This window comes from Chenopodium quinoa, unplaced genomic scaffold (genome assembly GCF_001683475.1).
Source record: "Chenopodium quinoa cultivar QQ74 unplaced genomic scaffold, ASM168347v1, whole genome shotgun sequence".
NCBI classification, from domain to species: domain Eukaryota; kingdom Viridiplantae; phylum Streptophyta; class Magnoliopsida; order Caryophyllales; family Amaranthaceae; genus Chenopodium; species Chenopodium quinoa.
In genome coordinates, this window is record NW_018742455.1 from 2010028 (window position 1) to 2082116 (window position 72089).

General features: G+C 34.3%; 4 protein-coding genes across 6 annotated transcripts in view; all 4 read right to left on the reverse strand.

Annotated features, from left to right (window-relative positions):
- Positions 1 to 3197: 3197 nt before the first annotated feature.
- On the reverse strand, positions 3198 to 11040 carry LOC110718393. 3 transcript variants are annotated; one of them, XM_021897229.1, is made up of 6 exons: positions 10928 to 11040; positions 9747 to 9903; positions 8666 to 9168; positions 4283 to 4320; positions 4119 to 4186; positions 3198 to 3723 (listed from the first exon to the last, which is right to left on the reverse strand). In XM_021897229.1, exons 2-6 carry the CDS (start codon positions 9795 to 9797, stop codon positions 3616 to 3618), a joined length of 768 nt encoding a protein of 255 aa, XP_021752921.1. In that variant the 5' UTR covers positions 9798 to 9903; positions 10928 to 11040; the 3' UTR covers positions 3198 to 3615. The 3 variants fall into 3 exon arrangements, 1 of the variants encoding a protein (XP_021752921.1); XR_002510906.1 differs by having other exon boundaries at positions 3687 to 3723; positions 4119 to 8399; XR_002510907.1 differs by lacking the exon at positions 3198 to 3723 and having other exon boundaries at positions 4121 to 4186; positions 4283 to 8399.
- LOC110718392 (putative amidohydrolase YtcJ) lies at positions 10883 to 17407 on the reverse strand. Its single transcript, XM_021897228.1, has 15 exons — positions 17161 to 17407; positions 16814 to 16962; positions 16619 to 16720; positions 15948 to 16020; positions 14542 to 14648; positions 14331 to 14454; positions 13906 to 14100; positions 13423 to 13508; positions 13186 to 13293; positions 12919 to 13014; positions 12723 to 12821; positions 12521 to 12595; positions 12190 to 12321; positions 11985 to 12100; positions 10883 to 11138 (listed from the first exon to the last, which is right to left on the reverse strand). Exons 1-15 carry the CDS (start codon positions 17234 to 17236, stop codon positions 10949 to 10951), a joined length of 1728 nt encoding a protein of 575 aa, XP_021752920.1. The 5' UTR covers positions 17237 to 17407; the 3' UTR covers positions 10883 to 10948.
- Positions 17408 to 18211: 804 nt separating this feature from the next.
- LOC110718394 (beta-galactosidase-like) lies at positions 18212 to 38063 on the reverse strand. The gene is made up of 18 exons (XM_021897230.1): positions 37794 to 38063; positions 36665 to 36803; positions 35957 to 36196; positions 35165 to 35311; positions 34414 to 34492; positions 32851 to 33034; positions 31347 to 31412; positions 25628 to 25861; positions 24393 to 24599; positions 23985 to 24288; positions 22665 to 22824; positions 22304 to 22412; positions 21752 to 21887; positions 21574 to 21629; positions 21173 to 21472; positions 20951 to 21073; positions 19307 to 19987; positions 18212 to 18688 (listed from the first exon to the last, which is right to left on the reverse strand). Exons 1-18 carry the CDS (start codon positions 37968 to 37970, stop codon positions 18518 to 18520), a joined length of 3513 nt encoding a protein of 1170 aa, XP_021752922.1. The 5' UTR covers positions 37971 to 38063; the 3' UTR covers positions 18212 to 18517.
- Positions 38064 to 56058: 17995 nt separating this feature from the next.
- Positions 56059 to 72089, reverse strand: part of LOC110718395 (DNA-directed RNA polymerase V subunit 1-like) — a 20281-nt gene continuing 4250 nt past the window's right edge. Inside the window, exons 4-20 of the mRNA XM_021897231.1 lie at positions 71869 to 71984; positions 70187 to 70240; positions 68428 to 68592; positions 67783 to 67941; positions 67551 to 67706; positions 65678 to 67435; positions 65351 to 65526; positions 64914 to 64989; positions 64689 to 64813; positions 64310 to 64464; positions 62856 to 63130; positions 61294 to 61467; positions 60786 to 60926; positions 59270 to 60685; positions 57858 to 58726; positions 56894 to 57008; positions 56059 to 56802 (exon numbers count right to left, since the gene is read on the reverse strand). Of these exons, the coding sequence (XP_021752923.1) occupies positions 56542 to 56802; positions 56894 to 57008; positions 57858 to 58726; positions 59270 to 60685; positions 60786 to 60926; positions 61294 to 61467; positions 62856 to 63130; positions 64310 to 64464; positions 64689 to 64813; positions 64914 to 64989; positions 65351 to 65526; positions 65678 to 67435; positions 67551 to 67706; positions 67783 to 67941; positions 68428 to 68592; positions 70187 to 70240; positions 71869 to 71984 (6191 nt within the window). The 3' untranslated portion in view covers positions 56059 to 56541. The remainder of the gene's footprint in view (positions 56803 to 56893; positions 57009 to 57857; positions 58727 to 59269; positions 60686 to 60785; positions 60927 to 61293; positions 61468 to 62855; positions 63131 to 64309; positions 64465 to 64688; positions 64814 to 64913; positions 64990 to 65350; positions 65527 to 65677; positions 67436 to 67550; positions 67707 to 67782; positions 67942 to 68427; positions 68593 to 70186; positions 70241 to 71868; positions 71985 to 72089) is intronic.

Here is a 72089-nt window from a genome sequence, read left to right on the forward strand (position 1 = left end):
ATCGTGACCCTATCAAGGTCCATTTTCCTCAGCTCGTAACACCTAACAAAGTCAGCTGCATTTACTTTTGTCTCCCAATTAGTTGTAGCTTCATTACCGATACTAATCAAGTTCCAGACAGCAGGCATAAGCTGCCCTGGACTCAAGTCAAAAGTTTCTAGAATTTGCCTAGCCAAGTGAGAGAAGGGATAAGTAAAACCATGTTTAAAGGGGTACTCATAGAACACAATGTTATCCTTGTTGTAGAGCTGTGGCCTGTCATCTGGTCCAGGCACAATCAGCACAGCAGTTGAAAGGGTTTACTGCTTATCTATTTATACCGCATTTAATTGTTTATAACGGCTAGAAGTTATCTTTTCTAGAATGTTTATCTGCGCAGCAAATTCGAATTTATCTTTAAAAATTACATTTTTGAAATACTTATCTTTTCTAACGGAAGTTCTGAGCTTGCCTCGTAGAAGTCACTAGAACATCTAAGAGACAAGCTGGGGGCAAACTGTTGTGCTAGAAGTTTCACCCTAAATTCCTATTATCTACAGGTAGACAGGTTACAGGTTGCAGATTAGCAGCGTACAGGTCAAAGGTAGCTGCCAAGTCAAGACCAGGCAACAGAGCATATTCTCAAGGAATATTCCAAGGAATCTTCGAGTAGGGGAAGGTATAAAATGTTATCCAAAGAAGTCGGGACCACTACTAGCAGTCAATCCGTTGAGAAAGACTAATTCAAACGTGGGAGTACCAGACCTGGAGACGTAGAGAGAAAGTAGGAACAACTTGAGGCATTAGCTCCGGATTCCTAGGGATTGTGGGAAAGAGTCGTTGAAGATCTTTTGAGTGATTTTCTAGTATAAATAGGCAAGCTTAATCATTGTAGGAGGTATCAACAAAGACATTAGCCTTACTTCTAAGCATTATCATAGAGAACAATTACTGTTATTACTCATTCCATAATTTGTAACCCGTATTGTAACCTGTTTCACCTAAACACCTAGTGGATTGGTGGACTCACATCCACCCGCAGTTTTTACCCTTATTCTTGGGGTTTTCTGCGTCATCATTCTTTGTGTCTTCTCCTCTTCTTCCTCTTTTTCTTTTCCATTAATTCATGTTAGCATATTTCGCCATTTCAATCTAGCTGTAATTATCGCAACCTACGTCGAACCTGGTAGTCAGTTTTTTTACCAAAACAGATGGTATATAAATGAACACCATCTAAAGCATGGGTCATATTTAATAACTAATTTAATATGCATATGATACTATTAGACTCAATTTAGAGATAATAAAGCAACATATTATGTTTAAATGAAAACAAAAAATTCATGGGACATACCTACTATACTAATACACCTTCTGCAAGCAGGATCCAGGAGCCGATGCTTCTTTTTATAAAAATCTTCGGCTCTTCATCTTTAGAAGGAGAACTACAGGCGATCAAATAAGCTTGACTTTGATTCACTCGAACAATTGGAGCAATTGCATAATTGAATCAGATTGCAAAAAATTCATGGATCTAATCAACCGTGCAACTGAACAAGAAAATAGCAGACTAAGAAACTCGATACTCTGAGATTGGTAGCCATCCTCACTTGAGAAATAATAAAACCCTAACTTGAGTGAGTTAGAGATAGAGAGTGTGAGAATGTCTAAGTTAGCAAAGAAATGGGAAATGTGTACATTTTGTAAGGAGTTTTTTCGTGTGTCAATAAGCGTCAAAACAATAACGAGCTGAGCTATAATTCACCATCGAGTGAAGACAAATAGGAGCGAGATATAGAAAAATTGTCAATTGGCATATACTTATTTTTTCCATTCACTAGAATGGCTTATGCGCGCTTCATATCTAGTCATTTTAATTTCTATGTTCTTTTTCATTTGTTGGTTATAGTAGGGAAAAAAGTAAACAAGTAGTTTAGGAATAAATATTTACACGCTATTTTAAATAGTTCAAAAAAAAAGGATAATAAACATTAATCACGATAAATTAGCAAAATATATATAACATTAATGAAGGTAAAATAAAACTTGTACATATTAATGAGGTTAAACAAGTAATGCACATTTTAAAGGGTGTAATTGGTAACACATTATTTATTAGAGTAATCTTGTACGTTTTATAAAGTAAGGATTTTGCTTCCACTTGCACTCCAAGTCTCCAACCCAACAAAAGTAATCATAAACACTAAAGTGACAAGCTTAATAATAACATGATGAGAACACACCATAATTAAGTTATGTGTGTGCATGTAGAGTGACAATTCACGCCAAAAGACCAAGGGCAGATCCAGAAATTTTTTATAAACCGGGCCAAAGTTATAAAGAATTTCAAATAATAAAGCCATACGGAAAAAAAAAATAATTAAAAAAAAAGTGCAAGCAAGGCGAATTGAACCCTTGACCTCCAAAACTATGCAACTAGTAACTCATCAACTAAGCCTACTATAAAACTTGAATATTTGTACAAGTTTTTTATTTATTTATTTAATATCAAAATCTGGGCATTGGGGGGGGCAAGGCCCGGGTAGGCCCCCCCTGGGTCCGCCTATGCAAAAGACATTCATTCCTCCTAAGCTAAGCCTATATCAGGTTGTCTAGTTTGATAACTAAGGATTTGTTCTCTTCAGCTTATTTTAGGCTAAGCTTATATCAGGTTGTCTAGTTTGATGACTAAGGATCTGTTCTCTTCAGCTTATTTTTAGTTCAGTTCAGTTCTGTAAATCAGAACAAGTCCTAATCCCCTGCAATATGATTTGTTTTGAGCTCTCTTAAGATAAATTTTTATTTGTTTTGAGCTCTTTTAGGAAGAATTATTATTTGTTCTAAGCTCTTTAGGTCGTAATTTGTCTATTGCTTTTATTTATGAAGTCTATTAGTAAAAAAAAAAAAAAAATGAAGTATTTCCATCGTTGCCAGGGAACAAGTACATGCTCTCCACTAAAATTGCTTCATTTTAGGTGGCCTTCTAACATTCCACACTAATCTCCAAATATCTCCATCTGCATGAGTTCTCGTCATCTCACATGGTCTAAACAGCCCAACCAGTAGCCAAACTTAATCAAGTACATCAAGTCCTCAATACATTGTACGCTTAATGAAATGGATGACTATTTTTCTCGAAATAAAAACACTAATTAACATGCACCCTCATATTTTTGCACATTACACTAATCTTGAAATTAGTGTTAATTACTTTGAACATCAATACAGAGAATGAGATAATACAAACACTTGCTAAAATATTATTACAGCAAATAATTCACAAGTTGAACTAATAATTACAGCATTACTTAATGTGTTTAAAAACCAAAACCTTTCAAAGGAATCCTAACTTGATGTAACACAAGACCCCAAGCTATTACGAAGTATTTACAAAGGAACACAAGGAAACTACTCCAAATAGATTATAACCAATATAGACTAGGCTATTAAAATGTTGTTGGTTATTATTAAGAGGACTGAAGCTAGATAAGTGAGATAAGGGCTCCAAGAAAATCCATGGCCTTGTAAGCTTTTTCGCACATTCATATCGTACCTACTTGATACTCCTCTTGGCAAACCACATTAGAGGAGCACATACTTTTGTTAACGCTATAACATTATGCGATGATGGCTTCACTACTTGTGCGGTTTTCCGTAGATGATTTTCCATAGGATAAAGATGTGAAGTGTACGATATTGAAAATGTAACACGGACGGAGACCCGGATGTACCTGTCACTGGCTTCTGCAACAAATAATCAATTAATGCAACATCAAAATACAATACATACAAAACTGTAATGTAAATCTAATGATTGTTATAAAGTAGATTGCACTAAACTTCGATGCATTAAATTTGAAAAACTAGCAAATCTATATTCAAAAGCATCCCGAAAAGATGCCATTTAGATAAACACGAGTAAAACCAACAAGTATAACAAGTCAAGTATATAACATGCTTTGCAAGAATTATTCAAGAAACGAAAATAAACCAAAAACAGAAAAAAAAAAATTGTTAAGTGAGTCAAGTCACTCAAGTAGTATTACTAATTTGAAATCTCTATTGAATATTGCAATGCGGTCAAAATTTAGTCAACAGTGTTTTAGCTAATTTTTTTAGTAAAAAGTTGGAATATTTACCCCAACAAAAGAAAATAATACTGGACCAGATCGTCGTGGCTCCACATAATATTTTTGCTCTGGCAGCACTGTATGACATCAAAAGCCCTTCCACCACTTAACAAAACTAAACAGAGTATTTGTTGTATAAAAATCTTAGTTCAATTGTAATCAAAACTACATACCTTTAGTTTTAGCCTTTGACGTGACCTTGGGCAGGAGACTTCATCAATCGAAATAGGATATCAAGTTCACAAACATAATATTAATATATATTAAGATGCAAATTATACGGAGATGATTCTATCAGAATTTAACAAAATAACTACAAGGAGATGCTTCTATAAGATAAAATTATGAATAAACAAAAGAATAAAATTGCAAACTAATTCTGAACAGTTGATCTCTTCTAATTAGCAACACATAAAATTGACCACTCAACACTCCATATTAAGCTTTCACTATACATTGTCATGCAATAAATATGTAACGAAAGATCATTAGCAACGCTCGATCAATCAAATGCTATTATCTTCATGATTCAAACTAAGGCTACTACATTCATTTACTTCTGTATGATTAAGCAAGCCCCTCGTATAAAAATATCATCCTTTTGTGCAAAATAGGGCAGTTAGCACGTGCGCTATAGCTAGCCATGTCCAAACACTATTCGTAAGAGTTATTTCAAACTATAAAAGGTAGGGAAGTGACACAAGGCTATCACAATAATTAAAAAAAATGAAATGAAATAATTGAAAATGCCCATAATCAAAATGCAATATGGTTATGCCCAGTCCTCGGCGAGGAAAAAAGTATGGAAAACAGGTCACTTAGATCAAATTTGATTCCGGTCATATCCAAGAGTTTTAGCCATCCAGTTGAGTCTTTTGCCAATCAAGCAGTATTACTATAAGTCATTGAAATTGATAACTAAATTAAGTAACTACAGATACATTTCAAGTTTGGGTCAGATGATCCAGCATCCAAATCTCTCATTAATGAGTGCACTGCAATTATTGGACAATGTTATGCTCATTTCACATCTCTAATGAAATTGCTTGTTAACTCAGAGGACTTCATCATGCCATAAGTCCATAACCTACTCAAATTATTGGGCGTAATTTCAAAAGTACTTCTCAATTCCTATGCTAGCACTTCAGTTAAAAGGGGAGGATGCAAATTGTATGTATAGACTACACAAATTTTGTAATGTATCTTTCAATGACAAGATATTCATGTGACCATTTTTGCCAAAATTAAGGGGTTACACTAGCATAAACAAACTACTCAGGCAACCAAATAGGAGTAAAAAACAGACTGCACATGTAATATAGCATCAAACTCTCTTTACCACTGTAATATGTTTGGATGAGGGTGGTTGAAAGCGATAAATGTCAAAGAAGAATGGAGAAAGGATCTATGTATATGACTCTTGCAATAATGTCTATATGACCCTAATATATATTGCGATTAAGGCATTGTTGTTGTAACATCTTTGATATACTAAATTTGCTATGTTACTCGAACTTGGCTAAAAGGCCACCGAACTATGTCAGTCACTCAACACGACACAAATTCGGACACCCACAAAATTCGTATGTTGGATTCGATAAGAACCCTAGATCTACAAAATTATACGCCATAGTTATGAATGAAGAAAGGAATGCCTTACCATTTCTTGTTTTTCTCTCTCTTACAACACTTTTTTTATTCACGTGACTTTAAAAAACATAAAAATTTCATATGACGCCTAGTAGGCTAGTAGTGTGGTTGACAGCTTATACTGTTTTCCTTTCCTCTTTTTTTTTTTAATTTTTTTTTATTTGAGTTGTTAACCACAATTTCCTTTTCAATCTTATTTTTCTTTTCCTTCGGCCACATGATAATCTAATTGATCTTCTCAACTCTTTAAATTCTTTTTTTCACACAAATTTACAGTATATGTTGGCTCTTTTTTTTAAGTTAAGTAGGCTTTTACATTGGTTTTTAAAACTACTTGGCTTTAGCACCTATTAAATAATTTTAATAATAGCAAGGGTTCTGTGCTAAATATTTATCTTGGATTGAAATGTCTTTAAAAAACCTCTGTTTCCCGCAATTGTATTTCACTATATATTTTATCATAGGCCATATAATTATACTTCCTCGGTTTTTTTCTTTTGATGTTGCTATTCTTGTCGCTATTGTTGTGATACTTTGACAAAAATATCAGAGCTTTTTAATTAATGTACCACAACTAAAAAATCGGAGGAAGTATGAAACCTCAAGTCACCGCTCAGAAAATTTTCCCGAATTACATATCTTAATCAAACTTCCTTCCCTAATCATGCGTTCATCACTTTTCATCTATACTAGTTCCTAACATGCTAGTATGCCATACAATAAGGAGGCATATACTAATGGTGGCACCTTAGATGATTGTTGGTGGCATATTTATCATGATGATTCCTCATATGACTATGATAGATTGATAGTATACTACATTTTTGCAACAAATGATATTTTGGAGATTAACAATTATTAGCAACAAATGTTTGATTTCCTCATATGCTAAGAATAGGCTTATGAAAAACCTGCTATACTCCTACCTTTAAACATAAATACAGGTTACCGGTAATAATCTAACTTACTAAAAAATCAAACTAAATCTAACTTACTAAGATCTAAGTAATTACTAACACCAACAATCACCACCAAATTATTATACCAACAGCCACCACCCTCACCAACCTCAACAGTAAACCCTTACGCTTACCATCACCTATGCTGCCACCCCCTTCTCCACCCCCATCAACCCCACCAGCAAACCATCACCCTTGCAACCACTATAACCCGCAGAAACTACCACTGCTTAAAACCACACAGACTCCTGAAAACAACCTCAAAACAATATAACATCAAGTAGCTTATAGCAAATTATTGAAGGAGGCTTTAAACATAAAAAACAACAATGTGCTTTAGGCTTAAGGGTAGTTAGTTAAGTTTGCAAACCAAACAAAAGTAAAATCAAGGATGTAAGAGAAAGAAGATATAAAGAAGATAAATACAAAATACTGAGAAGGTTTACCTGAGGGCCTGAGGCTAGTATTCTGTTAAGTTTCCGTAAATGCAGCTTAGGATACAGTCATACAGCTCTAAAGGGAACCAACACTTATCCACACTCTTGTGGACATAAATGTCCCTATTTTAAGTTTTCACAATTTAACACAGATGGGATCTGGTAAGTTGAACTCCTTGCCCAGGAAAAAGAGACATTCCAAATGTACAACAAAAAAGCACTTAAAAAATTGAAATATATTCCTTCCATCCTATATTTATCTTCCGGCTAGGCATTCAAGCATTAAGAATATAGTAGGGATGAGCAAAAAAAGTGGTACACTACATTTTAAAAAAATTAAAGTGGATATTAAAAGGAATACTAATAATAGAAAGTGTACGGATTGTGAGAGAAAAAAGGACTGGTATAAAATTCGGTACGATATGCAATCCACTGCATAATTTGTTTAATTGGGCCAAATATTAACAATTGTGTCATAATTCGCCTTTGTCAATACACGGTATGCCCCAGTACCGAGAATAAAATAAAAGTTTGGGTGACTAGGATCCACTAAACATAAAGGGTTGGCAACTTTTAACTGAATATGTAATAAATAATAAGAACAACCCAACAGCACCCCCACCACACGAACACCACACCCACCACCACACGAACACCACCGACGCACACCAAACCAGCACCACCGATGGCCAAAAATGGCCGATATTGGCCGAAAATGGCCGATGTTGGGGCTGAATACCCTAAACCGGCCGATTTCGGTCGTTTGTGGCCGATTTCGTGGCTAGGCGTCGCCGATTTCGTGGCTGGGCTTCGCCAATTTCGAGGGTGGGGAGGGGTTATCGGTGGCTGGGGAGGGGTTTTCGGTGGCTGGGCAACCCTTGAGTGAAATTAGCGCTCAATGACACCTCTAGTCATCGACATAGTTTTGACCACATACCATGCTATCGTCAAATTCTTCACCGCCCTTTTCATATTCATTTCAATTGGAACTTATCCCAAAATTCGCAAGTGACACCACATATCTCATGCAGGTATGATACATTTCTTAGCCCCCGAAATATGTGTTGCCCAACTGGGGTGGTCTCTAGGTCCCCCTCAGCAGACGAGACCATGAGCATATCCCAAGCAACCAACAATAATACAGCATATTTTTGGGCAGAACTACTATTTATCAAAGCAATGCAAAGATCCTTGACTTGATGACTATGTGACGCCAGCAGTCTGATAGTATCAATGGGTTCTTTCTGCCAAGCATAGGACTAAGTCAAAGCAGGAACTTTATTCTCAAGAGTGGTAAGTAAAAGACTGGAAAGAACAATAAAAGTAGATGATCACCAATTCTGGTAAGCAGAAAAAGTAGAAAAGCTTGGGGATGGATTTTTCATCAGTGCAACTTTGTTCAAAATATTTAAGCTTAATGTGACATTGAAAACGCAAACCCAAGAGTAAACCTCCTAAAAGTCAAATAAAGAAACCATGAAACAGGAAGGTTTGGGAACGAGGCGCGTACCTGAATGCATCTACAGCATTCCAAAGTGGGGTGCCAAAACCACTAAAAGAAAGATCAGCGTCAGCTCCATGATCTAAAAGAACCTTAGTCATGCCATAAGATAAGTTCCTAGCCGCCATGAACAAAGGGGATTTTCCCGTATATTTAAATTGCAAATTTACATCCACATCAAGTCCAGATTCAAGCAGTGCAGTAGCACAAGCAGCAGCAGAATGCTGGCAGATCAACTGGAAAACCTTAACTGGAGAATATTTCTGCACCAACTCACGGTTGGCTATCAGGAAAGAGGCAAACTGATCCTTGTCATCGATACCAATAAGCCTTTTGATTTCAGTCACTAAGTTGTAATATGGAACAAGGAAAGCAGCCTCTTCTGATTCAAGTAATCTAGGAGTAACATCAAACTCCTCAGCCAATTCCAAAAGAACACTTGGGCAGACGTTATTCCCAAGATTCAATTTCAAACATTCAAGTATGTCTTCAGGACTCATAAATTCATGTTCCTGTTCACACAAGACCCCAATATCACATCACCATCAATTTTACTACTTCATTACACTTCTAATATAAAGGTCAAATCATTCCTTAAAATAAATGAAAATTAATAATTATAAAATATTCTTTAATGAAAATACTCATATAATATTCCTGTTCACACAAGGCCTATTCATCAAATTTTACTACTTCATTAGTTCATTACACTTCTAATATAAAGGTCAGATCTTTTTTTGAAATAAATGAAAATTATTAATTATAAATTTTACTACTTTATTACTCTTCTAATTTCATAGTTCAAATTGTTCAATCCTAACATTAAAGGGTTGGGCAATAAAATAGCAACCAAATATGATTCAATTATCTCGAAAAATACATAATTTCAGGGATATTTTGATTCAATAATCAAATTAGGCTCATAATTTTCTTTTCTTTTGGTTATGATGTTTCATAATCTTAGAATTTAGAACCAATAGTTGAGAGTTTAGAACCCTGCACTTAATGCACTGATAATTATACTTAGATAAGATCAAAGATAAACCCTGGATTGTGAAATTGTTGATGATAACAAAAACAAACTTCTTACCCCATAATGTTCAGCTTCGGCCGGTATGATTACTTGAATGCGCGGTGCCATTCAAGTATTCAACTGAGAACGTGAAATGCGCTTCATTGAGTGAGCTTAAATAGATACCTGTGAGAGAGGCAGGGTTGGAGGTCTTGGAGCCCGTAAAAGCCGTGACCTGGCACAGTTATAAATGGGTTAGATCGGTCTAATACGAAGCAAATAAATGGGACGAGTCTTCTAAGGATTTAAAATAACGCGTCTTAAAAAATAAAAAATGAAAAGTACTGATATTAGTTTTTCTTCGTCTTTCCATTTCTCAAATACGTAGTACTATTTTCACACACCAAAGCTTATATCAATTTTGATAAGTTTTGTTAAATTTATTTTGAAAACGATTGAAATCACATTAATTAAATAAAGTTTACAACAAACGAAAGGAAAGTAAAGTAACATGAGTAAGAAGCCCTTACACAACACCAACTATTCAACTAAGGTCATTAACGACATTTACCATTAAGCTATTATAACAAGTGCGAACAACACAAATAAAACTTACCAGCTTACATTAACATGCGATAGGAGGAATAAAAATTAAGATTAAATCTAATTAAGTAAGCATAATTAAAAAAAAAAGAAATAAAATACCTCTATGAATTAATGTAAGACGCTCAAGAGCAATTTATGGAAGAATCCATGGAATTACCAAACCTATGACTAAAGGAAAACAAAAAAAGCAAAAAACAAAAAATAATAATAAAAGGCATAAGGCAAAAATAAATCTCCTTGAGTATTCATAGCCCCTTAAATTCTAAGCTAAAGAAATTATTAAAGATAATAGAAAAATAAAATAATCAAACATAAGCTATATTATTATTGGATGACGGGCAATGAGCCAATGATATGGCAAGACCACTTGACAAAGATGACCAATCGACCTAAGAACCAAGCCTCAAGAGTGGCCATTAATGCATATGTAAGTGCTACTAGCTCGCGAGGCTTCAGTAAGCGTCGTAGTAGCAGCAATCTATAGCTCACCATCAAGTGAAGGCAGGTAGGAGCGAGCTATAGAAAAATTGTCAAATGTCGTATACTCAATAGAATTGTTTATTTTGCTTCCATTTGCACTCCAACCCAACAAAAGTAATCATAAACACTAAAAGTCTAAAAATAGAAATACTCAATAGAATTGTTTATTTTACCAGACATGCCAAAATATATAATCACACAACATTCTTTGAAGAATAGGCTTGAATTCCACCAACATATGTAGCCTTTACAGAAGTAAATGCTTCAGCTATAAATTTCTCCCATGAGTTTGTGGACAATACAACAAAATCTGCCCGTTTTCCTGGAGATATTGACCCTATTTCTTTGTCAAGAAAACACGCACGAGCTGCTGAAATCGTGTGCCTGCATGCAGAAATTTTTGCGATATTTAAGAGATGTTTTTATTGGTTTATGAAAATAAAATGCACAAGCTGGAGTGAAGGATTAAGACCAAATCTCATGAAGACTTGTACATGTAGTATAGACTCCCTTCTTCTCTTGCCAAAATTTCCTTTAGTAGATTTTAAGAAGCTAACAACTTTCTATAATGACATCATAGAATTATAAGCAATTAATTAGCTAATTGTAGGAAAAATAATGTTTTATTTACTTATTGTTACTATACCTAACAGGCAAGTTTCAATTTCAGTAAGTTCCTTTCTAATACACATTACTAATGATTATGCTCGTAACTGCATAACATGACATGAACTACATCTAGAATATACACTTCCACTATCCCTGTTTAATTTTACGTGTAGATGACAAACTTAATAATAATGAGAAAGCACCATAAGTTTTGTGTGTGTGGAGTGACCATTCACACCGAAAGACATTCATTCCTCCTAGGCTAGGCCTATATCAGGTTGTCTAGTATGTTGACACGCCCTTGCAATATGATTGTGAGAGGAATAAGGCAAGAGAAAGCCTCGTTATATAAAATTGCCGGGAAATTGAATGTGGGAAACTGGGACTTCAAGGTAAGAGAGTGACAAGCCAAGCAAAGCTGACATACTATAACCCTAATACTTTAATAGTGTTTCTGGAGTCACTAACAGAAGAAACTCTATGAGGTTTTCCGTAAGCAGGTCTACAGAATGATTCTTGAATGATTTTAGTATTCAGATATGACAAACTAAAAAAAGCTCTCACTGGAAACATCAATCATAGGGGATCTACAGAAATGTCAAGACAAAAGATGAGCCTTACGCATCAAGTGCATCATTGAGTGAGAGGGATTCAGATGGAATCCATGATCTTTCCCACATTGGTGGAACCCTTTTTACTGCTGTCCTGATGTTGTTCAAAGGATCAATGTCTGCAACCTAATACATTGTCAGGAAAATACAGATATTAGAAGTTGGAGAAGTGCCAAAAAAAAGAAGATAGTAATGGAAAGAAGTTTTGTTCGCACAGGCCAATCAGATCCAAAAGCTAGCAGTGAGTGACTTGTTAGAAGTGAACGAAAGAGATAAGATCCATGTTCAGCCCGTTGCTTCCCCAATTTTCTTTCTACAGAAATAGCATCATCAAGAAGGTGCACAGGCTGCCAAAATTTAACAGAAATTTCAGAATTTCTGAACAATCTTTTAATATTGATGTGATGCAAAACATAAACATACTGGTGAACAAATTGTCTTCTCTTGAAGTGGTATCACATGAGATGAAACATCATGCATGTTGTAAAGCCAATCAAAAAGTACGTAGTATATGAGAAAATGCAAAGAACAATGTCCCAATCAAACCTGTACTGAAGCAACTACTTCTTGTTTACCAAATCGAGCCGCTGAACCAGGTGCCAAATGCTGAGCATGTTCAATCTAAAATAACATGACCACGAACTCGTGACAGTAATAAATAAGTTTTAAACATGCAACAATGTACGGTGGTCTCATCATAATTGCAGGCCACTTAGCTGATAACAACGAAAGTCAAAAATTTACTTACCCTAAATCTTCGGTCCCTTTCTCCATTCTCAGAAGCAACTGAGTCATACACATCCAAGATTAAGTCATTCGCCTTATCGCCAATAGCATGAATGGCGACCTGGTATAGTCATGAAAAGCGCTTATAGAATTTTTATCCTATCCTGACAGCTTGAGAGATTCTATTGAGTAAAATAGATGCAGAGTCAAGGGACCACCTGCAGCCCAGATTTGTCAGAAAGTGCAGTCATGTTGAGCAGATCGTCAAGGTCCATCACTTGAAAGCCTGAACTCCCAGGATCATCAGCATATGGCTGCATAGGAAAACCAAGAATCAAGAGTGCACAGTTAGTTCATCATAATTACAACTTTCATTCCAAGCATTACAAGAATTGACAATATCTGGTACATAAGCATTCATTAACATCAAAATGACCAATCTAAATGAATAACCATGGAGTAGATACTAGCTCGTGCATGCTAACCTCATAAAAGAGGGCACTATTAGACCCCAACGATCCATCTAAGAAAGCCTTGACACCACCAAGGTAAAGCCACTTGCTAACCATACGACCTGATTTCTGCACAAGATCCTGATTAAGCAGTATATGTAAGCCCATAGTAAATAAGTAAATAAATTAAAACATAGATTGACTGGATACCTTCAGAAAAATAAGAAAAAACCAAATAAATTAACTTAATAATAGTACAGTAGTACATACAGATACACGTGACCAGGTATCAAGGGGGAAAAACAGACAAACTCTGATCATCATATTTCCAGAAGCATTTGCCCAGTTGTAGACATCTGCCAAACCATATAAAGGGGAAAATTCAATTTAAACATTCAGCAAGAAAAAAAAAAGATAGAATTATTTGATTGCTATAATAACTAACACATGGTCAGTTCAACAAGCAAATTATCAAACTAAAAAAAGAATTCCACGAACTGCATTCCTCTTGTAGGGATTTTAACTAATCACTAGGCCATTGGACTAAATGCTCTGTCCAGAGGAAACACAATTTGGGTGCAGATGATATCAAAACGATTATTCAAATAGCATACAGAAAACGGACACAGTATGAGAATAGCATGTAAATAACCAAGAAATATCTCAAGAAAGAGAAAACAATATGACTACATTATAAAAGGAAAAAACTTTTGGAATAGAGCACATATAAGCATAATTTGTGTACTTCATAACCTGTAAAATCTTGCCATGGTAACTCTGATGAAGAACCGGGAACATATCTTCCCATATCAACCACTGTTGTTACACCTTTGGTCAAAGCATAATAGCTGGCCTTTAATAATGCTTCCCTCCTTTCATCAATGGTGGGTTCTGGGATATTTGGAAGAATAAGCTGTCTTGCAGCATCTATCAGCAATCCAGTAGGCTCTAATAGAAGAATGAAACAACGGAATAAGTGCATATATCACTATATAAAATAGTCACATTACTCAGTACTTAGAATAATATTGAACACCACAATATACCATGAAAAGACACCAAAGAACTTCTGAAGCTTATATTTGCATACATAGAGCCCCCCCCCCCCCTCTCCCTCAGGCGGCTATTCTCTGGGAAAAGATGCATCGACATATACAAGTGATATAACTGATATTTACCTCCATCTGCAGTTCTGATTAATGTTCCCCCAGGTGGATCTTTGGTTTCTCGAGTAATACCAGCCATCTTGATTGCCAGTGAATTAGCCAAACCCATATGACCATCCATCCGTGATAGCCAAACCTGCAAGATAATGCAGCATAAATATTTAAGATGCTTCAAAGTATCAAGCTGCAAAAAACCATGTCAAATTTGAAATTTTGACTTTACAGGATTTTGAGGACTTATATCATCAATCCAATTTGCAATTGGCAGTTCTCCTCCCCAAAGGTCATTGTTCCATCCACCACCCAAAACCCAAACACCTTCCTTCTTACCTGCAATGTTTTTTAAGCCAAGTTAAAAAAAAAAAAAAAAAAAAATTATATTAACTGAGAAGAAAGAGAGCAACCAGAAGGGGCATCTCCCAAAATACATAAAATTCTAGTTCTTTATTAATCCTAAGATGTAACCAGTGACATGGGTTCAAAATATACTCTTAAGGGAATCAGGATATCTAACTATCAAATCTACCATTTAAAGTAGAACCCACATACTACCATTAGCCGCCCTAGTCTCAACGACCAAATGGTGCATAACCAAGCCTAACTGCTGCCTTTGAGAGTGATTGTGTACTTCTCTCGACATGAATGTTAACACACGTGAAAGGGTCTCACAAGATCTCAAGAGATTTTATCATGTTCAGACTCTAAATCTGATGTAGCATTGTTCACATTTGACAAAATGAGACATTGAACACACAACTGGTATCAAAGGAATAACTAGATTATCTTAATGGTGCACCTATTACAGACAAACTAAACTCGACCCAGTAGACTATATAGCCAGCTATGACTTTGGTCTATCAAAAAAATGTTTACTTATGGTCACTGAAAGAAGAAAAATGTCGGCAGCTCCTATAGTAGGTAAATAAATCTAAAGCTGGAAAATTCATAAATGAGAGCTTTTCTCTTCCACCAGCAGCTGAAATATGGACTTGTATTCAAGAGATCTTATTTATTTTGTTTTGGAGCATCTTTATGCAGTGCATAAAAGAAGATTAGAAGCAACAGGTTGTAGAGTCACAGTAGATTGTTCTTGTGCCCAGTATTCTTGCCTTCATGGGCTACAGCTGCTCACTAATAGGATCTGTTTTGTTGGGTACTATCAAGATAGAATTGTTCTTTTTTTTTTTTTTTTTTTTTTTTTTTTTGAGGGAAAAGATAGAATTGTTCTTGTTACTTTTGATCCAGTTATGATGTTAGTTTGTACAGTTTCCCATCATATAGATATCATTTTTTGGTCCAAGCATCTATAATTTGCAAAACGTAGCCCTCAAAAATGGAAGAGCAAAGGCGTGGTTGGTTACGACTACAATTACCCATTCTTTATTTCACAATACAGCTTTCAATCCAAGTGAATTCAAGCTGACTGTGCTAATAATCCCTATCCTTTTTCTCTTATAGTTTAATTATCCACTAAATATAATCTCTTTTAAGTTTTTATAATATTTTAAATCCAAAGCAAAGCCACTTTATGATGCATGGGATACCCAAAAATAATTTTTCATTCAGCAATTTGTAATACTTAAGTGTTCCAACCATTTTATGATATCAAGCTCTTTAAAGTTTACATACTTTTAACAGCGGCTTCAATCTTCATAACAAACTCCTGTTTCGTACTGACACCATGGAGTTCCACTTGAGTCATCTGCTTAACATGTAACAAGTTAGCAGTAATCAGTAATGTCACATAGACTGGAAGATTAGTGTTCAAACAGCTTCACTTTTGCATCCTACCAAAATAACATGCATTGATAATATACTTTTTAGCTGTTTTACAAGATATTAAGAGTACTATTATCATAATCTACTTTTCTTAAAAACATTTTTGTAAAAGTTTCCTACTTTTATAACAATCGCAATAAATAATAAATCAAACTTTAATCACCAAGACTATATATATACTCATAAAGGACTGTTAACATCATTATGTAACAATTGGAAAAGTCTACCTCAATCTCGTTTGTTTTAGTCAAATTAGCTTTTTCATTAATTTTGTAAACCATCATTAATCCTACTTTTATCACACATCAAAGTGATCAAACCCTTTTGTCCCTACTTACATTCAACTAAGTGAAGTAGTAAATAACTTTTTTTTTATTATCTCATATGGATATTACATACAATAACCCGAGACATCACCCAAACAAAAAACTAATTTAAAACCATAAAACAATCTAATTCCGTCTACATCACTGCCTTTACTGTAAAGACGAGTTCACAAGAGATTCGCTTTTCAGACAAACCTGTAGTCCACCATAAAGCAAGTGCAAATGGGAATCTATAAATCCAGGAACCACAATTTTTCCCTCCAAATTCAATTTCTCCGTTGTACTTCCTTCAAATCCCTTCAATACAGCAACAAAATAAACTAAATCCAAACTATAAAACTATGAAATTAATTTATTGAAAAAAAACTATAATCTTTAATTACAAAAAACCTGAAGAGATGAATAATTGCCAACACCCAAAAATCGACCATTTTTAATGGCAATGGAACTAGCAAAGGGCAGAGAAGGATCACTGGTGTATATGAATGCATTTGTCACCAACAAATCTGCAACTTCTGCTTCTTTCAATTTCGACCACTCTGAAAAAAAAGTTAACATAATACCAATTTAATTTGAATTTTATAGTAAAATATAATAATTTCTTCATTCTCTTTAAATTGCAATGTCATTACATAATACAAGTATTGTTTGTACGATTTTTACATTGCGATTAAAAGAGAACGGAGTCACTAATCGAAGTGTTAAAGAATGGAACGAAATGAAGAAGGGGGACTTACTGGAAAGAGGTTGGAGGAGAACAATAGAGAGGATGAACACTAAAAGAGACGACAGTATAAGGAGAGTTGTGTTCATTATCCCTATGAATGGATTAAACAGTTGAATCAATTACATTCTCAGTCAATACAAATACAGTATACCAGTACAATCTTGGATCACGAATCTAGGACGTTCTATCTACAACGTAAGGTGTAACTCGTTAACTTAGGTTAGGTTGACTTGTGAGAGATTTCGGACTGATTGAACCGTTCTCCTTGAGGATACCTATGATAAATGATACATCATACATGTTGATTATTAAAGAGTATACTCATTTTGTTAGCTACATTTTAAAGGTTTTTAGATCTATATTCATAATAGCTAATCATTTATTTGTGGTTAATTATAGTTTTTTAGATGTCATGTGGATTGGATATGTAGCTAGTATCCCTAATCTCTAAATGATTTTCCCGTCTGCCAAATTTCACGAAATAAGGAGTGTTAAAATTACATTAAACAACTGAATCAAATCGAGCTCAAGAAATTGGAGAGTGTTTAACTGAGGAAGTGGTAGAGCGGCAATGGCGGTGGTGGGGCGGTGGGTGTATGATGATGAGATACAGAGATAGTGTATTGAAAAGAAATGCCTTTGTGGTGGGGGGTTCATAGTTGGGAAGTTTGGGAATTAAGGCGAGGGTGAAGCAAATTATTAAAATGACATTGTAATCATGGGATATCAATGGCATGTTCAGCACTAGCGTTTAGGTAGCTTTCAGCTTTTTAACTTGGTCAAAATGCTACTTGATAGATTAGGCATATTCGGCAAGGTAATGGTGATAGTAGCTTTTAGTGTTTAGAGTAGCTTTTAGTGTTTAGAGTAGCTTTTGCCAAAAGTTATCAAAATGCCCTTAATAGTAACAACTGCATTGCTACAAAATTATTACTGTATTCTACTTAAATTTACAAGGTACAAACAACTCCTAAAAGACTGAAACTCAACGAATCATAGAAAGTTTAACAACATACACTAAACTACAATTGCATTATCTGAACGATAAATTTAGCTATAAATTGAGAGGAAATAACTTATTTTTTTCCTTTTATTATATGAGAATGAAATGAAGCTAAAAATGTATTAAACATTACGAAACGACTACATCAGTATAGCCTCTTTATGCGTGTCAAGAAATTGAAATCACTTTGCACGACTTGACAAAAAAAAATAACTTCTGAGTGAGATGAACTCGGCTGGTCCAGAAAATTTAAAACCAAGTGCCAATTTGATAAAATCAGACAACTAACTCGTACGATTATTTCAAGGCTAAGTGTTATGTCAGTCTCGAACATTTCAGAGGAGTTCGAGCCATACTCTTGCTATCAGATTTGTTGCTGAGCTTTGTAGATAAGATTGCCTGAACTTGCAGCCGTGACTGGACATAGCCTGATCGAAAATGAATAAGGTACAGGTTGGATCAAATACTTATCATGGACACATGGGGTCCAGCTATCGTCTCCTCCTAAACCCATATGCTTGTGGTCAAGATGAACCTGGAATCACATTAAGAAAAAAAAAGGTCAATCGACTAAAGAAAGGGCAGAATGTGCCTCCACTCCAATCAATGCAGCTTAATCAAGCTTATAGTTCACAATGCATATTATCTAGGTATAATATTACATTGCATACCAGTGAGACGGAAGTGAAATCAACTCTAGTACTACACAGAAAAGGACATGACTAAAACAGATAACCACAAGATCAAAAAGGGGAAACAATATTTTCCAAGAATTTTGGACATGGAAACTATTTAAATCTTTATAGGAATAAGAAAAACCTACATTTAGCCCTCCAAATAACAAATACTCGCACACACAAAGCATAGTAATAAGAGATTGGCTGGTAGACAAGGTAAATTATAAGGATTCACAAGTTTACGAGAGACAACAAAAGAAGGAATAAGGTTATCTACTTTTCCCCAAGTTCAACTTCATAAAGACAAATATGAAAAAATATACAGTAGTTCAGCACAATGATATCCGGTGAACATGTTACCCAATAATTTTTATTAACAGATAAAAAGTATAACAGCAAGTACTGAAGAGAACTATAAGTGCAAAGAAAAGAAAGTATGGTGCGGTGTGGTGAAAAAAAGACATAAGAATTATCACCTCAATGTCCTCTCCTTCAACGAGATTTTCATTATGAGTAGCCCGGTCAAGCTCAGTTGTTGTGTAGTAGCTGGCGCTCATTTGCATTGTTGGGGAATTATCATATACGGAAGCATACATTCCAACACCATCTTTATTTTGCATAGTCAACCATCTAACCTCCGCCCTCCCACCACATTCTCCAGGAACTATGTAAGGAACATGCATCTCAGGAACAGTTTTTTCATGAATTGCTACCTGGGCAGCTGCTTTTCTATCAGGGTAACACTCAAAAGGCCCCTTTCCATACCAGTTTACTCTGTCCACTTCTTTGTCTATATGGAATTCAACTCCAACCCGAGGCAAAGGCGGAATATCAGACCGAGGTTTGACACTAGTCTCCATGATTATGTCACCAGAACCATAGATTATGTAAGTTATATTCACTGTAAAAGTGATATCTGATTCTTTTGGTTCAGAATTGCTTTTTGATTTCGGGATTCCAAGAAAGACTGCAGCTATTTCAACAAAATTTGTTTTAATCTGAACCGAACAGCTATTGGTGAGGAAAACTATGTCATCGAGCAGGGCAGCTTTCCACTTGGATAAGTAACTGTCAGCACCGCCCCCTTTGTCATTATCTGTAGGAGCTCTCCAGAAGCAAGGAACTATGCCTCTGTTCATCACAGGAACTCCTTGAACCTGCAATGTAAGAGCATTAATCCTACTTGACCAAAAATTTGAATCTTACATATCTGATTCCTCCCCCCCCCCCAACCCCATTCTCTCTATATTATTATAATATTAAATATATCTTCCTCCATTTAAAAAATAATGCAACACTTTGACTAGCATGTAATGCACGTTTTCTAATGCACAACTTTGACCATAAATATCCTTAATTACCTATCAATAGAAATAATAAAAATAAATTTAAAAAAGCTAGTTTTATATTCAACAATACTGTACCTGATACTATAATTACTAAGATATGTGGTAAAAGTTTGTAAACAGATAGTGCAGAACTAAAATGTTGCACTTACTTTACAACGGAGGAAGTTAAATTGCTAGTATATGAAGAAAAAGGATCAAATGAGAGCACCATCTTTATATAAGAATGATTCTGGACCATTAATCCCATTCCCACCCTTTTCAATTTCTTTTCCTTGATTCCATTGCAACCACCATTGAAGCTCTAAGCTAAGCTTCCTCCCTTCCCTCTCCTCATTGTGCATATACTTCGAATCAAATGTGTCTTTTTTAACGAGAAATTATTTTGAACTAAAGGTACAAATTTTTTGAATCAGATGTGCATAGTTTTTGAAGCAAATGTTTGCAATAGACTTGCATAGTTTCTAATGCATGTTTTTGTAGTGCATATATATGTCAATAAAATGCATATATTTGTAATAAATGTGCTTAAGTACTAAATGTTGAGGTTCTTCTCTAATCATAAGGAAACTGAATATAGATTAACTTGTTAACCACAAAAAAGTTATCAAATGCACAGATCCTCCGAAATTATCTATCGACATTCCTATTATAAAAACATCTTACTCTTCAATTATGCATAGATAGCCTTTTACATAAAACATAGAGCTCATTTAAAAATGTAACGATATGGAATATAAACAGTGAAATAAAGTAAGTTTAGAAAACTAGTACCTTCCAGCTCTCGATCAATCCTGTTCGAGTGTTGAACGTAATCTCACTGACATCATGTTGGAAAATCTTGATCAAGTCTCCGTGATTCTCAGTTCGGAGGACATGATCTTTAGGTTTGATATCCTGTAAATCCATTTTATTTGCAGTTAGTGATGAAACAAAATTCAACTTTCCTTGGATAAAAACACTCTGAATTGTCAATGTGAGAAAAGGGGCATTTACATGAGGAGCAGACTTTCTCTTGGGAGGCAATGGCACTTGCGTCGATGAATTTACATGACCAGCATCCACCCAGCGAGTGGAGTGAAGACGCTTCACATTTATGGTCAAGAAAATTTCCTCAGAAGTACACGAAGTCCAGGCCGAGTACCATGGACCAGATACCCATTCCATAGAAAGGCTCTTTTGGGGCTCAATCTGTGGCAGAGATAACACTCCAGATTCTAGTTCAGATCCATCCCCAAGAACAACCCAGTGGAAATCCAATCCTTGTGTAGTTTCATAGAAATGGGTGTTTGTTATCTGCAAAAGTAAAATTTTAAAGCTTCTTGAAACTAGGATTTAGTAGCCTATTGCCATATACATGAAAAAAAAAATCCTGTATTTAGTGAATATTTTTATACCTTGAGCAGTCCTTCCTTGAGCGAAATCTTGATTGGCTGATAAACGTATTTCACTTCTGGAAGAAACATACAAGCAGATACAAATTATGAAATGAAATATACTTTCGAAATTATCTAAATAAACAAAACTTAGACAAGGAAAATTTAGATTTCAGTTCTGACTGCTGCTTCAAGTTACCATGCAGTGCTGGATGAGGAGTTCTATCAGGCCATACAAGTCCATTGAGACAGAAGTTCAGATCATTGGGAGTATCACCAAAATCACCACCGTAGGCCCAGTGCTTCTTACCATCTGCACCTTCCTTCAATAGTCCCTGCATGCAAAATGCCAAAATTTACCTTTCTGAAGTGCATCTCTCCTATCAAGAGCATATATAATTGATGCAAGTGACAAAAAAAACTGACTGCGATTAACAAACCATGGACAATTCAAGACTCTTTGTTGAAGCAAAGACGTTGAGCATCCTTTTTCAATGTAAAGAAATATTTTTTAGAAGAAATAAACCATCTCAAGAACCTAATTACATTTTATTGGCTACTTCTCACTTGTCACAATTTACACTTGATTTTTTATTATACAGAACAGTTATACATCAAAATAAAAAAGAATTGCAATTAACCATGCAGAGTCATATATGGGAAAACCACAAAATGCATTAAAACAGAATGACTTTACAAACATTCATGTTTTGTGTGCCAGAAGATGTCTTCTAAATAGTGTATTACAAACCTGATCAACCCACTCCCATATGAAACCTCCCTGAAGTCCAAAAGTGTTATCAATAGCTTCCCAATACTCATCTATATTTCCATTGCTGTTTCCCATTGCATGAGAATACCTGCCATTTACATCAAAATTTAGCAAGCACATGCCATGTATCAGTAAAAAGAATGATGACAAAACCAATGCAGCAGCAAGAAGCACATTTCAATTTATCTTCATTTACCATTAGAAAAAATTACTATTTTATATTATACTGCCCCTCCCCCCCCCCCTCTTTCTTATCTTACATGTTTGTAACTATAGGCCAAAAAAAAGGGGTGGGGTGTGTGTGTGTGTGTGAGAGGGGGGGGGGGGTCAATAAACTTACTCGCATAATATGAGAGGCCTTGCTTCATTTGGATCATTGGCTATCTTTACAATGTCCCACACACGCATGTACATGGGACACACAATATCTGTAGATGAGGTTCTGGATCCACCTCCCTCATAATGTATCACCCTAGAAGGATCTCTTCCTCTTATCCAACCTGAAAATTGTACAATTAGCAGACAAGAAGATATTAATAGATGCAGTTAAGCACTTCAGCGTGGTACAGGATCAGGACATAGAGATTCACTAAAGTACTAAACAAGCACCAACCTATGTCACTGCGAGTTGAATTCAACTACTACCTCCGTTTCATAATTTTTCCAACTTGGGAATATTTTATATCTCACACTTAATACATTAATACCCCAAAGTTGCAAAAAATATGAAGCAAAAAATAAGAAACATGCATATTTTTATAGAAGCAAATTATTGGCATGCAGGTAGAAAATTATTAATCGCAGTATATTAATCTTATATTCTCATTATGGGTAAAAAATACATGTTTCCACAGAACAGGGTAATTAAAAAAAAAATCTTATATTTTTGTACCCTAAATCAAACTCAAAGATGAATTATGTAAATGAATTCGTCTATTATACGCAGAACACTCACATTTTCACAAGCACCAATATAGTACACGTTAAAATAACTCAAATAAATATTATCTAGTCAGCCACTTTCTCAGATCTTTCAAATTTATACAAATTTTTTTATAAAGTTACATGTAATTCTCAAGTTTTGAGATTACTCGGGAAACAACCATATGCCAATTGCAACTAGTTGAGAGAAATAGATTGAAAAAAGTGGTGGAAGAGAGCAATCCAAGTACTTCGTTTAATTTAATTATAATAACAATTATTTTTAAAAAATTTAATAAAGTAAATAATCTAAAGATGTTGGGATGTAAGAGCCTAAAAATAAGATAAAGAAGTACAAGGGGTTTGCATAATGGCAAGGAGCCGAGGAAGCCTAATATAGGAAGCAAAAGTACTTGATGGAGGGAAGCTCGTTCAAAGAGCCTGAGCTGATATTCATTATATTCTCTTTGGTTGTAAAGACTAGAGTTCAACATGGTACTTAGCACAAACATTTCACAGATTTTGTTCAACATGGTATTCCAGCATCAAACTCCAACCTCTACTTCACTATAACACCTGGAGTCATGTCATCCTGATTTGTTTTTACCCATTATTAAAAAGAGAAAAAGTGTATACTCTAATGCATGGCCCTTGAGCACTATACATATACAACAAACAATGTAACAAATCCTATGAGAATGATGCTAAGTATGAGAATGCATTGTTATCATTTTCATACCAGCCATAGCAGAATGATTTGGTCCATATCCAGCCTCATTGCCCAAGGACCAAGAAATGATGCAAGCATGGTTTTTGTCCCTTTCAACCATGCCTATAACACGATCAAGCATGGCAGCAGCCCAGGTAGGTTCCATTGTAGGGTGTTTAAAAGGACCAGAGTGATCAAAACCATGTGTCTCAATGTTTGCTTCATCTATCATGTACATGCCAAATAGATCACACAACTCATACCATCGAGAATGGTTGGGGTAGTGGCTGTTCCTTACGGCATTAATATTATACTGCTTCATCAATACCAAGTCCTAGATATAGAACAAAAAAAAAAAGGAGGGGTAACTCAGTTTATTTGAATTCGTTTCTTAAACTAAGATTGTACCGCAGAAGAAAAAACAGCCGTTGGCATCACCTTAACCATGCAATGCTCCAGATTTGTCTTTCCAAGACATGGGTGGAACTCATGCCTGTTTACTCCTCTAATCACAACAGGCTGTCCATTAACCAGTAGCTGTTTGTAAGCAGTTGTTATTTGCCTGATACCTACTTGGCATGATTCACAGTCAAGCACATTTCCATCTGCATCTTTCAAGATGACAACTAGTGTGTACAAATTTGGCTGCAATTTATGCAAAAAACAAACAAATACGTACAAGGTCATAAAGCTAAAAATGTTAATTAAAAAAAAATTATCAAATAGGTGAAATTATAATTTTAAAAAATACAAGGGATTCTTACGCGCGCGGTATGGCTAGCCCTTGAGGAGAATTGTTATTGATGACCTTTATGTTTGTATTCATATTTGCATGATATTTTATTATATATATTTTCATGGTAATTTTTAAGTACTTATTAAGACGAATTGAATAAATCAAATAAGTCATCATACAATTGTATAATTCATAATTTTTGTACTCCATATATATTATAATTAATTAAGAATGCTTTGTATTAAATAGTGTTTATATTCTAAATAGAAAAAACAAAAAAAAAATGGAGAGACTACAAGATGCATGCTTTAAATATTGAATTATTAACACTAATAATTAATTAATTTTGGTGATTCAAGAGACACTAATTTTAAGGCTTTTGAATTCGGTGGGGGAAAATATGTAAAAGAGCATTTTTAGGGATATAAATGTCCATGCACTATTCATAAGAGTTTTCTTAAACTTTTTATAAGGTTGTAAGAGATTGCTACAGTTTCCACACAGCAACAAAGAAACAGAGGAGTCACTTGCAAATGCTGGAAGGCAGGAAGGAGAGCGATGTAAAGAACATCAAAGTAAATAAATAATGTCAACTAAAAGGGGGATAAAGTTGATGATGGCCCCTCGGAACTTGAAGGTAGAAGATATAATATGTATTAATTTAGCCAGACTTTGGAAAATCTATTCTATTGCAAAACTCAATATAAAAACCTCGAACCTTAAGAAACCTGGAGGGAAGTTGCAGCAATTCTGCATATATAAATCAGCATTGACAGGCAGCAGCAGAACAATATAGATCTTTTGAATGGGGTAACAAAATCAAACCACCAGGTTTTCTCTTTCATTTTTTATTCCTTTAGAAAGTTTGTGAAGTTTCAAAATTATACAGCTCATAAAATATTATCAATATACTTAATCTAAATACAATAACCCGTACCTGCTCAGCAGACCAAAGCCTAGGCCTATCTATCTTTCCTTTAAAATGATAGCCGTTGAACCTGAAACTTGCAGGTGGTACAAGTTCCATTTGTGTCGCTACAGATGCAAGGAGATCAGCCGATCCATCATTTCCATGCCACATTTCATTATCGTAAACCTCTGCTTCTAGAGTAAAATCAGAAAGGAGGCAGTCTTTAGAAATTCCTTGTGGAATGTCAACTTTAACCTCTACCTACAAAAAAGGACAGGGATATTTATGACATGCTCAAGGATATACAGATATACTGATGTTAGCCAGAACTAATTCACAATTGCAAATAATTTGATGGATACGTTGCTCAATGCTCATCTTCCACGATATCGTTACTAAGCACAGACATCATAGCATAAAAATGTAATCCCTCGTATTTTTAAAATATTTTATAAATGAAATTTTATTTTATTTATAATATTTATTTGTTATTTTCCAGAATTTAATTTCAAAAGTTTCAAATTATTAATCTGGGTCGAAAATTATTTGAACAAATTATTTTATGCACCTTTATTCTACAATTTATTTCCAATCACACAAGCCTAACCTATTTGTTTACTTAATCGACCCATTATTTTTATGATACCCAATCTTCCTATTTACCCTACAATTCTCTCCTATAAATACCCCATGAATCCCCAAAATTTTCCCACACAAAAAGGTTAGTCTTATTTTCTTTCTCCTTAGTTTTATTAATTTGTGTAATTATAATTATTGATTTATGGGTTTTGATTTTATTGTTTGAAATTAATTTAATTAGTATCAAATTGTATTTTGATGATTTAACTTTATAATTTCAGATTTTATAAGTGTCATAATTTTCAGATTTTATAACTTTTATAACCTAGGGTTTTTAATTATTGAAAATCATGATTTTAGGGTTTTTATGAACAATTGATTTAGGGCTTTTATAGGAATGATGTTTTGAAATTTTGGTGATTATAACTAATGATTAGTTTAACTTAATTTCAGATTATTTTAAAACTTAAATTCGGGTTTTAATTTTTAGATTTTCGTTCGTTAATATTAATTCCGTTTTAATCCCGATCAGGTTCTGAACTCATCCGATTTTGATGACAAAGTAGTGTTTTTCATGTGGAAACAACGTTTTAAGAAAGATTCATTACCTTTGGCAGTGAGGACCACCCTCTCGTGGCCAAATTCAGCCTCTAAATATGATTTTCGGACAATTTTTGATTTTAACAAAGTTTTTTTATACTTAAAATATTATTCTTGAGTTTGATTGATAAAATTAATTATGTTTAAAGTTAATTAAACATAAATATATGTTTTTATTAAAGTTTTAAGTGCTAGAAATAGTTTCTAAGTACTACTTTTGATGTTTTATGAGGGTTTAACCACCCATTAAAAAGGGAGATTATTAGGGGTTTTTAAATAATTTTCAGATTTTTATTAAACTTTAAACTTGCTGTACTTTCACGTATAAGAGTGTATTTTAAGGTTTTTATGATGAAAATTTAAAGAACTATATATAAGCCTTTAATTTTAACTAAAGGGAAGGTTTTAAAGTGTTGTTTGATTTGGATTTTGAAGGTTATAAAGTAAGTTAGTATTGCTGTAAATTTGATTGATTGGGTATTGATTGAGATGTTATTGTTTGGTTTAGGAGAGGAGTTTATCGAAGGTGATTTCTAGTTTTAAAGTGGTCAACCGAATTGTTTACACAAGGTACGTACAAGTTACGAAACCTTGCTTATAGGTGCACGTTTGAGGACGGATCGAAAACTTAGTATCATGTATAGGGTTGACTGGGTTAAATTGTTTGGTTATACATTGTGAATTTCAAATGATGTGCACTATTTTATATTGCAAGTATTATTTGTGCTCTAATTATGCAAGGTGCGCTTAGAGGCAAAAGTATGTGATTGGTGTAAAGATTAATTTATTACTCATTCATGATTATGCAAATAGGATGAGTAAAGGAAGAATTTCAGTCTTATAAGACGAGGTTAAGGTTTTGGGGTGCCTTATGCGCTCAAGATGTTTATACACCGAGGTAGTTAAAGGAATAAATAATAAATGTTGCTTGTCACTAATAAATCAAGAATTGATATTGGAAAGTTGTTTTACTTGATTGAATTGATATTGGATTGATCGTATTGTTTGCATATGAGTCATCACCAAGTCTAAACCTGTTAATCACGTAAAGTGCAAGATGGATGAGCAATAAAACTCTGGATTAGTGCACTTCTGGAATAATGACAATCAGGGGTTGGGGTATACGGGGAATTAGCCGTGTACTTTTATTGAGGCCGTCTGATCTACGAGTCTCCTATTTCAATTTTTTTTTTTAAAACTAGGAGTTAGGTGAGATCTCATACTAACTACGGTCACGGAGTCGCGCCCGTGGTCTTTGGATATTTATTGATGTTTCCAAAAGGAGGCATGGGGTTTTTCTTTTATTGATGTTCCAAATGGGACATGGGTTGGACAACTTTGTCTATTGCTAAATCCAATGAAATAAATAAATGAGTTAGTTAATATTAACTAGTGAAGTCTTAATAAATTTGGTAGTTGAGTCATGTGTCGAGTCTATAAACTAATGATGCGTGATGATTGACTATTAGTAGCGTGTTAGGGATTTCTTTTATGTTTTGCAGCTTGTATCACTAGTAGAAAAAATGCCATTTGTAACGCCTTATTTGTAACCAACAACATTTTATTAGTTACAAATACTATATTTGTAACCAACATTAGCTACGTCAGTTACAAATAAGACAATATTTGTAACGGACAACATAATGTTGGTTACAAATATACCCTATTTGTAACGAATAACATAATGTTAGTTACAAATACATCTTATTTGTAACGGACAACATAATGTCGATTACAAATAATAAAGATATTTTCTCATATATTCTCATAACCGCCCCAAGCCCATTGCTCCCCTAACCCTAACTATACAGCCGCCCCCTTCTTTCTTTTTCATCTCTATTCTCTTTCCTTCTCATTTCTCTTCTTTCTCTCTCTTCTCGATTTATCCTAGCTCCTTTCTTCTTCCTTTAATTTGTTCCTTTCTCTTATCAAATCTCTTTGTCCTCATCCTTTCATTCTTTATTTCTCCTCTTTCCCTCATCAATCTCTTAGCAGTTCCCTCATCCACGGGCATCCACGAGCATAATCGCCACCCATGAGCCGTCAATGATCGGACTTCACTTTCGAATTTTTGGAATTATTTATGTATATTTTTTTTGATGTAATTGCAATTTTAACCTATTTTTTAGATAATTGTATAACTTTTTATTCCTTTCGAATTTTTGGAATTATTTATGTATATAATTTCTGTTAATTTTCATTTTTTTGTTTAATTTTTTAGATAATTGTGTTTTAATTTGCATAATATGTGTATAATTTTTAGGATTTTTATAAAAATTTGTATGGTAGATCTGTTTTTATGTGTGTTTGGTGGTGGCATTTGGTGTGTATGGGTGGTGCTTGAGGCGGTCGGGGTGGGGGAGAACGGGTACAGGTTAGGCTGGGAAATCAGTACAGCGTGATTTTTTTATGGGTGGTGGTGCTTGTCACGGAGTCGGGGTCCGGTGAGTCGTGGTGGTAGTGAAGATAGTTCGCGGTGTAGGATAGTGGATTGTGGTTGTGCAGTGGGGGTAGGGGGGCGGTGGGGGTGGGTTTGGGTCATGGGAAAGGGAAGAGGCAGGGTCAGGGTCGCACGGGTGTTGTCCATCTTCGATTCAAGTTCAATGTAAAATCTCAACCTAGCATGAGTGGGGAGAAGCGATATGGGTTAGGATGGTGGGATTCGTGGGTGGATGGGGGTTGTGGGTCGTCGGTGGATGGGGGTTATGGGTTGTTGGTGGTGGATTCAAGATCCGTTAAATTGGTGCCCTTACTAATGGATTAATAATAATAATAATAATAATAATAATAATAATAATAATAATAATAATAATAATAATAATTAAAGTTGCATCGACCTAGCATTTGCTAGGTTTTTTTTTTTTTAATATCGAAAATGAGCATTTGTAACCAACAATTAACATGTCCGTTACAACTAGGTACCTATTTGTAACTGACATATCAATTGTGGGCTACAAATATTTACCTATTTGTAATTAACAATTGAATTGTTCGTTACAAATGAGTACCTATTCGTAACTAACAAATAAATTGTTAGTTACGAATAGGTACCCATTTGTAACGGACAATGTCCGTTACAACTGCCAGGACTATTTGTAACCCCACTACTTGTAACGGCCAATGTTGGTTACTAAAAGCCCGTTTTTGTTAGTTATGAATAACGTTTTTTCTACTAGTGTATGTACTCAGCTTTGCTGATTGCGTGCTTTGAGTGTCTTTCTTTGGTCATGGCCTTTGCCTTTCAATGACCCTGTGACGATCCAATTTTTACACTTGTAATATTGGGGAGCAGATTAAACACAGGTTCTTACACATACAGCATTCACATCAGGGTTGTGGGATTTTGAGTGGAGAGTTGGTTATTGTTCGCAGTTTATCTCTTTTGCAAGTTTGAATTTATTTAAACTCTGGTTTTATTTATTTACTACTTTTGTGGGGTTTTGAATAAGGGCATTAATGGTTCCAAGTTGTAAGATTTAATTTGGTTTTGGTTATTGGTTTTGAAACTTATTTATAACTGAATTAGTTTTTCCGCTGCTATTTTCTGATAAAGCCTTAACGTTTAAACACGTGGCAGTAGCACGCCAGTAATTCTCTTGGATTTTGTTTAGGGTATTTACAGGTTTTAAGAGAGAATTATTGGGGTGTTACAAAAAATGAAAAATATGCTGATGGGAGGGAAGGATCTATATACAGATATACTGATGTTAGCCAGAACTAATTCACAATTGCAAATAATTTGATGGATACATTGCTCAATGCTCATCTTCCACGATATCATTACTGAGCACAGACATCATAGCATGAAAATGAAAAATATGCTGATGGGAGGCAGAGCATGAAACCAATCACCAAATTGATAGTGTTCAGTAAATCAAGGAGCATGAAAGCAGACAAATAGCATTCAAAAGTTCCACTGACCAGGAAAGTGAGATAAATGGATGATTGGATGGAATCTTCGAGAAAGAAAAGAAGCAAGTTCTAAGTGAGAGAAAGTACTACATGAAATTCTAAAGTGTTGCTAACATTCACCACTGCTTACCTCTATGAAATTGTGGGCACACACATTATAAGAGGATATATTTCCTTACTTTTACAAGTAATGTTAAAAAGAAGAGGACTCAATTAAAAATCATAAGCCAGCCACAAACAATCACATTAAAACCCTACCACCCTAAACTCTTCACCTGAAAACTGTTTTTAACAGATTTTTACTGAATTTACTGATCATTGAATTTTGTTGATTCTCCTGTGCTTTTCTCTTATACATATTCTGCTTTTTACTAAATAATAACTTATTAAGTTGAAGAGAACACAGCCCACTTTGATTCTAAGGAACTAGAGCAATTTCTGCGGGAAAGAAAAGAAAATAAAATTAAATTAAAAAAAATCTCCATTTTGTGTTTTAGATGTATCATGGAATCACACATAAAATTTTAGTACTATCACATAAGAAAGACACTGCTACTCTGACAACAGATAGTTCACAGTAATTGCTTTCACCCAAGTTAGGTATCTAAAGTAAATAAATGATGACAGGAAGAAATTAGTACGGATGAAAACTTACCTCTAAATCTGCATGGGAGAAACTTCCATCCAAATTTGAAATGAAGGAATAATCTGCAATAAAAACCTGCACGCCAATAAGTTTCACCAATTACCTTCTACAGAAAATCTAGCAAACCTTCATATATATTGTAGTATGTCCTCGACTCAAGAGAAGAATATAAGAAAGTAACATAACTACGACATGACTAACGTGTAGAATATTTCCCTCCTAATCGCCACAGTTGAAACAGCTTGTTAATTGTTTAATAGGCTTAAAATATCCGGTCCCAAGATAGAAGAAAAGAAAAGACCATTCAAAAGGCTGACAACATGCATTAAATAATTAAATCATATCAAAAGAGGAAATTCAAACAAAGAATTTAGTAATGTTTTATACGCCAATGAAGGTATACAGAATTTATATTGCTAAACTCCATTTAAAAGATGATAATATGTTAATCAACAGGGTAAACAATGAAGAAGAATTAAAAGGCTGTTTAATAATTGAAAAAGGTTTTAGTCTTGTTTAAAAAGGATACAAGCGTGTGTGTGTGTTTTCGCAGAGGGGGGGGGACAAATGAAATTGAAGTAATGGCCCACTCCCGTAATAGAGTGAACCCAAAAGTCCCCATACTTGGTGTGTCAAATCATACTTGTTTTGCGTCAATCACAACAACCAGATAAATTAAGGTAGTTTATTTGGTTGTGTACATCAGATGTTAGTCAAAACAAATGCTTTGTAACTTGATAAAATTAAAAGAAAATAATAGTAAGTAGAATTATTAAAAGGAAACATATACTAAACAAGTCATTTCATATTCTAGGATAACAGTTCAATGTAACATTATACTTCTATAAGATAGAGATATATTCGAGTCAAATCAACTTACATGAGAACCTCTCTAATATTTCAGTATCGAAGAAAATTGGGCAATGATCAAGAAATATCCAACTGAAACCAATATTATCAAACCTAAATACTTCCTCAACCCTTCAATCACACATGCATTCAAACTTGATGGTCAACCCCGCAAATGGATGCATTACACCATGTTTCCATCAACTAATCAAGATCTTTGCACTGGATCATAATTTTTGATATGGAGATGTACAATTGGCATCACATCAATCAAAATTGTCATCATTCAAGTATAGTTCTTATGGTTTTCTACAAATATATTTCTTTTACATCTCCACAGACTCATCCATATCAATTTTTCTTTCTAATTGTGAGCGCAGAGACATGAAATTGCAGTACTCTAAATTTACTTGTAATGCAATCAAATATAAATTCACGAATGAAAATGTGTAGTCATTTTAAATGCAATAGCACCACTCATTACTTTTTTACATCACATATAAAAACAACTTGGCACAATGCTTAAATTAGTTCATCCTGACTACACATGTTAAGAATTAAGCACATCCAAGCCTTTTCTTAATGGTGGGGCAGGTCTTGGAAATCAGAACAAAGTTAGATTTTATTAAGCATAACAGAATATCTAGAGCAGCAGTAAACCAACCTGAGGTTTTGCTAGAAGGAGCACATCACGGTGAATCCCAGACAACCACCATTGATCTTGATCTTCGAGGTACGTACCATCACTCCATTTGAAGACTTGAACAGCTAAAATATTTTTCTTTCCTGAACCAGACGGATGAATGTATTCGGTAATTTCAAACTCAGCAGGCAACCGACTATCCTGACTGATTAAAACAAAATAGTCATCTATTAATCACATGTAAGAGGAGTTACATTCTTTGACAAGATTGTAGTTTCACCAGAAGATCCAAGGTTAAAATTTTTGAACCAACAGAGATTATAGGGAAAAAATTATAGCCATATATAGGGACAATATCTACCATGATCAGAATACAAAAGACAGAGAAGATCAAGCAGTAAGCAGTAGAGGAATTATGAAACCGCTGTTTCAACAATATTAGCAGATATCATTGGTGAAATGACCAATAGGCTCTTCACAATGATTGACCAGTATATGTCACTCATACCAACCTAATTTTTTTACCCTCATTATAAATTTAAGTTAGGTAAATAGGCATCAAGACAACAATATCTACTTGCCCACATCCCTAGACCATGTGCTTGATATATTCTAAAGCCTTTTTTTACCTTTGTAGACCTCATTAGTGTTTTCGTCTGCGGACGGTAGCTATATGTTCTGAAAGAAGTTCAACATTTTACTTTGATAGTGATATATATCAGTCTGCAGACTTGATCATTCTTCGTTAGAAATCCTAGATAAAGAGACGCCCTAATGCCTTTGATTCCCATACCAAGACACTGCTTGTGGACGTTGGCCTCCAAGAAAGAAGTCATTTAGAGATACAAACTAGTTTTAGGCCCGGGCGATGCCCAGGGTCATTTTTTGTATATAAAAAATTATAATAAATTAAAGTGAAATATATTGGTGGTTTTATAATTTAAAAAAATATTATTGAATTTTTCAAAATTCATTATGAAATATGCAATAACCTATATTTTATACTTCATATTAGTTTGTTTTATTTGTTACATGAATCTTTATCTACCATTATAAATTTCTTCAAAGTAACCACATGTTGTGGTTTTAAAATTGCTATATATTTTTGTGTTACATATTTTAAATACGTAGCATATAACCTATATGAATTATGGATGAGTAAATGAAAGAATGGAATTATATTGAAATCAATTTGCTATTGAAATTTTTATGAACATAAATTTTTTGTGAGGAAACATTGATGATAGATTTTAATATGACATGAGTCACATAACCCCACATCATTTATCAAGTCATGACGACACGTGGCAAGATTCATGACACGTGGCATGATTACAATTCTTACCATGGGTTTTAATATATATAGATAGATAGATATTGGAAGTTCAAATGAAATTTCACACAGGTTTCTATCACCTAATTCTTGTCCTGCCACAGAGCTTGATCTAGACTGAGTAAATTCTAACATATGTCTCACTGTTTTTGTAATGCTTAAAAGATAATACTGTTGGTGCAAATGGAAACTTCTTCATATTGAAAAAAGAACTGAAAGAAATATTCAACAAGCTAATCTGATGAGCTTACCTGTACCCAACAGGGACCCCATTTACCCATACGTGATAGGCAGAATCAGCAGATTCAAAGTACAACAATATTCTTCGACCTATGAGAAATCCATAGAGCATCTCATAAATTGAGCATAAAATCAAAGGATCTGATAACAGATAAAGGGAGGCTAACAATAAAATTCGTAAGAGTAATAAATTGTAACATGAAAAGAATAGAGAAGCCTCTGTAGAAAAATGACCTCAAGCGAAGTCACCAAAATTCTTAGCAGGCTATTTATCCTTTTTTTCTCTTTTTTTTTTTTATGATACAAATATAGATAAACTGCAAATGCACCAAGGTTTTTTTTTTTCGTTTTGGCAAGGATGACCAAAATGCATTGAAGATAGGTTTTACACTTAGAACAGAGGTATTGTTCCAAAGGTCATTTAAGATCTACAGTTGCTTACTCACTAAAGGTACTTTCACTTTGTTTAGTGTAATTCAATATTTAGCAATATTATGGTTAAAAAAGAAACAATGGTGACAAAATCAATCAGCAAGTACAAGGGAAAGTGTAATACGATGAATTTCACTAGACACGTATGCATGTTTACGTAAGACACAGAAATGTAAGATACAGAAAAAGAGGTTTACAATACAAACATGTCATGCAGTAAAAGATATTCTAGATGGAGTTACATAAAACAGTACTGCTACTTCAAGATGCACTACCAGCTAGGTATTCAACATTGTCAACTCAGTCAAACTTGTAAGAAACAGACTGTACCTTTCCATTCATTAGAAATTTCAAAGTATGTCCTGTAGCAACCTGTAGGATTTTCTGCGGGAAGATGGGGAGGATCAACTAGAAATGGATATTCAGTGTTTGTATAGATAGGCTTATCATATCCTTGCATCTGCCAATTTGAAGGAACTGGCCAAACAACAAAAGAAAATCTGGCATTGTTATAAACTTGTCAATCCAGCAAAAAAAAAAAAGCACAAGAGTAAACCCAGCCTTATCAACACAGGCATTAATGTATTATTGAGAGGTACCTCAGATATGTATAGTTGCAAAGCTCAAACTAGTTTCTATAACACACGTACAAGATTAATGCCAGGTAAGATTAATTTCCAGACTTCCAGCATCTCAATATACACAAATATAAGCAAATAAATGAAGCAATAAAAATCTTCTTTACAGAAAGAGAGTTTGACTATAAAGAGTAGCATAACAACAACCCAGTCGCCATGGATCATACTAGTGAAACTCTGATCAGACGTAAAATGTAACAGTGGTCACTTGGTGGGTACCTAAACCCAATGGGATATTCTCTTTGCATCCAATGCTTAAAACAGAAATCCAGTCAAACATTCTATAGTATCCAGTAATCCATCTAATTCAAAGTAATTGGTCACCATATTGTGAAGGTCATATATGCCAAAAACTCAATTTATGAGTCTGTCCAAGTCCAACTATATGAGTCATCCACCATAAAACTTTTGAAATCACATTATTCATTGGCCTATATACAAAATCGGGAGGGAGTGGGGGCTGAAAAAAGTTTATGCTAAGCACCTGGTATAGTTCCCCAATCATTGTCATGAAAGTCACTGTGGTAAAAAAAATTTGGGACGCCACTTGGTCCAGAAGCTAAGTGAAATTTCCAGCAACCAGATAAAGACTTCACAAAAGGCAAGCCTTCGACCCAAGAAGAAGCGCATTTCAGAGCAGCAGCTACAGCATTGTCGTCCCATGTGGCCAAGTTTGATGCTGAAATATCCGCCTTGCTTCTTTCAAGCCAGTATCTGAGAGATCCTGTCTCAGAAACAGATGTATATATCACATAATAAATACAAGATAAAAAGGTTAAATGCAGCAATGACTGATAAATGAGGATTTATATTAGCTCCAGTTGACTTATTGCTCAACTGATTTTCTTAAACCATATCTCAATTCTGAATCCATAACATCAAGCAAATTTCATCAACATCATAATTTCACAAAGGTTACACCCTCCACTAATGACCAACTCCGTAGATCCTACCAACTAAATTTAAGGTATTCTGACAACCAATACCCCCTGCCATTATCTCCAAAAATTACAACCATTCACCCTCATCACATAACTTGTAATTGTTATCTTTGTTTTAGTGCATTATTTTATAAGAAAAAAAAATTCATTAAACAGAAAATGAAATAATATCTTATCACTGTATTCCCCAATAACATATATGCCATATATATATAGAAAACCATAGCACAAAATTCGGATACAGCTTATACCTTCTATTGTATCATGACAGCGTAGTGGAACATGTGCATCTCTCTTTCTCCACTTGAAAAAAGATTGATCTTGCCATACATCATTCCTCAGTAAAGAAGGTTCTTCATTCTCTGTCGATGCCATAGATTGTTTTGCAGCCTATACAAGGTTTAGAAGATGATATAAAGAAGGTTGCAAGATCAAAAGGGAGCATGAGTTTGAAAACAAGATGTAGAGTTATCAGTTTGAAACAAAGCAAAGAAGAAAAGTAAATGATGTCTTATAAGTGACATTGTGACTTAGCACTAGTGCAAATAACTTGGGCTGATTCAAATTACCTAAGAGACGATCATCAAGAAGCAACATAACTTGAACAATGTCCTATAACAAAGTCTCGTACTTCAAACCACCAATTATAAGTATAAATGCCAAATATATCAACAATTGCATTTAAACTTCATATAAATCCTCATATTACTTCCAATACAACCACATCAAACATTCAAACCTTGAAATTTCATACAGAGTTATTCAGAAACTCTACATTTGATCAGAAATTTACACTCTAAATGACAGTTGACAGACTTGACACACTAACCAGCACACCACAAACCACGACAATTTTCTTAAGGTTATTATTTATTTTACACCTGAGTGTGTAATAGACATTTTACCCCCTCTAGAGGCTCAAGACGAACACACAAGTATACAGAAATTTCTTAGCCATTCATAATCATAAGTTTTCAAGGCCTTTAAACCAAATAAAATCAGTTGATCATCAACCTGCAGCACATTGTTCATTATTGACTTAATGACTATGTACCCACTAATATACTTACTCATTAGTCATACTCCTTGAAACCTGATTAAACATGCAACATGATTGATCATTTCAACATGAATGAAAATGCTACTTGAAAATATCTTTAATTGACCTTTGACTATGCAACATCAAATAACTAAAAACCAATTCCCAATTAGAGCACTAATTTTTCTGGGTTTATCTTGGAAAACGCTAAATTTTGCCAATTTCAATCCAATTCTAAATAAAATTAAAAAAAAATGAAAACCCCACATTAGATTATCAATGTAAATTAAAAAAAATGGAAAATTCAGACACCCATATGAGATTAAAGAAGAAAATCACACCTGAGCAGCAGGAAGATGGGTTGGTGAACTCTGAAGATGGCAATAAAAAGTTGGAATAGCAAAGAAATTGGTGCAATGCAAAATGTTTTTGGGAAATTTTGTTAGATTAATCGGCTTTGAGTTGAGTAAGCAACGAGAAATTAGGGGATATTCCTGGCATTTTGTTGTTCCGTGCATGTGTGCAGATTTTTTAAAAAAAATAAACGATAAATAATATAATTACTATTTCCAACTGCAAGAAATGAAGAAATACTTTTATGCTTCTACTTGGAATCTAGGATTTTTAGTAGGATTGGCATTAGTAGTGAAAACATGGGATCAGTCAAAGTTATCAACTATGGGAAATACAACCCAACTTGCATAGTTGTGTGGTCCATGAGGTGTCAATTCGAGTTTGGTGGGATCATGTTAACTGGTTAAGGGCATGTTCTGATTGACTTAAATGAGCTTAACTGAATTGAAATGAGCTGAGCTGAACTATTAGAGGTGAAATTATTAGAGTTGAGCTAAACTGAATATTTTATAAGAGAAGGAAATTAGGAGTTGAACTGAACTGAATTGAACTTATTAGAGCTGAACTGAACTGAACTTATTAGAGCTGAACTGAACTGGACTTATTAGAGCTGAGCTGAACTGAACTGGACTATTAGAGCTGAACTGAACTGAAAATAATCGTATCAAATCAGGCCCTAAGTCAAGTCTATTCTTTAAAATTTAAGTCATACTAAATTATTGTGTTCAAACTAGGGGTGTTAAGATTGTTAACAAGTCGAGCAGGCTCATGAACTGTTCAAGACTCGGCTCGCCAAAGTTGTTATAGGTTCGGCTCAATTGAGCTCAACTCGAGTTCGGGTTCGACTCGAGATCTTCTTTCTACTATTCTTATTTTTACCATGTATATCATGCGCATAGGACACCATGGTGTATACAAGAATTATAAATTAGAGAAAAGTGGTGGTGAAGGTGGCTTGAAAGGGAGGAGAGAGAAAATGTGGTAGTGTGGGTGGTGGGACGGATGGATGAGGTTGTGGGAGAGGAGACAGAATGTGGGTAAGAGTTTTTTTTAGGGAATGATTAAGTTAGGAGTTAGTAAATAATAACATATGATTTAATGTGTTAATTCTTAATTGGATTGAAGTAAAGGTTTGTTGATAAATTTACTCAAAAAATTTACTATAAAGGCACTTTCTTATTGAGCAAAAGTTGTAACATCCATTTTGAGCAGAAGTTGCACAAAATAAGAAATAGAGGTAGTATATACATGATGAAAACTACTCCATTTGTTAATTTTAAGTACAATAATTTGACCCACACAATATGTATGAGTTTAATTTGAATTTATGTAACAAAATATGCATGTGTAATAGGTTCGGAAATTAAAAATATATGAAGGAAGTTCAGAAAACTCAATTTAAAAAATAAATAAATTAATTAAAAGTTTACTCAACTCAACCCTCTTAAGTCTTAATTAGTACTTACAATTTACAACATATCGACTTCTGTAATATTCACATACGATGTTTGGCTTACAAACTTTTACCTTTCGATAATATAAATAAGTCGTTGTAAATTAGTGTAATCCCCCGTATTTTTAAATATTTTATAAATGAAAATTTATTTTATTTATAATATTTATTTGTTATTTTTCATAATTTAATTTCAAAAGTTTCAAATTATTAATCTGGGTCGAAATTTATTTGAACAAATTATTTTATGCACCTTTATTCTACAATTTATGTCCAATCACACAAGCCTAACCCATTTGTAATCGACCCATTATTTTTATGAGGCCCAATCTTCTTATTTATCCTACAATTCTCTCCTATAAATACCCCATGAATCACCAAAAAAATTTCCCACACAAAAAGGTTAGTCTTATTTTCTCTCTCCTTTGTTTTATTAATTTGTATAATTATAATTATTGATTTATAGATTTTGATTTTATTGTTTGAAAGTAATTTAATTAGTATCAAGTTGTATTTTGATGATTAAACTTTATAATTTCAGATTTTATAAGTGTCATAATTTTCAGATTTTGTAAATTTTATAACCTAGGGTTTTTAATTATTGAAAATTATGATTTTAGGGTTTTTATGAACAATTGATTTAGGGATTTTATAGTAATGATGTTTTGAAATTTTGGTGATTATAAGTACTAATTAGTTTAACTTAATTCCAGATTGTTTTGAACACTTAAATTCGTGTTTTAATTTTAAGGTTTTCGTTCATTAATATTAATCCCGTTTTACTCCCGATCAGGTTCTAAACTCATCCGATTTTGACAAAAAAAGTAGTGTTTTCCTTGTGGAAACAACGTTTTAAGAAAGACTCAATACCTTAGGTAGTGAACACCACCCTCTCGTGGCCAAATTCAGCCTCTAAATATGATTTTCGGGCAGTTTTTGATTTTAACGAAGTTTTTTTTATACTTAAAATATTATCCTTGAGTTTGATTAATAAAATTAATTATGTTTAAAGTTAATTAAGCATAAATATGTTTTTTTTATTGAAGTTTTAAGTGCTGGAAATAGTTCCTAAGTACTACTTTTGATGTTTTATAAAGAGGGTTTAATCACCCATTAAAAAGGGAGATTATTAGAAGTTTTTAAATAATTTTAAGATTTTTATTAAACTTTAAACTTGTTGTAATTTCATGTATAAGAGTGTATTTTAAGGTTTTTATGAAGAAAATTTAAAGAACTATATATAAGCCTTTAATTTTAACTAAAGGGAGGGTTTTAAAGTGTTGTTTGATTTGGATTTTGAAGGTTTTAAAGTAAGTTAGTGTTGCTGTAAATTTGATTGATTGGGTATTGATTGAGATGTTATTGTTTGGTTTAGGAGAGGAGTTTATTGAAGGTGATTTCTAGTTTTTAAGTGGCCAACCGAATTGTTTATACGAGGTACGTACATGTCTACTTCGTTGTAAGTAGTATCATGTTTAGGTACCAAAGAAAAGAACTTAGTTTCATGATTAGAGAACACTTGGATGAAAATTGTTTGGTTATACATTTAATTAATTCATGTGCTTATGTTTATGAGACATGTTTTTGTGAATTGATTATGTTTGTATGGAATTATGGAGGGGAAGGGGTTTTTTCTTGGCAGTCCACCCCATCTCGTGTAAAGAACCCAGTGAGTCAAAGTAAAGAAAGCTCGTTTTCGGGCTTACTCGAGCATGACTTGTTAGTATGTTGAGTAAAAGTGGATTAAGCCGAAATGGCTAGGTGGGAAAAAAATGAGAATAGGCAACACTTAAGATTGCAACACTTATAGAAATGTTACTCTTAATAATCTAACGCAACAATACTTATTTGTTACCTTGAACTAAAGTAACAGAAAAAAAGTGTTGCTCTAGACTATATAAGACAACAGTCGCTTAAAGTGTTACCTTTTTCTTGTCTAAGACAACAAATGTAATAATAGTTGCATGAAAAGAGAACAATAATAAAACTATTGTTTGAAAAATGTAACATTAATATCTATGTTGCCATCTATAGCAACATTTAGGCAATGGTTTTGCATAGTTACCTTTGCTTTATTTTGTTGTAGTGGCATGACTTGTTAGTATGTTGAGTAAAAGTGGATTAAGCCGAAACGGCTAGGTGGGTTGACTATGTTCAACACATGACTTGTTAGTATGTTGAGTAAAAGTGGATTAAGCCGAAATGGTTAGGTGGGTTGACTATGTTCAACAATTTGGATAATTTGGAAGTTTAATGAAATTAAAGGTCAATTTGTGATGTATGTAATCACCATTGTCCTAAATAAGATTACAAGTAAATTGATGTATGATTTTTATGTATGGTCTATTTGATTGAGTCGGCTATTAATTAAAATTGTAATCACGTAAAGTGAAACATGGATGAGCAATAAAACTCTAGAAAGCGTGCACTTCTAGAGTATTGACAATTATGGGTTGGGGTACACGGTGGTAGCCCGTGGCTTTCCGAGGCTTGTTTGATCAACATGTCCTCTTTTCTTTTGGTATTTACATTTTATTTTATAATGAAAGTTAGATGGGATCCTAGACTAACTTTGTGAGAATGGAGTCGCGCCCATTCCTGCATCGCGCTAAACTTTTATTTTAAATGGTCATTTGGGACCAAAATGATTTGGTGGATTGGACAACCTCGTCTATTTCTTACTCCAAACTAAAATTAATTAAATTAAATATAAAGAGTCGAGTGTTTAGAATTGATTAGCAAGTATGTTGAGTCAATTGAATTGTTTAAGTGTGGAGTCTTGATTAATGAATTCGTGTTGTATGTTTATTTACTTTAATTAGTTGAGCATGCTAGGTTTGGTACATTGTAGCTTGTATGTACTCAGCTTTGCTGATTACGTGCTTTTGTGTGTTTTCTTTTGGTCATGGCCTTCGCCTTTCAATGACCCTGTGATGATCCAATTATTACATTTGTATTATTGGGGAGCAGTATTGCACAGGTTAGCTTGATGATGTGAAGTTCGGTGATTTGACATACGCATTGTCAAGGGATTGGTGTGATTGAGAGTATTCATTCTTTGTGTTGAACTTATTTAGGTTTTACTATTTTAATTATGTTTTGGGATTTTTGAATATTGGTTTGGTTTTAATAAGGGCCTTTATGGTTCCAATTTGTAAGCTTTGACTTATTGATTTTCTAAATTATATTATTTTAATATTTAAGTTGGATTTCTGCTGCAATACTTTGATAAAGCCTTAACTTTTTAACACGTGGCGGTAACATGCCAATGGTTCTCCTCTATTTTTATTTAAAGTAAGTGGTTTGGAAAAGGGAGAATTATTGGGGTGTTACAATTAGTCTAAAAATATATTCAAATTTATCAAAAGTTATTATTAATGGTTAAAGATAGACATTTTATAAGCCTGAACTAGTACATCTGTACATGTAGTTAGAATCAGAGGAGGAATACCTTATAAAGGTCAATATATCTTTAGGTAATATTCTCTTCAACTTAATTTCAGTTTAGTTCAGCTCCAATCAATTAAGTTCAGTCCAGTTGAGTTCATTTCCTAATTTTCTTCTCTCATAAACAGTTCAGTTCGGTTCAATTCAGCTCCGATCAGTTCAGTTCAGTTCGACTCAGTAAATTAGAACAAGCACTTAGTCATTATGATATGAAACAAAAATTGTTCACTTGACAAATCTGTTAATTTGATGTAATTTATACTCCCTCCGTCTCTTTTTTAATGTTCACTTTCATTCTATTATGTAAGTAATAAATGATAGAAAGTGGACATTAATAAAGAGACGGGGGAGTAATAACTTAAACTTTTGATGTGTGATTATAATAGATACAATAATTACAACAATGCCAATCATTTTTTTTGAACCAAAAATCTATGGAGAGAGATTATAATTAGATGAGAAATAATATTATTATAACCAATTTAGTTACATCTTTTTTTTTCGGATGCAGGTCTAATCATATTTTGTATTCCGTAAATGTTATGAATAGATGAGAAATAAAATTATTATAACCAATTTAGTTATAGCTTTATTTTTGTATGTAGGCCTAACTATATTTTGTAAATGCAACGCAAACTAATGATGAAATACTAATTTGTTACGGTTTAAAGTTTGGTAAGTTTTGTATTAAAAATATTTTTTTTAAAACAAAATATTATAATAATAAAGTGATTGAACTGTTTATAAATAATATAGTGTAAATAGAGATTCTTGTTCACCGATGCAAAACAAGACCAGACTGGATGGAACCAGAGCCAGAATCATCGTATTCTGCAGATTGGAGACTGCACCCTTAATCATTTGGTCCCATTCTAGTCCAAACCTGATTTAGGTTTGGTTCGTGTTTAGACTTGATTTTTTTATTTTTGTAATTTTTTTTAAGAAAAATGTAGTTTGACACTCATTTATTCTTCCAATTTCAAAATCAGTGACCAACTTGAAACATTTTTTTCCTAAAAATAAAAAATAAATAAATTGAAAAATAGCTATACAATTATGCATTGTATCAGGGCTTTTGTATACCTAATGATTTTATTGGTTAATTGGGCATAAAAGTATGTTTTAATAAAGTTTTTAAGGGAGTTTTAATGAAATAATCATGTTTCCATACAAATTTATTCCGCACTTATTTCAAAAAAATTAAATTATGCATTGTATGTTAATTACTCCAAATCTATTCTAATAAAAAAAACAAAAAATAAAAAATAAAAAAAAATATGTTAAATACTCCAAATACTTAAGTAGACTTTGGTTAAGATATAAACTAATAATATGTAAATAATAATAATAATAATAATAATAATCATATATAAACTTACAAAAATTGTGATTTGAAAAAAAAAAATTAGACCTAAATTAACATATTGTATAAACTAATAATCATATAAATTAAAATACACATACAAAAATCAGATACTAATCTATATATTATACTAAAAGACAAGCGCCTCAATGTAAGGATGACAAATGTCACTCTCTCATTGGTTTATCTTATGTATAAAATAAATCTATATAATTACTGTTTACATATTTAAGCATAGTTATTTTTGTTAAACTTCAAACAATAAAAGTAAGTTTCTATACATGCATAAGATTATCATGATTTCCTAATATAAATATTGATTTAATTTTTTATAATAAATATATACTTTCCAGTACTATAAATAATCCATAAAATCTTTCAAATCTTTATTTATAGTTAAGTTAAAGAATAATAACTAATTTGAAGCAATATGATTAAAGTGGCATAATTAAGGAAACAAATATTTCGTATTTTGAAAGGCTAATATTGTTTTTTTTTTATGAAAATTAAATAAAATCGATAATATTTAGTTTGACGTCAATTATGAAATCAATACAAACATTTAAAAAAAAGCAGATGTACAATAAAATATTGTGCACCTATTATAAAAGCTACCCTGTAATGAATGAAAGTTATTTATGATTTATTGATAAAAGTTATCCAAAATATCAGATGTACAATAAAATGGGCACCTATTATAAAAGCTACCCTGTAATGACTGAAAGTTATTTATGCTTTATTGATAAAAGTTACCCAAAATAATGTAAAAGTTTTTGATACAAAAGTTTTTAGTGTAAAAATTACTTTTATCGTTTGTTGTACTACTTGACAAATACTGAATGCTGAGCCGAAATGTTGTCTTGGAAAAAAATACATAATCTTGAACATAAATTTAATTTTAATCGGCCTTTCATTTTCTATACAATGTCTTTTACAATGACCTTTTGTTTTTCTTGCAAAAAAAAAAAAAAAAAAAAAAAAAAAAAAAAAATGAACCAATAACCAATCTAAACAAGAGGAATAAAAGTTAAATTGAATTAGACATTTGACGGAAAAGGGATAGATATAAAATATATTATAACTATTACTCATGTTTTAAATTGTAATATTCGTATTAACAATGCAATTACTTATGAATTTTTTTTAGAAAAACTAACATTTTGAATTAAAAATCGTGCATTGCTCATGTACTATACTAGATATACAACAATCATGTGCAATAATTTATGTTGTTTTATACATAATAATACTTTTAACTATAATAGTATATGTATATAATATAATATTTTATAACACGTGTCCTCCATACCAAGTGTAGTCCCAATCACCACTACACCAATTGGTTGTTGGTAAACCTGGGCGCCGTGCCGCCGTGGGCCGTGCTTGGCGAGCCACGGGCTGGTTCGTGCCGTGCCGGTCGTGCCGGCGGGCCCAGGATTTCGTGTCGTGCCGTGCCGGCCATTTTCACAGGCCAGCCCACGGCACGGCACGGCCCTCGTGCCTGGCGGGCTCGTGCCGTGCCGGCCACGTGCCGGCCTGCAGGCTGGCCTCCGGGCTGGTGCTGTTTTCAAATAAAATTTTTTTTTTTTTTTTTTATATGACAACATTATAAATTAATAAGTTTATAATGTATATAAGTTATAAAATTATAATTATAAGTTTTATAAGGTTATAACTTATAAGTTTATAACTTATAAGTTATAAGTTATTAAGTTATGAATTTTATAATTATAAGTTGAATATTTATGTTTTATAATTTGTATATTCAATATTTATATTTATATATTTACTTTATACTATTACTTTAAAATTTAATGTTTATGATTTATTAGTAATTGGTATAATTTTATTTTATTTTAATATGAATTTACAAATTGTAACAAAACGGGGAAAAAAGGCAAATTAGACTTTGGATGTGAATAATGCGTACTTTATATTATTATTACTTGAGTTGAGAAAATTGTACAATGATAACAATGATAAAAATCATACAATGATGGTATTAAACAAAAATTGGAAAATGATAAAATTGATATTTTTAAAATCGTACAATATACAATAATTGTCTATTCTTCTTCTCCTTCTTCTTGCTCGTCTTCGTCTTCGCCTTCGCCTTCAAGGTCATCGGCTAGTTGCATAGATTGGGAACTAGCCGAACCCGAACCGGAAGCGGAGGTTCCTTCTTCGTTGTCGTTGTGGTCGTAAGAACGGTCTTGTGAGCGATTTTCCGCATCCAACCAATCTTTGAAACACACGCACATTTCTAGTGTTTCGGGTTTTAGACTTGTTCTTCTATCGTCTAAAACCCTTCCGGATGCGCTGAAAGCTCGTTCGGAGGCGACGGAGGAAACTTGGATAGCAAGAATGTCTCGTGCCATTGCCGCCAAAGTTGGATGCTTCGAGCTTTGTTGTTTCCACCATGCAAGAAGGTCGAGGTTGTTTATCTCATCGTCGTTCATGCCTTTGGTGAAGTCGTAACTCAGGTACATCTGCAACTCCGAGACGTCGCTTTGCGTTCTTCTGATTGATGAATCACCTGAAAACCTTGAAAACAAGTTAGTAGCTTGTGAAAATAAATGTTTGGCCTTCTTACTTACGTTTTTGGATGGTTGGGAAGGCCCTGAGCGAGGAACGGTGCCATATTTGGCTTCATAGACTCTATATAAAGCAAAAAACTGATCCTTCACATTAGTCTTATAGTTTTCTACATCATCGTCAAGAAACATGCATTGAAAGTAAATGTCAACTAACATAAATGTGTTTTCATACTTTTGCCTAGGATCTAATATGGAAGCAAAAATATAAATCAAAGGAATCTCACTATAATATTTACGCCACTTTTTTTCCATTGCTGGAAGATACTGATCATAATCACTTTGATGGCGATGATCAGCGAAAAGTTGGGCGAGTAAGCATGCATTAGAAAGAAAGTTTTGAGCACAAGGATTGTAAACAGTAGAAAAACAATACGTCATGTTATATAATAACTGTAAAAATTGCATATATCTTTCACAGTTATTCCAATCATCATCATACAAAGCATTTTGTGGAAATTTTTGGTTGTAAAATAATGTTAACGGGCCCTTGTACTCAATTGCCTTTGTTAACATGTCATAGGTGGAATTCCACCTAGTTATGCAATCGGTTCTAATTTTTATTACCCTTATCTTTTGTTGTTTTAGAAAACTCTTCCATTCTTGGTATCTCATGTTAGAGCTATTAATAGACATAATAGCATCTCTGATTTTGCTGTAGTATGGGCCAATTGCCCGAACTCCATCCTGTACACATAAGTTAAGTACATGGCAAACACATCTAGTATGAAGAGCTTCACCGTCTAATAGTACATCGGTTAAGTTTTGTTTGATAAGATTAGTTGTGTATGTCATAGAGGTTGCATTATCAAAAGTCATAGACATCATTTTATCTCGAAGGTTGTATTCGTCTATTGCTTGCATTAAATGGTGAGCAATGTTAATGCCGGTGTGTGGGTATTCCAGCATTTTGAAATGTATTATTCTTTTTTGTAACATCCATTGATCATCTACCCAATGGCAAGTCACACATAAATAGTGATATTTATAACCACTATCCCAAGAATCGGCTGTTAAAGATACTCTACAGTTAAGGTTACTCAATTCGGCTTGTAACCGGACTTTGTACTCTAGGAAAATTTTCATTGCGGCGGAACGAACGGTTTTCCTAGAGATTCTTTTATGTTGGGGTTGTAGTGCTTTGTTAATGTAGGTGTTGAATGCGTCACTTTCCGAGAAAAGAAAAGGTTGTTCGGCGTGTACTATCATTTTTCCTAGTTCATCCCTATCCCTCTCATAGTTGTATGTAAAGCCGTATGGATGGAATTGGGAAATTTTAGGCTGGGTTGGATCACTAGCTGGTTTTGCACAAGCTTTCATGTGTCTAGATAAGTGTCATGTCCCGTTTTTGGTAACTGCCGTGAATACACTATTACATGTTTTACATTTTGCCCATTGTTCACCATCTTTACTTAGGACAAAATAACGCCATACCTCACTCCTTCGGTTTTTCATAAGTAGCATCTCAGTTTCGGTTAACCATTCATGATGTGTGTGATGGTTAGTAGTGGGACTAGTGGGAGTGGCAGTAGAAGGGGTAGAACTGGAGGGAATTCGGGTACTTTCTTGGCTACCTTGGCTAGAACAATAGTTTTGTTGATCACCGATATAATTAGGTGGAAATTGGTATGGTGGTAGTGGAAATTGGTGTAGTGGTGGTGCTGGAAATCCCGACGTATTATATGGCTCATAGCCCGGGGGGAAGTAAATGGGGTCATTGGTTTGACTCGTAATTTGGGGGCTCGTTGTATTTGGTGGTTCCCTAGAACTACTACTACGGATAAGTCGGCCTTTCCCCCTAGACCTAGATGATGGGTTGTTCGATGCCATAATTAACAATTAATTTTTTAATAAAAAGTGGTTAACTATAATAATAATAATTAATAACAACAATTTTAACAATAAAAATATCAATAATAATAATTAATAACAACAACTATAACAATAACAATAACAACAAAAATAAATAATAACAACAATTGTAACAATAATAATAATTAATAACAACAATTATAACAACAACAATAACAATTAACAACAATAATAATTAAACAAGATTATTCTAATAATAACAATAAAACAATAATAAATTTAAGATTAGTTTAGATCTTACAACCGTGCTTCAACGCTCCACTAATTACGATTACGAACTTTTTAATTTTTTCCGATATTAGGAAAATAATTAGAGAATTTAAGAGAATAATTATAGAATTTAAGAAAATAAGGATTATTAGAGATTTAGAGAATATAAGAGATAAGAAGAAGAGATTGTGATTTTGTGATTTGGGAATGAAATGGAGGTGAGTATTTATAGAATTTTTGGGGAGCAAATTGGCAAAAAACTAGCCGTTTTTTAGCCGTTTTTTTTGCTTATTAAGGAGCTAGAATAAACGGTAATATAATCGTTGGCCCGCGGGCCGTTCCGGGCCGTGCCTGCGGGCCGGCACGACGGGCCGGCACGGTGGGCCATGGCCGTGCTCGTGCCGGGCCGTGCCTGGGAATTCTCAACCCTGTCCGTGGCACGGCCCGTGGCACGGGAGTTGATCTTCGTGCCGTGTCGTGCTTGAATTCGGGCCGTGCCGGGCGGCACGCGGGCCAACCCGGCCCGTGCCCAGGTTTAGTTGTTGGTGTAGTGGTAATTGAGACTACACTTGGAGGGAGGACCAGTGTGCTCCCTTGCAACAACAATCGGAAGGGAGTGGAACCTAATAACCTAGAACTGATCCTCAAATCTAGATTAGCTCAAAGGGTGAACCGGATAGAACACCCAAAACTCAATGCATATATGACAGAAATTAACTTATCCTTTATCTATCTTATACAAAACTCCAAAGTCTATTTTTTTTTTCAAAATATGATAATAACATTTGTAATTTTTTGTTAATATGAAAGATATAAACCTATCAAAATGTATATATAGTTAAATTGTTTAATAACTTATATCAAATGCGTAGTTTTATTAAAATTATTTGCATGTAATCATTAAATGTGTTGGATGTTGTGTAGCTATGCAATGTCCAAAACTTTAGTTGAGCGACTTTGATTTAGTGATTGTACGGTAAAAAGATATTGACTTCGATCTTGAAACCTAATAGTCTAATAAATTCTAAATAGAAACATTAAAACAAAAGGAAATGAAAATAGTAAATGGCTTTAAATATTGAAATAAACATAACCTTTTAAATCAATTTAACGAATTCAAAAGACAATTTTAAGGCATTTAAAATTAAATGGGGGAAAATATATGTAAAAAGAATATTTTTAGATATATAAATGTTCATGCAATATTATAAGAGTTTTGTTAACCTTTTTATAATTAAGGTAGGGATAAATCTTAGTAATATATACTCCGTATATTTTATTTATATAAAATTATCAGTATCCATACCTATATACGAAGTATTTGTGTCGTATACTATATTTAATCAGCTGTTGGTTATATATATGGCTATTATATAATATATAGTTTTTGGCACAATGCTTAACTTAGGAATATGTTTTGGTAGGACAAATATAAGGTTATTATTGTGTCTATAGATTAATGAGTGCGACGGGTAAATAAAACATGTATATATTAGATTGATTGTAGCTACTAATGCGGATGATATGATAAGAAAATTTTAGTTTTTTCTCAACGGGAGATATAAATAAATTAGTCCACTTCTTATATAGCTATGTGGAGTATTATTCAATTATTTTTCAATTTATAAAATAACATTATAAAAAATTAAAAGAAATTCAAATAACATAAAATACTATTCAAATAACGTTCCTTTAATTTTTTTTTATTGACCATTAATACAAGTCCTTTAATAGTAAATGAATTACCTTTGTTTTTATTTTTATTTTTCTTACGGGTTTAATAATTTGATTAAATTTATAATCCGTGCATCGCACGGGCACTATGCTAGTTACATATTAATTGTAATACCCCGTATTTTTATGTATTTTTATAAAGTATTTAAGTATTAATAAAATGTATTATCAAGGGCTTAAGTATTTTAATTAAATATTTTAAAGGGTTAAAGTATTTTAAATATAAAGTTTTATAAAAGTAAAATATGTTTTGGGCCAAACTTTTATTAATTATTGGGCAATGTAAATTATTCCTACGTACTCTTTTTGGAATAACTCATTCCAAAACCCATAACTTAAGCCCTATCCCATAACTCAAGCCCACATTTTTATAAGCCCAAATTTAACCCTACACTCTCTACTCTATAAATACCCCATGAATCCCCAAAAATTTCCCACATAAAAAGGTTAGTCTTATTTTCTCTCTCCTTTGTTTTATTAATTTGTGTAATTATAATTATTGATTTATGGGTTTTAATTTTATTGTTTGAAATTAATTTAATTAGTATCAAATTGTATTTTGATGATTAAAGTTTATAATTTTCAGATTTTGTAAATTTTATAACCTAGAGTTTTTAATTATTGAAAATCATGATTTTAGGGTTTTTATGAATAATTGATTTAGGGCTTTTATAGTAATCATGTTTTGAAATTTTGGTGATTATAACTACTTATTAGTTTAACTTAATTCCAGATTTTTTTGAACACGTAAATTCATGTTTTAATTATTAGATTTCCGTTCATTAATATTAATCCCGTTTTAATCCCGATCAGGTTCTAAACTCCTCCGATTTTGATAAAAAAAAGTAGTGTTTTTCGAGTGGAAACAATGTTTTAATCTCGTGGCCAAATTCAACCTCTAAATACGATTTTCGAACAGTTTTTGATTTTTAACGAAGTTTTTTTTTATGCTTTAAATTTTATCTTTGAGTTTAAAAGGGGTAAGAGATAATTTAATGTTTCTATGGATAATTTAAGTATAAAGATGTATTTTGATGAAGTTTTAAAGGATTTTTGATTAGTTTAAAATGTTGGAATTTTATTTAAAGTAGTATAATTGTGATTTTTAATAAAAGGGTGTGATCATTAAAAAGGAGTTTAATTAGGGGTTTTAAAATAATTTTTAGATTATTATAAGTTATTTAAAGTGAGTTTAAGTTGCTGGAAATTATGTATACAAGGGTAATTAATATAGTATTATTGTCCCTTTATGTAGGAGACTTGGTTCGAGAATTGTTGTAGAGTACTCGGTTATTTTAAGAACTTATTTGAAGTACGTTCGCGTACTTAGCATATTTTGATGATGTAGAATCATGCTAGGCTTGATTTCAATCAATTACAAGTAGTATCATGTTAAGGTTTATGTATGGAATTGTGAATCAATGGTGTTGGTGATTGAATTGTGAAGCATGAATTATTTGTGATGGTTTATGGTTGGAAAATTATATTTTGGGCATGTTGTGTTCTAACCACATTTTTATTTATGGCATGTTAGAAGGCATGATTAATTAAACTACATGTTTAATTATGTTTGAAATATTGAAAAGGAATTTTATTATGGTTCAAATAATTTTTATTGATGCTTTAAGCATGAGGAAAGAGCTATATAAGTGTCTATGTACACAAGGAATAAATTGTACGTTGGTGCCTTTGTGCACTTAAGGTGTTTTTAACACCGAGGGATAGGATTTTTTTTTTGGCGCATTATGCGTTTAAGGTGTCTTTGACACTGAGATAGAATTAAAAAAGGTTCAACATTAAATAATATGTGGTCACTAGTTATTCAAGAATTAATTTGGTATGTTTGATTGATTGAATAATTATTGTTGATTGTTTTCTGATGCTTTGAGAGTCATCACCAAATCCAATAAAAGGTAAATAACGTAAAGTGAAAGAGATTACGCACCAAAACTATTGGAATGTATATACCTTGAGTATGAACAATGGGGGGAGTTATGGGGTTTTATATTTAACCATAACTTCTAATGGAGTACAGGACGCTGTACATTCCTTTTTATTTATTATTATGCGCAGGAATTCCGCCACCTTTGAATGGTTTTGTCGCTGGCACGGTTAGCTCCCGTGTCAGTTAACCTCAATTTATTTGGGGGAGGTTAGGAGGAGGAAACCCGTTCAAACCGTAATCAACGCTAAATGAATTAATTAGTGTCTAGTCATTGTGTCTTGTTGATTGGTGTGTGCGCTTGTGAACAGGTGTAATGAGGTAAGTGTGTGTTGATAGGTGAAATCATGTTAGTGTGTTTAATTACGCTTATGTACTCAGCTTTGCTGATTGTTTGTGTTTGTGTGTTTGGCCATGTCTTTACTTTGGCCCTATGACAACCCATTTTCTAATGGCGAGTAGTGGGGACAAGTAGAGAGGAGGTTTTCAGGTGATGAAACATATTCATGAATGGGCATGGGTGAAGAGCGAATCATGCTAGTTTCTATAAGTATATGATGGGTTTAACGCTTTAATTATTTATGATATTATTATCATGCATGACTAACACAAAAGTTTTAAAGTCGGTTTGGTTTTAATAAGGGCCTACAATGGTTCCAAGTTGTAGGATGGTTTTATTTTACTTCGTTTGACTTTGGTTTTGACTTTACTTTCGTTGGTTGACTTTTCAAGTTGACTTGTTTTGAACGGTTTTGAAGTTAGTCTTCCGCTGTGTGTCTTTGATGGTTGCCTTAGCCGTTTTCACGGTGGCGGTAATATCTTAGATATTCCTATTTAAATTTTTAAACAGGGCAAAACATGTATTTTGAAAGAAAGGAATTTCTAGGGTGTTACATTAATATATAAATTAATTCAAGTATTCAATCCATTTAATCGAATTTGATTTAAATTTAAATCAAAATTGGTCGTCGATCGGCGCCTCGCTAGTGACCTGGTGCGAGAGATTAAGAGTCAAGGGGGAGTGCGAGATAAAATGGAAAGTGATGCAAGAAGGAATAATGATGGTCCCCGGTTGGAGTAACATAAAGTGAAAATGAGATGGAGAGATGATAATCAGCTAGGTTCTTCGGTTTTAGGAAGGCTAAAAGCTTAAGACATTTAATTAAAAAATTATATGCAAACCAGGTTTTCAATATAGACCGAAATATTCATTTTTTACCAAAATCGAACTAAAAATCCAAAATCCTTATTTTCAAAGACCGGGACTGAACTTGAAGAGAAGGTTTTGCGTGAGACCGTTCACGTGAGTCCGGTTTATAATGCACACATCCATTCCTCACCCATTTCCACTACCATTACCTAGCCATTTGTCGGAGACTGACGACCACCCTCCCCCTCCCATCCCCAACTCCTTACCCATAGTACCGTCCACCACTCGCCCATCGCACACAACTTGCACCAATCGAACAACTCTTAGTCGCTATTCCACCCTTGCTTCAAATGTTAATTATTTATGTTCAAGTTTTGATGTGCACCCTTCTTTAATCTGTTTTACTGCCTTGGTTCATGCTCTGTATTTGATTGTTGATGGAAAATTTTCATTTCAAAAAAATTCATTTTCTCTTAGTCCTTCGTGCAAACTGCAAACGTGGTTGAGATGGTAGCGTGGCTGTCATTTTCTCATCACTTGATTTCATAGTGCATAATCATCCCTTGGTCATGAAAGTTCTGCTGCTGGTTTTCAGATCACTAAATACAATAAGGCTTTCTATTGCAACAACTGTGTATTTACCGAATATATGTCTAATATCTGATCAATATCGTCTAATATTTGATCAATATTTTCTAATTTCTGACACTTATTATCTAATATTTGACCAATATTATCTAATTTTTAATACTTATTATCTAATACCTGACAATTAATATCTAATTTCTGACACTTGTAATCTAATTTCTTATACTTATTATCTAATATCTGACCTCTTTTTTTTTTTTTTTTTTTTTTTTTTTTTTGTATGATTAGACTCACATAAGTCTGTCCTACACAATACTTTTCCGAACTTAAATCTACCGATATGGTCAAATTCTAGTAAGGTTTCACACCTCTAAATGTGAATGGTAAGTCATCTTCAATTAAGTGAGATATTTCAGGTTCAAATCTTAATGTATTAACACATAAAATGGTAGTAAGTCCAATCGAAAAAAAAAATGTAGTAAGTCTTGCAGTAGAATTTTATTTCAGATATGGACGGGAAAAATTCGCCACAAGTTTTATCACAAAAATATTTCATTCTCAAATTGTCCTTTTGCTTTCTCGCAAAGTCGCAAGTGATAGCCATGTAGGTAAGTCGTAAGTTCTTGAAAAAATCCATTTCCGATCAAAGCTAAGTTATAGAGAAGAACCTCTCCCAATTCATAGGTAACAACTAGTATGTCTACATTTTTACGTCAATTACTTGGAATGGAATATTGATTTTAAACCCACTTCATCAAAGCTTCTTTACATGTAGCCATGTAGGGTTTAGCAGTAACTACTTAATTTTGATTTAATTGAGTCATTCTTAGTTTCAAATGCTTTTCTGACTAAAACTTTGAGCCTGTTAAAAAGGAAATTGCTGGCATAACGTCTTCGTACCAACAAAAAATTCAGTAGGTTTTGTGTATGGCTGGCCACACGGTGTGGCCAACTAACATACAAGTAACTCTTAATCAAGTAACCTCTATTGATGACCTAGTAACTAGTAACCCCTGACCAAGTAACCCCTCCAACCTACGTAGTAACCTCGAACCTAGTAACCCCTCTAACTTACCTAGTAACCCCTCCGATCTAGTAACCCCTGACCTAGCCACCAATTCCATCACTAAAGCAGCACCAAATCACCAATTCCAACCACCACAACAATCAACCATCTCCCTTCTCACGCACTTCCAAAATCTATGAATTTGAATGGGTGCAAAATAACCCCAAAATAAGTTGAAAAAGATTAAAACAAAATAAAAAGTCCTACCATATATATTTCCTTGATTGCTGTCAGGTAGCTAGGAAATTGTGTTGAAAAAAAAGTAGCTAGAAATGACGAGATTGACGGAATGACGGTTGACGAGGGAGTACGAGTAGTCCAGTGAATCTCCGCCCCCATTCCTTCACTCTTGACTTTTTCTTCCTCCTCCCAACTCCATTGTTAAACCACAACTCCTCCTGCTCTTTTCCCCTGCGCAACCAAACAACCAGCAACAACAATTTCGACTTCTAATCCACTGGCAATCAGTGTTTCAGCGACCAATAATAATGATTTCGGCCATTAATTGCAACAATTTGATAAGGAGCATCTTCAATTTTCGCCTAATTGAAAACCCATATTTGTGGTGTAGAAGAAAAGAGGAGAGAGAAAATCCAATTGCTATCTCGAGAAGGAAAGTAATTTGTGGCTGGTGTGGCCAGCCACATATGAAAGTTTGTGCAAAAAATTTAGCTTCTTGGTACTTGTTTTAACATTGGCAAAGCTTTAACTTCTTAAGACATTTCATAATCTAGTCAAGGCTACAAACGTTGTACAAAGATGAGAATAGTGCTCTTCAAGATATAAGGCTATTGCACACCTGTAGTAGTCTGATGAATTTCAAAACAACTGCATGCTACAAGCACATAGGTTTTTAACTTGCATACATATCAAGGAATGCGGACAAACACGAGAATATTAACTTAGCTATTGACCTATCAATTAGTAGTAGTTGCATTATGGCATCAGCAGAGAGTTCCATTTCAACAAGAATGGAAGGCAACAAAATCTGGCAGCTGATACAGAAAACTATCTAGAAAGAAAGGAGGCAACATAGAAGTGAACTCATTCCTAGACGCCAAAACTTTACAGTCATGTACACTTTACTCCTAGCTGAAATAACTTCTAATTCTGTACAAAATTCACCAGGCATAAAGTTATCAGAAACAACCCCATGACTCAATGCATGAGTGACACTAGCAATGCGCTTCCAAAGGGGAGCGGGAATGTAAGGAGAGCATTCAAAGCTAAATTCTTGGCTGAAAAACAGCTACTGATATCTAGTTATGTACACAAAATAAAGCAAGAATATTACCCATCAAAACAACCAACACTTATCAGGAGCTTGGTGGTAAAGGACTTGGAGGTGGGGGGCTTGCAGGCAAAGGGCTAGCAGGCGAGGGACTTGCAGGTGAGGGATTACCTCCAGGACGAGGAGGCCTTCTGAAATACTTGGATGTGAAGGACTCGGCAACTGAAGGGTACTTTCCCTTAACATAAGTCTCCAAGCACTTGATGTATGAGAAGTCCACATTCTGTCCGTCTGTTGAAACCACATAAAAGCAACGGCTTTCTTGGAAGTTGCTATGCTTTTTAACCTGAATATAGCAACATGAAAAGATTTTAGAAATTATTTAGACTTCATAAAATAAAAAAGGATTTCAATAGCAAGAGCTACGTATAGAATACCGTAATAAAATCAACTCCAGCCCCAATTTTAGCCGCTTTATCAGGATGGTAGTTCAGCACATTGTCAATAACATACTTTTGATCATCAGGAGGAAGAGGTTCTCCATCATTACACCTACAAATTAATAATTGTAACACAATGCCAGTCAGTGAAAAAGGAAAGCTTAATAAATAAAGAAATGCTATCAGATTGATGTACAAAAATTTCCCGTTTGTGTAATTCTCACGGTCTCACCCAGCCCAGCACAAGATCCCCCCCCCCCCCCCCCCCACAAATTAAATAATTCCAACTACCTGCATAAATCATACAAACAGCCAGAAGAAACAAACCAAGTTCTGCACACCTACTCCTAGGTATTTTCAACTGATAAAACCAGAATTTATCATCAATAGTCCAGTTGTCAGTTTGTCACCATCAGAGTTTGCACCTTCCAGTACACCTCTGGTTTGTATCTGTGAACCCTGTACCATTCTTTCACACAGAAATGCAGATTTATACTTTGTTTCATTTTAGTTGACACATGTGCCAACACAGGATTTCAACTATCAATATATTCACTTTATCGGCAGACAAAAAGCTAAATGAGTCCATTCTAGGTGAAATGCATCTAACAATATATTCACTTATCGACAGACAAAACTATCAATATATTCACTTATCGACAGACAAAACTATCAATATATTCACTTATCGACAGACCTAAAAAAATAAAATGATATTCAGAAAATGAAGTCACAAAAAACAAAAGAAAACAAATATCAAATTATCAATACTCCTAGGTGAAATGAATCTAACAAGACAGCATCACTTTTTTCAATAATCACTGAAGGAACAAGGTAATATATAGAGCCTATGTCAAAACTTTTCAACTAATAAGAAACGGACAACAATTATCATCCTTGCAAATTAAACTAAGAAATGCATCAATCAATTAAATACAGTAGAGAAAAGTTGTAGATATACCCAGACTGATGCATGATTCTTCGAATCGACTGCATAACCAATTCAACTTCAGATAGGACATCTTGCTCTTCAGCTGGAAATAAGTCCATTCTTTTTCTAGTAGCAGTTAGTGCCACACTTGCAGAATCATCATTTTGTCCCCTTGGAGGTCGATTCTGGTTAGGGTTATGATTTTGATTCTTCCTGCTTTTCCACTCACCAGTGTTTGAGGAGCCCCAGCCACGACCACCTTCAGGCCGTTTTTTATTCCATCCAGACCCTCCAGGCTGTCCCCAAGGTGATTGTGAATCATCAGAAGAATCCTTCTTCCAAGCTGAAGAATTTGGTTTCCCCCAAGAGTCTTGTTTCTCACTATCCTTTACAAAGTTGGTCTCTTCAGAACCCCAACCAGATGAATCCTCAGACTGCTTTGACTTATCAGAACCCCATTGATCAGAACTTAGTGCAGACTTCTTTAGGGTTGAATCACTAGGCTGTCCCCATGAAGATTGAGACTTACCCTCTCCTTTTTTGGCATCCCAGTTACTCAGACCATCTTCTGCAGAGGCCTTATCCAGTTTCCAGTCACCAACACTTTCAGCATTACTCTTTGGTTGTCCCCAAGAGGATTTTGCATTGTTTTCTTTCTTCTGAAAGTCCCAACTTCCAGACCCACTAGCCCCACTTCCCTTCTCTAACTTCCAGCTACCTGCAGCTTCATTGCTATTGTCCGACTGTCCCCAAGCAGATGCCTGTGGCCTGCCTTCCTTTTGAGATCCCCCAGAGCTGGAAACACCATTGGCTTTACTAGTGCCCCAGCCACCAGGACTTGTATTACCATTAACCTTGCCAGAACTCCACCCATCGGCACTACTTCCAATGTTCTTATCCTGTTGATAAACTTTATCAGATTTCTTTCTTCATAATAAGAATTATTAAAACAACACAAATATATCTGCGTTAAATCTCCTAAATCATACTCCCCCCATTACTATTGAGACACTAGCACTTTTCACGCATGCCAAGGCATAAGTTTGACCATTAATATCTTTAATAGTACGGTTGATATTATGAAAATATAAATTGAGACTTCTCCAACAATATATTATACAACATTAAACAATTATATATAAGTAAAAAAAATTAACTTAAAGCTAATAGGAGAATAGTACAAAAGGTCAAAGTGTGTCACAAAAAAACAAAAAAAAAAAGGTAGTACTGTAAAATGAGTACATGATAGATCAGCCATATAGGATTTACACCAAAAATTATGTTAGAAAAAAAGCTTTGATAACAGAGATATCATGCAGTATACAAAATAAAATCAATAGAAAAACAAAAATACAGGTATATAATTTAGGTTTAACTCTGCAAGATATAAAAGCAATTCAAATTTCAAGTGGTCTGTTGAACAAATGAGGAAAGTCCTTTACCTCTTTGCTATCATTACTGGTTGGGTCAACTTGCTGTCCCCAAGACTGAACATTGCTTCCTTTCTTATTGGAATCCCAGCTTCTACCGACTCCCTGCTGATTGATCTTTGAAGAACCCCATCCACCATCATTATTGTCGTCGTTCTTTTGCCAGGATGAATCTTTAGGCTGTCCCCAAGTCACTGCCTTGTTCTCTACTTTCTCAGATACCCCTTGGGAAACAGGGTGCTGGTTACCCTGACCAGAGCTCCAGCTACCAGACCCTTTATGACTTTTACCCCAGGGTTTTCCTTGTCTTGCACAATCTAGTTTATTTCCCCCTTTTTTCTCACCCTTACTAGCCCAGTCATTACTTCTTCCGAATCTGGTATCCTTTCCTCCAGTAGAATCCCAGCCTTTAGAACTTGAACGCTGATTCTGTTCATAATTCCAGCCACTTGTTCCTCCCAGGTTCCCAGAATCTCCTTGAGGATCATTTTTCTTCCACCCAACGCAATCAGTTTCTTTGGCTGGTTTACCCCAGGCTTTACAGGGCTCTTTAGAATTAGAATCATTCGCATCCCAACCATTTTCCTTAGATGAACTTTCAGGCTGTGGAAGATCCTTCTTTGGTCCCCAAGCTGACCAACCACCACCTTCTCCGGAGCCGGAAGCAAGATCTTTTTGGGAATCACTTTCCTTCCAGCCTGCATTTTCATCAGCCTCTTTGACTGCACCCCATGCAGATGAAGGTTGTTTTGGTTTAGACCCAGCCCAAGACTTTGAAGATTCCCAACCACCTGTTCTTGGTGAATCTTCTTGCTTGGACAGATCTTTCTTTGAACCCCAATTTGCCCAACCACCACCATCTGCTGAGACAGAGCCACAAACTTCCTTAAGATCATTCTTGATGCTAGTGTCATTAGGCTCTTTGACTGGTTGGCCCCAAGTAGGTGAAGGCTCCCCATGATTAGATCCACCCCAAATTTTTGATGCATCCAATTCATCAATCTTCGATAAATCTTCTGGCTGTGGCTGATTTTTCTTCGACCCCCACGAAGACCAACCATCAGACTTGGATGCATCTTCTGGCTGTGACTGACTTTTCTTTGATCCCCAAGAAGACCAACCACTGCCTTCTGCTGAGCCAGAACCAGTATCAGTTTTGTTTGCATTCCATCCTATACCAGATGAAGGTATTGCATCCCAACTTGATCCACCTGCTCCAGGAATTACAGAATCTAAACCCATTTCAATAGCGTCGTCAAAGACAGCCTTGTTTTCCTGTTCAGGGGATAAAGCTTGTTCCATGTATACATCCGTGTCAAAGTTGTCAATATCTTCACCCAAACCCCCACTATCAACCTCTTCCTCATTTGCGCTACTCATCAGATGAAGGAAGTTGTAAACATCAGTTGGTTTGTCAGCCAATTCAATCTGTGGGATTTGAATAGTGATCAGCAAAGCAATTGGATGAAATAACAAACGGCGAATATAGATTTTCAAACACACGTGAATTATAAACAGGACACAATACCTCTTTTGTGTCCCAGAGGAGATCGAACTTGGCACCAGTACCAATAGCAACACGCTTACCCCACGAGCATGATCCTACAATGCTTGCCAGAGTATCCACATGACACTTCTCAGAAGCTCTTTCAAAACACTTGCGCGGTGTCTGGCCAAGGAGGAAAAAAACATACACGACACAATATATTAAATATCATTAAAAGATCACTGATAATAAATACTAGTTACTCTCATTCATTATATAGGCCACATAATATAGTTTTATATGTCATAAATTAATTTCATTCAAGGGAAAAAAATTCAGCATTAAACACAAATTTTCTAGATAATTCTCACTTCCTCGGATCAGCATTTGATGCAATGTTTATAAAAATTATCAAATACTCATAAACTTTTAAATATCCTGATTCAAAGGATCCTTTTCTGCCTCAGCTATGAACAGCAATTGCCTTATATGATGAACTTGAGGAGTATCAAGAACTAAAAATAAAATTAAATAAAGTGAAACTTCTTACATATAGAGTTGCCTCAGTGAAAGGAATTTGAACATTCAGTGTTCGGCATAAAGTCTTTATTCCATTCGTATTGAAGCCAACCAAATTCCCTGCGCAAGTCATACTACTGGCCAACAAAAGCAGATGCTCTTTGAGAACACCTTTTGTGACCATAGTTACAGATGTTGAAAGGCGCTGCAATTACCAGAAAACATACATTTAGCGAGTTGGTCAAACAAATTTTGATTTTTTTAAGAAAACAGTAATACTTCCTCAGTTCTTTTATAACTTGCAACACTTCCCAATTCACCGCTTGAAAATGCATTGGTTCAATAGCTAATATCTTATATTACTACTAAAGTTTTAAAATTTTAATTTATAATAATATTATGTTATGACAATAAAAGTGAGACACTGAGACGAATCAAACAAAGGAAGTAACAATAAAGCACCAGTGTTAATGAAGAGAATATAATTGCAAATACAAAAGTGACTGTCTACTACTCGCAAATATTAGCAAATGTTATGCATGGAAAACCTAAGTTTAATGAAGAGAGAGAGAGAGAGAGAGAGAGAGAGAGAGAGAGAGAGAGAGAGAGAGAGAGACTTAGGTATCTCCACAATCAGATATATCTTCAAATAAATTTGTGCAAAATCAGAAGCTTTTAGATAATGAGTAGAGTCGCCGCCTCAGGAAATTGAACACCAGTCTCAGATCATTGTAACAATTAAGAACCATGCAGCAACATCTAATTACCTAAAGTTGTGCCAATGCATAGATAGATAGAGTTCACATCGGTGTGAACCCAAAAAGGAGAGGTTCACCCCAAACATTATATTGGCAAAGAAAAGAAGAATTATATAGACTATTTCCACAAACCACAAAATTAGATAAAATTTAGTAAGTTTATCCTAAGAATGAAAATTAATAATTACTACATCAACTCAGAGCATTGTCAACAAGGAATATACATAAATAACCGAATGATAACTAATACACAGGTTGAATCCACACGCATACAGAGTCAAAGTTACTAAGCATTACTAAGCATGACGATGAACACAACAATGCTAGGTGATACAAAACAGGCTGAAAATTTGTTGACCAAGGGGATAAAAAAAAACACAGCACCTGCTTCCAACAAGATGATAAACCAAAGAGCAAAAGGCACATATCTAAATGCAAATCCAGCCAAAACCAAAACAACCAGCGCACAATACAATCTCATAGCCAAAAAACATGATATAAAAAGCTGAATTCTAATCTCAAGGGATCTTTGAAGCAGGAGACAATAGTAATACGGAGCAGCACTCATTTTCCCTTCTACTTCAAAGAAGCATGTCAAGTCACAGGGCCCTTATACAAACCTCAAAGATGTTGGTAGTAACCGACACACTAAGCTTCAATGTATCAAGACACGATTTTTAATCAAATCAAATGGGTATCTAAATTACAAAAGAAAAAATTTTAAAATCACCTGGAGCAAGACGCAGTCTATATCACACCAATATATAAAAGATGTTTAGAGGATGGAAATAAAGCAATACAAGCAAGTAGTGATGGAAAATCAGTTGAAATGTACCTGCACTGCCTGATCAAAGGCGCAGGATATTCCAAATAAATCCTGGATTTGCTTTATTGCGTATGGAATAGAGCGCCTTGTATCAATCAGATGAAATACAGGTAGACAACAATCCAGTACAATCCTCCACGCATCACCACTTTGCCTGACAGCTGTCTTCTCCAGAGCCACCTCCACAGCTAATTCACCCTTTGTACTGCTACAGGGACTCTGTACCCAAGTTGTAGTGCCTGGACTAATCCAGGTAATATTGACAGTGGAAATTCGAGGATCACCTGCAAAACAAAACAAAACAAATTTCAAGATTTACTAAATTCATCCGATCTTCAGGAGAAAATTTAACAGAAAGAACACATATAGCAGCCTCCACTCAGTGCAGAAGCAGTATCCTAATTCAGATTTCCATGCAACAATGTTCTGATTCTCTTAGAAGGGAAAATGTCATTAGAATTATTGATAAGAAAGTACATCAGAATAGGACAAGTCTTCCATAATAATGCAAAAAGGAACTCCATACCATCAAAACCCTCTCTTTCAACTCATCTCAAACCAAGTTTAAAAACCTTGCAACGAAAAGAAAAGAAGACTAAAGATTCCACATCTTTCAACACCTTCATTTCACCCAAAACCAAGGAACCAATTAAACCAGGTATCATTTACACAAACATAATCAGTGTAATGTTACATTACAACCTTATTTGCATCCTAACACTCAGTAAAATTATAACTGTTATCCTATGCATAAAACCTACATCCTTTTATCACAAATTAGGTGCCAGCACCATTTACAGTTAAAAACAAAATTTTCACTCTTCTAAATGATTTCACTCCCTAAATCAGTCTTAACTCATTAAGCTAGTAATTTCCACTATGACCATCTTAAAATAAAGGTCAAAACTCAAAACTGCATGGGTAATCCATACACAAGTGTTGGACAAGTGAGTACCTATTGCAGACAAAGTAATCAATCCATATTTCATATTTACAGAGTGTTGTGAGCTTTACATAACAGAGGGAATCATAACTAGTAAAAGTAAAAAAATATTCCATAAAGTTGCAGCTGAAAATCAGAAGATGCATGAAACCAATTAAGTGTTAAAGCAAGAATATATCTCCTTACTCCCAAACTATCATTCTTCTAGAAGCTTACAGTCCTGTTCTTGACCAATAAACTTACTAGCATCACCTACACAGATACACACATCTTACACAGCACAACTTATCGCTAAAAAACACAGTTTCTAAGATACAGATTAAACTCCCCGCAATTGAGCGACAAAACCATTGCTATTACAGCATACTTAAGCTAACATGCTTTGAAACGGAAATGACATCCACTGCAGTACAAAAGTTAAACATGGGGGCAAAACATTCATACCACAAGAAAGCAACTCAGTACAAATAGAATTTATCAAGCAAATTCTGAAAATTTCCCAAAATTAAGTAAAAAGAACCTTTAATAATTGTATCCAATAGAACTGGGCAGATCATATCAGCCATGATATGTTTTGTTCTTTCCAAATCAGAGTCGGGCATGTCTTGCCAATAGAATTTCAAACATGGCATGTCAGTCCATTTGCTATCAGAATGGTTGAAAAAGCAACATTCACTGCCATCAGAGAAGAAAGAGATTCAGAAATCAGAGCTATCAGAAGCATTCGCAGTCATCCATAGCATAAGCAGGGATCATAATTGACACAGCTATTATGACTCAAAATTATTATGCACTGTTTTATCCACGAAATTATGTATGAATAACTATCATCAAATTATCACCATCAGAACAATCAGATACTACACTGCAAAAAAACAAGAAACATGTCATGAACCTACCTGACAGACAAAAGTATCCTCTTAAAATGATAACTATATTTCTTCTTCTTACGCAACATGTTTACTTGTTCTTCACATTTTTGTAAAATGTCACGCATACCAATGCCCGATGACTTTAGCAAGCCCTACACAACATAAAACTTGTCACATAATTGAAACCTTTCTACAAGGAAAACTAATGTTTACAAAGTCAATAAGATATAAGAGGGTAAAAAGTCTACAAACCACATTGAGATGAATATGACCAACAAGTCCTGTGTCCATTTCACAACTTTCAGGTTCAAGCTTTGGCCGCTTGTACCTGTATGGAGCGATCCCATAAGCATTCAAGCAGCATAAAAACAGATAAAATATATATGGAATGTAAAGCATCTATTGCAACTGTAAAGAACAAACATTTACCAACATAGCATCACTCATTTGAATATACTAGAAAGACTTGGATCACACAATAAATCAACATTTTAATTTTGTAAGCACATCTGTACGACTGTACATGAATGATTGACAATTTGAATCAAACATAAGTAGTTAAGAATATTACTTATGGACCAAGGGAAAAAGTACTGAAGAGATATGGCAACATAAATTTCTCAACAAGGCATAACAACAACACCATATAGAATACTTATACCCAAAAAAAGGTGGTAAAAGAAACTTACTCAATTGATAGCTCAATTGCAGCATCTCTGAGGCTAACCTTTTTCAAATGATTTTTTACCAGGCATGATGCATTTTCTTGACAATACTTCCTACCACAACAACAATCATTCAGATATAATATAACCCGCCAATCATTATTATCATTCCTGAAATTCGCACGGCAGAACAATATTTCCTGGTACAAGTAAGATGAATCAGCAGCTAACAAACAAGGAATAAGAATTCAAATAGAAATTCATCAAGTAAACATACACCATAAGCTAGATTAACAATTTAAAGTCAATATGTTCTTGTTAGTAATAACTAAACAGACAATGAAAGAATACCTTCATCATATCCCAAGAAGAATTACTATTGGGAGAAGAGTCCAGAACAGCCTTGTAAGCAGGATTTGACATGGCAGTTGCTGCCAAAACTCCAACAGGCTCTCCAGCAGGAAACAGACTCTGGGATGCCATCCCACCAATCCCATATTCAAATTGAATGACAGAATTACTGCTGATATTTCTAACGGTGCCATCATAACAAATGACAACATCTCTAAGAACTGCCATCAAATTCTTAAACAGCGTTCCAGGCTCAGCCAGTCCTTTTGATGAACGGACAATTACCTCCCTGGTAGCAATAGAGTGAACTATCTCTTCATAAGGATCCAGGCCATGGAAGAAACAACTTGTTACAAATCCAAACTCCTCTGAAGGATGCGAAGTTGCATATGGATACTTTTGTTGAAAGAGACTAGCCACTTCCTCCACCAGTCCACTAGAATAAAACTTCCTTCTATCAGAAAGCTGCAGTCCCAAAAACCCAATTTGCTGAACAATTTTATCAATTGCAGAGTCACTCCTAGAATCAATCAGATTTCCAAGTGCTGAAGATATAAGAATAAAATTTCCAACTGGGGATTTGAGCTCCCGAATATGATTTTCAAATTGCAGCTGCACTAGTTCATTGAAGGATGATCTTAGCTGCATTAACAGGGGTGAAAGATCTTGTAAATTCCTTTGAATATTTTGCAACTCAGATTTGGGGAAAAAAAAATCATGCAGCCCCACACTAAAACCCTCAGAAAACAAATTTTCCATCAAAAGGGGTTGCAAAGAGTCAAAAAAGTTCAAAGCATCTTTTGGGCTTTTGTTAAAGAACAATGACGTGAGAACGTCACTAATGACTGATGCCACAATATCCCGATTGAAGTCTAACTTTAATACTTCACTGTCATGTATCAACAGTCTATCGCCATGACATTCAAAGTGGGTTGGTAAAGCCGTCTGCAAAACTTGCTGAGCAGTCCAGAGAGGACCAGAAGAATATGCTTTCTCTTTTTTCGAAACTGAAGGACATGCTTTCCACAGTGCAGGAGATGGCAAAAGATTAGAGGCATACATAGCCAATTGGTTAGCCGATGATCTGTCAAGAAAATGAACCTTAAACATAGTCTTTAAAGACAACAGAGAATCAGTAGATAGCTGCAAGTTCAGATTTCCATTATGTGAACTCAGCAACTGTTTCTCAACAGAAAACAGCTCCAAAACTTCAGCCCTAGCAGAAAGCGACTGAGGATAAAATAAGTGAACACAGTCCCCATCAAAATCTGCAGCCAGAGGACCACACATAAGAGGGTTAATTTTGACCACATGATCTTCATGAATGTACACATGCAATGCTTGAAGAGAATGCTTATGCGTAGTAGGAGGTCGATTAATGAAAACTATATCCCCATCCATAATCCTCCTATGAACAACTTGGCCAAGTCTTAGAAACGTATGCCCCTTAGAACCCTCCCTCAACGAATATGTTGACAACCCATCCCTAAAGGTGAGACACAAGTTGTTATCTACCAGATTTTGAAGGTACTGTATATTATGCACGTTCACTCTCTCTTCAAATGTCATTTTTTGGGCAATCTCACAGGGCACACCAACTTCATTTACAGCCCTGTAAGCATCACCGGTGATGACAGACCTTGAAGAGAAACCAGACCCTTTGCTTATGAACAAGGTTTTCATTTTGTCGACCCAAGCTTTTGAAGTGTTGTTGCCTTCTTTGCTTACCCCATACCGGTTGTCACCATCATGAGCAGCCTGCCAAAAGAAATTACTGCCTGTTAATAAGTAAATCTGTACTCTCCCAATAATAATTAGCTCATGCAATTGCATTTTTACATCTAAGTAAAACTATGGGCATTACAAGTTATACCTTCCCAGTGCCTCTGACTTGGAGATACTGTGAAACAGCAACTTGCAAATCGTTGGCTTCAACTTCATGCGACTCGAAATTGGGTTCACCAGATCGAGAGCTCCTTATAACCTCGATTTGCCTGAGAACTTTCTTCATCATCGCTGAGCAAAGATCCTAAAACATCACAAGGCAATAATTATAACAGGTTTAAGTATTGAAATGTCAAACATACAAATATAGCACAACTCACCGATGACATAACACTAACTCCATCTGATACATCTGGAACAGATAAGCAGTTAGGAGGAACAGGTACATAGCGCAAAATGTACCCCTCTTGCGGGATGTATCCTTTCTTTGCAAGCTTTCTTCTTGTATCTTCAGGTAATTTTTTCAACATCGCTAGAACCTGATTAGTTGTGAGTAGATGGATGAGCAAATATGTGAGTAGATGGATGAGCAAATATGACTAAACTCCAGGATGCACATCAATGGATAAGTTCGGGGAAGGGGGGCACACTTAGATAATCAAGATATACATAAGATAATTTTAAACTCTATTTTGATTATTATTTGATTAGAAAAATTTAAAGAGGGAAAGAGTGTTGGTACATAAGAAAGAATAACATAAAACACAATAAAAAAATATTGATGGGTACTAACAGATTTACTGAAACTCAGTCAACCAACCGACAATTATGATTACATTATTGCAATACTGGAACCAACATACATATGAACTGACAAAGATCATAAGCTTCGAGTACATCAACACTTAACACAGAATACTTTTGATGTCATTGAAAGTAAATAACAAAGCAAACAGCACAGTTACATCTGTAACCCAAATCTTTTGAGAAAGTTCCAAAGACAGCAAAAAATCATGGGATCAAACCTCAGAAGGAAGCAGCGTCCTAGCACAACCATCCCCATATCTGTAACCATATCTTTCAAGAAAGTTCCAGCCATCTTGCACTCTTGATCTGGTTGGTATTCTCAGCTCAAGGAAAACAGCCCCGTCACTGTTCTTGATATCTTTTATCGATACACTGCAGGCTTCCTAAGAAAAAATCGAACCACAATGAAGTAAATACAAACAAAAAACAGCATATATAAAACTATAAATTTACACACACAAAACAAAAACACATGGTAAATACACAGTTTTCTCCACACACCATTCTGAAGAGTCCAAATAAACAAAGCTTAAAATGGCAGGTCCAGATATAGCATACAGCAGGGTAAATTTTAATTAAAAATGAACTTACAAGTTACAACTAGAATGTAGTCAAGAAAATTTGTACACTTGAGACTTTATCCTACACACTAGAATTGAAGTCAGGAAAATTTGTTCACTTGCGACTTTTTTCCTATGGTGCCTATTTTCTCATAAATTGGACCGTGATATGTAATTAAACAATAATGAACATAAGCTCAATAGTTTTACGCATTAATTAATATCTGCATTCATTTTGTAATAACAGACAAAGTAAAATAATTTAATGACCTATAAGTATTCAAGAAAGCAAAAGTTTATATAAGACTCTTAGGGGGTGTTTGGTTCATCAAGTTGGAATGAATTGGTATGGAATCTCATACTAAAGAGGTATGGATTCTAAAACTCATACTAATCTAATGTTGTTTGGTTTTATCGTTGGAATGGATTCTATCCTTCATAAATAGAATGGATTGTGAATCTTAAAGGGAGGGGTGGGTATCTGATTCCATGGGTGGGGGGGGGGGGGGAGTTAGAACCCCTTGGTATCAGATTCCATAACTAAAAACCTCAACCAAACAATAAGTGTTGGTGTTGTAGTTTGAAAGGGACCCCTTAAAAGTTTCTAACTCACAATTGTTATCTAAATTAGTATTAAAAAAAATGTCTTGTTACAAAATTCATGAGAAACATAGCCAAAGCATTTACCCCTCTGATTTCTTATTGCAGACTCTTGTTTCTAGGAGAGTTTAGTGGGTGTGAGAAGATGGACTAGGAAAGAAAGTGTATGTATAAAAAGTAGATGGTTGTATATAAGTTGAATGTATGGTAAAAAATAAGGGGTGAATATTAGGATAAGGGGGTAAGTAGAAAAAAAGTGTAAATATTGTAGAATAAGGGTATAGAAAAGTTGGACAATATGAATAAATAACACAGCCAGCACAGGAACCCCCTTCCTTCAACATGAATTTGCCACTGCAACAGTAACTATGAACTTAATCACTTCCCTTCAGAAGTCATGACTCCCACAACTGACCATCTTAAGTCTTAACTCAGAAAGACATTGATAACAAAAAAGGGTCCCTTTCAAACTACAACACCAACACTTATTGTTTTCGAGCTGACCATTAAGGTTCATTAATTATAGGTGAATTGTAAATACAAAGTAATATTCTATTTTACTTCTACATTAGAATGTACAATACATAAATGCACTCTGTTCAAAGCTACCCTAACTAAATATGTTCAATACATTGATCCTAAAGCCCACGCGGGGGCAGAGGGGGGGGGTACCAGCAATCCAGCACTAGCTTCAAAAAGTTATCATCCAATTTGTTTATATTTCAGATTTTAAAGATAACATATAGAGCATAAGTTGTAAGTTTGTCACACAATTTTTAAAAAAAACAAGATATACATACAGAACATGAATACTTACATCACAACATGCAGACAATAATTTCTCCGCAACACCATTGTTCTTCACTGGGAACTGGAAAGATATACAACAAGCAAACAAATGAAAGATCAAAGAGGATTGAGCCTATCCATACAATGCAAAATATAACATGCAACGCAAGAGCTTAAGCCAAAGTTAAATAACATTGTAGCAGTTTATAATTGGAACAAGCAAAAATGTTCGAAATGAAAACTCAAATCATTTTGAAATTTGGCGGCAAAAAATTAAAATTTACATAGCCAAAAACACAACAATACAATATCACAGTATCGTGAAATTGAACAAAGGCAGAAACTGATTATGGACTATTACGTACATACGCAGAAGCCGAATCTTAATTTACTATGGAAAATATAGTTAACTACGTACGGCATTGCAATTCCCTATTAATTGGTTGTTCAATTGAGCTCCAAATATATGTGAAGTATAAATTCCACGAAGAAATTCGATGAACTGTTTGGTTGGAATTGGCATAGGAACTTCTGTTACAATTCACACATATTGGCAAACGCTGCTTACCTAGCTCCCTTAGGAAAGTAGACCTTCCCCCAAGACTGCAGAAGACTTCTTATGATCACCCAAACTATTATACACACATCACGGAAAGGATAGCTCCAAACAAATTGCCAATTCATGGTAATTGCAACTTTCTATCTGTAACCAAACAGTTACTTATTACTCTTACATATACTTCCTTTGCTTTTTTTTTTTACAAGCAACGTTTCTTATTTTCACGTTTGCAGATGCATAACTTCAAACATTTATAACTTTAATTATACATTTGAAAAGATTACACTTCCTCTGTTCTTTTTAGTTGCATTACTTTCCTAAAATGGAAGTTTCAAATTAGTTGCATCACTTTCCTTTTTAGATAATAAACTCTTTCTATCTCACTCTTAATCACATCGATCCATTTATTTATTCTCTCTCATCTCCAAAATTGCCTAGGAGTCCGCGATTTGCAAAGAATCTAAAAAAACGGAGGAAGTAATAGATTTTAATAAAGCAGACATTGAAATCAATCTAACAAGATCACAAAATTTTTCATTGAAATCAATCTAACCGGTAAAAATCACAAAATTCAATTTAAGTTGAGTATGTGAATAGTAAGCACTATTGAAATGTTGTGGGTAATTAAAAACAAAGGAATTATTGCCACCAATCTAGTACCTATATCACCTTATATGTGGGTAACCTTAAACTTATTTAGGAATCTAGGACTATCAATAATGTGAAGTATTGCAGCATCAAGAAATGATATCTATCAAATGAAACCATGATATTATGTAAAGAACTGAATATAATGTCAGATCAAAATAAAAAGTGAAAGAAAGCATTTAATGAAGAAATAGCAGCCCACAAGCCCACTCCATCCACAAATGCTTTAACTTATTCAAAATACTATCAACTAAAAAGAGTAAGAAAATTCTAACAGGGGTAATGGTATGAAAGTAAGACAGTGAAATAAAATCTATTTAACAAAAAGACAGTGATGAGTGATGTCATTAACAATATTATAATCATTACTCCAGCAGTGTCCAGCCTTTTTTATCAGAATAAAAGTACTTTTGCAACAACACTGATCTACAAAACATTTACTTCAATTATTTCAACTCCATACCTTTTCTTCAAAAAAAAAAACAAACAAAAAAACTTCATACCTTATTTGACTTCATCTTTAAACACTTGAGGCACACTAAGCTCAACAGACGTTTTAATTCGCTGACATGAGATGGGTGGTAGATAGGTATTGGTAACTCAATATAGCCGAAGTGACCTGATAATAAGGTATTGATAATAAGTAACCACCTTATATCTTTGAGATGTGACAGACAATGAAAAACCAAACCAGATAGGATACTGATGTAGCTAAACTGATTTA

What these genes read in the sequence shown, in the direction of transcription:
- LOC110718393 (XM_021897229.1), bottom strand. Translation starts at nt 9,797, where the DNA reads ATGGCACCGCGCATTCAAGTAATCATACCGGCCGAAGCTGAACATTAT. An exon ending in CCGAAGCTGAACATTATGGG is followed by an intron (nt 9,169 to 9,746) that starts GTAAGAAGTTTG and finishes TTGTGTGAACAG; the next exon opens with GAACATGAATTTATGAGTCC. An exon ending in GTCAAAGGCTAAAACTAAAG is followed by an intron (nt 4,187 to 4,282) that starts GTATGTAGTTTT and finishes GATGTCATACAG; the next exon opens with TGCTGCCAGAGCAAAAATAT.
- LOC110718392 (XM_021897228.1), bottom strand. Translation starts at nt 17,236, where the DNA reads ATGAACACAACTCTCCTTATACTGTCGTCTCTTTTAGTGTTCATCCTC. An exon ending in TGCTTTATGGTGGACTACAG is followed by an intron (nt 16,021 to 16,618) that starts GTTTGTCTGAAA and finishes CATGTTAAGCAG; the next exon opens with ATGACTCAAGTGGAACTCCA. An exon ending in ATACCTGGTCACGTGTATCT is followed by an intron (nt 13,294 to 13,422) that starts GTATGTACTACT and finishes CTGCTTAATCAG; the next exon opens with GATCTTGTGCAGAAATCAGG.
- LOC110718394 (XM_021897230.1), bottom strand. Translation starts at nt 37,970, where the DNA reads ATGCACGGAACAACAAAATGCCAGGAATATCCCCTAATTTCTCGTTGC. An exon ending in TATGGGAGTGGGTTGATCAG is followed by an intron (nt 21,888 to 22,303) that starts GTTTGTAATACA and finishes TTTTGCATGCAG; the next exon opens with GGACTATTGAAGGAAGGTGC. An exon ending in TCCTCATCCAGCACTGCATG is followed by an intron (nt 21,630 to 21,751) that starts GTAACTTGAAGC and finishes TGTTTCTTCCAG; the next exon opens with AAGTGAAATACGTTTATCAG.